Below are 72,089 nucleotides of genomic sequence, written 5' to 3'. Positions count from 1 at the left end.
AACAATCATTTATTTACATTTGACATATTAAGTGTAAGAAATTTCTGATGCATATTTAATTCTGGACAATCAACTAGTAATATTTTGTTTTTAAATCTTTAAACGGATATGTTTTATATTAACGCAATTGCAGTGAAATATTAAAAATCATGTGACTTTTACTTGATTTTGTTTCTTACTGATCATGCCTAATTTATTCTCAGAACACAGTTGTTTTTAATTATATGAAATTGTAACTGCATTGTTAAGTTCCCGCGTTTTTGTGTTTAAATAACAGGAAATATGTACTTTGTAATGATATCTGATGAAGCGTGGATTTACCACACGAAAGCGCTTATCTCCTGTATTTTAATAAAGAATTGCCTGGATTATACAACGGATCGTGACCAATTTCTTCAGCTAGAACATCATTGATTTTCGGACTGCACTTGTATGCTCTTTTTGTGGTTGGTTCCTCACTCTTGTTTTTATCATATTCAGCTCTTTTGGTGAGTGAATCATTCAACAGGGACACCGACTTTCATTGCAGCTATACAAAATAATCTATACTCTTATAGATTCTCTTTCAGTTTTACCCAGAACAAACTGACTTTCATTGTGCATTGTACCATAAACCCTAGGAGTGCTTTCGCTTTCTTCTGGAGAGGGGATAGACATTTCGGAAGGCCCTGTGTTATGTCAGGAGTTTAACACACTAGTACTGTAAACCCCTCACATTTCATTAGTTGTAGGAGTTGTGGGAACATCTACACATTCCTCGACTTCACTGTGCCTCTCTCTATGGATAAAAGAGTTTCTGGTTTCATTGTTCAGATTCCTGTATCTTTTAAAAACACTGAGTTCAATGAAAGTGTGGGAATGCCTGTAGTGTGCACTTCTGTAAACAGGAACAGTAAGTCTGCATTGCTGTCTCTCTATCACCTTTCACCTCTCCTAACTGTATTACACTGTGGAGGAGCCTGCAATGTCCTTTCTGCACGTTAAGAGAGAGGCTAAGCTTCAGCTGTGGTGGTGGTTTTAGTCTTTCGCCTTTTATTAGCATGAAATAAAGTTAATTTTACAGAACTTTATACTGTAACTACTTTCTATGGCCCAGAGATAAACACAGAATTTTAGTATCATCTGCAGTGCTGTCAGTCTCTCATCTTTCACCAGCATCAGTTGCAGCACATTTCTGTTAGTACCCCACCTTTCACAAGATACAGTTTTTTGCACAATCCTAGGGGAAGTATGTCCTGTATCTGCTACCTGTGGCTTCCTAGGTCCATGAAGATAAGCATAGCATTTGATTTCATGATCAGTGCTGTTCACCTTTCACCAGCATCAGTTGTAGCACACTGCTGTCAGTCTCCCAATTTGCATCCCCTCTGACTATAGCACAGTACTGTGGATGACTGCTCTATAACTGCTTCATATAGCCCTGGTGATAAAGATAGGATTTTAGTATTATCTCTGGCCCTATCACTCCCCCAACATTCACCAACATTACCTTTATCACAATGTAAGTATTGAGGAAGTTTGCAGTGCCCTTTCTAAACAGCACCCTAATTCCCGTAGATAAACAAAGGGGATTCAGTTTCCATTTGTGCAGTCTTTCATCATACAAATATATTATATTATATTATATTATATTATATTATATTATATTATATTATATTATATTATATTATATTACATTATATTATATTATATTATATTATAATCTTAAAAATGAATTGAGGACTAATTTTTATAGTTTAATGTGCTGATAGAAATTGTGTTACTGGTAGCGCAACCTCATGTCCACTCTGATCACTGCGGACTCTGCACAACCATTATCACTGTAGATTCTCAGGTGGGTCTAGACCAGAGAGTACTAAGAGAAATTGTAGTTTCTAAACAATTACTAGACTGTCTAAGAATAAAACAAATGGTACAATTTTCTGTTTAAGGAAAAAAAGCTTTCTTAGTGAAAAAACATGCTTTTGATATAGATTATTTGTCAGTGAACAGCATCATTCTCCCCTAAAGGTGATAGGTATTAGCATGACATTTATTGCCACTTTGTGTGTTCAGGCCTTCCCATTAACTCTATCTTTGCTTGTAGGCACACCTTTAAAGATAACATGAAGACAGGACCCAGGAATTTAGAACTGAGAAGTCCACCTCTACAAAGAGGCCAGTCACAAGTGGAGTCCCTCAGGGATCAGTACTTGCACCGCTCCTTTTTGGCATTTACTTCTCTGAACTCAAGGCCAATGTCAGTGGTCTCTGGCTGACTAAATCTGCAGATGATTGCAAATTAGGAGCTGTCATTGAATCCTACACTGACACAAATGTTCTCCAGGAGGGGATGACACAGACAAACAACTGGTGTCAGAGCCATTGACTAAAACTAAATGTCAATAAATGCATAATAGCATCTTTCAGGAAGTCATTCACCTCTGGTAACTATCATATTGACAACACACCCCTTAGAGAAGACCCAGTAGTCAGGGACATAGGGACACACATAGATAGCAATCTAGCCTTTGACCATCATGTGCCTTTAGTAGTGAGGAAATCATTTTATGTTGCACAATGTATAAACAAAGGTATGGAGTCTAAGTTCAAGGAAGTCATTGTTCCATAGGTTCATAGGTTCATAGGCTGGTACTAGGCTATCGGCCCTAGGGCCTATACAAGCCTAGCCATAACAATTCCCTGGCTATTTCTTCCCATACTATTTATTTCCCTGGACCCCTGCCTATCAGGGTGACTGACGTGATCCCCGGTGTGAATTTCCTTTCTCCCATCCAATTGTCAAGGTTCCTTTTGAAGAGGGCCAAAGAGGCGATCCGCTTGACATGTATGGGCAGTCTATTTCAGAGTCTGGGAGTCTCTGGGTCAGGAACCTATCCTTCCAGCAGGTTTTGTTTATTGTGATGACAAAGTTTAGATCTCTGGAGCATGTGGCTCTGAGGGATTTGGATTTCTTTAAGTGTAGCATGTCCAACAGCTCTGGGTTTGACATACCCTTGTATGTTAAACAGAGATCACCTCTGAGTAGACGATGTGCAACAGAGTATAACTGGAGTTTTTAAGGCGGTCAGCCTAGGGCATCTGCTTTAGGCCTGTGCTTCTTTTAGTGAGGTATTTCTGCAGGTTTTCCAGTTGTTGCAGATGTCTTGAGAGGTGTATACCAAATGGGGCATTGCATTCTATAATGGGTATAATGAGGGATGTGTACAGTGGGACAATGACCTTTTTTTTTCTGGATGAAAAGCCCTTAGTGATGAGGTGTGCCACATAGAAGGATTTCCTGACTGTTGTAGCGATGTTGTTATTGAAGGTGAGACCACTGTTCACCTGTGTCCCTAAGTCTCTTATCACACTTTCGGTGTTTAGTATACTGCACCTATGTGGTAATTCACTGGTACATGTTTTTTCCCAAAGGGGATAACTATACATTTCTTGGCATTGTGTTTGAGCCCATGGCTCTGGTACCAAGCATCTGTTTCTGTAAGGCCCTTTTGTAGAGTATCCACATAATTTGGGGATTCAATAATGGCTCCCAGTTTGTAGTCATCTGCGAACTTTGTTAGCTACAGTCCCTTAGTGTTGGCCTGTACTTCAGAGAAGTAGATGCCAAACAAGAGCGGTCCCAAGACTGAACCCTGAGGTACTCCACTTGTCACTTGTCTGGAGCTGGATTTGGAGTCGGCTACTTTTACAGTGTGGGTTCTGTCAGTGGGCCAGTTGGTAACCCATCAAGTGACGTAGGGATTAATGTCCAGCTTAGTATGTTTATCTATGATTCCAGAGTGGGGGATGGTGTCAAAGGCCTTGGCGAGGTCCAGATAGGCTGTTTGGACAGCCTTACCTTTGTCCACGTCTCTGGAGACTGACTCAAAGAAGTCAATTAGGTTCAGGAACACAAGATCGGCCCTTCACGAACCCAAACTGGGCGGGGTCCAGTGTTTGAAGGTTGCCAATGTCTTTGTTTATAAGTTCCATGATAATACGTTCCAATGCCTTGCAGATCAGGCTCATCAGACTGATGGGGCGGTCCTTGTAGAGCAGGATAACTGTAGCTGTGTGCCACTCAATGGGCACAAAGCCAGAAGTGAGGCTATGATTAAACATGACACTTAAGTGAGGTGCCAGTTCATTTTGTAGTTCATATAGTACTGGCATTCATCAGACCTATCATTGAGTACAATTCCATCTTCGGTATGTACCTAACCAGGCATATCCAACAACTGGAATGTTTACAGAAGTTCCTCACTAAAAGAATACAAGGTTTAAGTAAAAAGGCCTATGCAGACCACCTCAAAGCTCTATCCCTATATTCTGTCTCCTTCAGACTTTTGAGGGGAGATCTATGCCTGACATACAGGACATTGTCAGACCCAGTCTGATGGACCTCCTGCCTATCTGCAAAACAAACAGCACCAGAATTACTTGTTCTAAGGACTTGAACCTTGCCTGTGATATAAATAGGACCTGGTGGAGAGACAGGTATGTATCCCAGAGATTACCCCATCTCTGGAATAGGCTCCCCATCCATGTAAAGCAAAATTTTTCTCTAACCCAGTTCAAGTTTAGTTTGGACAATTGGATAGGGAACAGGAAATTCATCCTAGTTTGACACCTGTGTCTCTAATGGACACAGGCAATCTGTAAATATTTAATCTCCCAGGCCCTAGCTTGTAAATGTTTCATCTCCCAAGCCCCTGTTTACACTTATCAAGGGTACCAGAACTTGTCAGAGAATTGGGATGCGTAGCTAGGCTTAAAATGGCCCTTGTGGTTGTTAACCTAGTAAACACCTATTAACCTATGAAGAGGAACAAGGAGATGAGTCAGTCAGTGAGCGATCTGCAAGCATTCACTTCAGTGGGCACTCTATTGTTGGCAGTGTAATGGCTGAACTACTGTTAATATAGTCAACAACCTCTCATTCTTTCTCATCTTCTCTTCCTTAAATAATCAGGCAAAACACAAAAAAAACAAAATTTTTCCTTTTTTCTCCTCCTCCTTTTCAGTCCTTTCTGTTTGTGTGTCATAGATATATATTGAAAACTGGACTGTTAGCAGTATATAATATGTCTTACCATCATTTGTATCATTTTAATTTTTTAATCATTCTTGAACTTTTGAACCTCCAAGTCTATAACATAAATACTACTCAAAATAAAGAGCCCCTCCCAAAGCTTGGAGGTTAGTCCCTATTTGAATATTCCTGAAAGTTTGCACACTCAACAGCCTGTGAAACTTCATTCTTAGATAAAAAGGTTTTTATTTTTATTTTTAACAAGCAAAAAAAAAAAACACAACACACTAAGAGCTACTACTATAGAACTATTTTAATAAAACACTTTCACCTGAGCATCATTGGGCTCATCTAATAGAGTGGTTTGTAGAGTGGTTTACAGTTTTATCATTAAAAATGCCTAATTTTACAGTGCTATCAACCGACTTTACTAGCCTGCCTGTATCACACGTAATATGAGAGGTTATGTCTGCATTTATGGGGCTCATATTCCTTGAATCAAATTGTGAAAACTTTATTACGGAACGCTTTCCAGTCTGACTTATCTTGTTTCACATTTGATTATCAATGTTATTATTATTTTACATCTGTTTACCTGGAAAGTCCAACTGGACACTAGCCCTTTTTCAATGGAGGCCCGGGGAGAAAAGCTCCACATAAAAAACATATGAGAGTACATCATTTCAAAAGCAGTATAGACATAGAAAATGATCCTTTGCACACATTAATGATATATTTGGAGATGTTATATAAGAGAAGGGGATGTACATAACAAGATTCTAAGCATTTTTACATAGTCAGGTAGGAGAATGTACAAAATTACAAAATGCACGAGTAACATAGAAACATAAAATATACAGATAACATAATAATATAGTAACAGAATAGAAATCATAGTTCTTATTAACAATGTTAAGCTAGATCATATATCATAAAGGAAATGAACCAAACCGGACTGTAACACTCTTACAAGGAAAACAAGAAATGAGTATTGCCCATTTATAGATTAGGACATTAGACGTTATGTACAAAGTCTAAAGAGAGGTCATAATTAGTGTTTACAGTGTTTAAGGCTAAGATAAAGAAAATATTATCCTGGAGTAGTGCAAGAGCATAAGCATATAATAGATAGGTGAGTTTTTAGTGTTTTTTTTAAATAAACTGGTAGTAGAAGTTATATTTTAAGGCAGTGTGTTCCAGATTTTAGCTATATAGTTTGACAGGGTGCCTCCAGCAGTATTACTGACTTTGGTTACATTTATTAGGGGTTTGTTGCTAGAGTGAAGGGTCCTGCTGCTGGAGTATGGGTGTAGTAGATTTTGGAGGGCAGGGGTTTTCTGTGGTTGGTTGAGAATTTTATGGGCCTTGTTTAGTTAATTATAGAGTAAGAGCTGAGGAAGTTCTAACCAATTAAGTTGCTTGAGTGCTGTATAGTGATGTGACCTGAAGAGGGAATCCGTGGCAAACTTGGCAGTTTTGTTAGAACAGGAATCATAACTTTGCTAAGTCTGATTTGCAGAGATTAGTGAGAATAGCTGAGGTATAAAGGAGAGATGAGATGAGCTATGTTTGTGCTATGGTTGGTTGTGTGTTTTTTGTAAGATAATGTTTATTTCTATACAGTATATCAGGTTTTTTGTGTACTTCCTTTTTGTTTTGTGAAATATGGATATCAAATCTCATGTTGCTATCTATCCTAACCCCATGGAGTTTAGTGTGAGCTATGTGTGAGAAGACTGTTTTGTTTCTGAATGTGATGTTAAAAGGGGGGAGTACAGGAGGCCTTGTAGGATGGTAAAGCATGAGTTTAGTTTTGTTAGGGTTCAGAATTAGCCATGTATTGGTTAGCCATGTTTCAGCTGCATCGAAGGAAGTCTTGTGTTAGTGAATGTAGTTCTTGTATAGTTGGAGCAGTACAAATTAGTGTGGAATCATCTGTGTACTGAATCACAGTAGCTTGTTGTGCTGAAGTATGGAGATTGTTAATAAATATAGAGAAGAGTAGCGGGCCCAGGATGTAACCTTGAGGAACACCTAGGGGTCCAGGATGGAACCTTGAGGAACACCTAGGGGCCCAGGATGGAACCTTGAGGAACACCTAGGGGACCATGATGGAACTTTGAGGAACACCTAGGGTGACAGGCAGAAGAGGAGAGAGGTTATGTTGCCATAATACTACTTGTTGGCATCCTTTTAGATAGTTTTGGAACCAAGCAAGAGTAGACTGGCTTAGATTCAGTTCTGAGAGTATCCTAATTAGTTTGCTGTGTGAGTTCAAGTCAAAGGCTTTAGAGAGCACACGAAAGATAGAGGATACAAAATTGGCATTGTTTCTATGATGGTTAACTGTGTTAGTGGTGGACATTAGAACACTGGTGGTACTGTGGAAGGATGAAAGCCTTGTTGAGTATTAGACAGAAGTTTGTTAGTATGTAGATAGTCCATTGTTTGTTTATGTATACTTTTCTTTAGTATTTTGGACAGAGGGGATAAGATAGCTATTGGTCGATAATTGGACAGTTGTGTTGACTCCTTTGTGTAGTGGAATAACATGTGAGGTTTTCCAAATAGTAGGGACTTGATGTTCTGAAATGGATCTGTCAATAAGGATGGATACTGGGTAGTTGATTCCATTGTCAGCAATTCTGAGAAAGTCTGCTGGTAGGGTATCATCAGTTAACATCTTGGGCTTTAGTTTTTTATCAATTATTTTATCACATCAGTTCAGACTGGTTGTAGGGAAGAGGTGTTGTTATTGTTCTGAGATAAAGGCTCAAGAAGTGCAGTGGTGGGGAAGTGATTGCTAGAGAGGGTTAAAATAGTCTTAGTGAAATATTTATTAAATTGTGTAGCTATCTTATATGGGTTAGTAGTAGATGGGGAGGGAGTGCTAGCTTTACCTGGTAGAATTTTATTAATAGCTTACCAAAATGTTTGTGGGTTGCTTTGGTGTTTAAATGGGCTATCATGGTAGTAGTTTATTTTGTCCTGTTTGACTGGGCTTTTTGCCTTATGTCTGAGTTCTTGATAGGCTTGCTTAGTGGCTTGTGTCCTAGTTTTTTGATCCAGATCCCAGGCTTTGTCTCTTGATTTTAGTAATGATCAGGTTTCTTTGCTTAGTCATGGGGCAAAGTTGGATTTGATTCACAAAGACCTGGGAGATGCTTGTATATTCAATATATCTATGAAGTTCAAGTTAAAAAAATTGACAGCATATTCTAGGGGAAATTGCTTAAGAGGTGCCCAGTTACATTGTTTGAGGATGGATGAGAAATTTTCGGTGTTGACGTTTCTTAATTAGATGGTAAATAGTATGGTTTGATGGGTATCTATAATGCCTGAGCAGGAATGTTGGGAGGTGGTCACTAAGGCTGTCTGGGAGATAACCAGAATGAGAGCAGAGGGCTGGTCTATTTGTTAATATCCAGTCAAGAATGGATTGTTTATTGGATGATATGTCAAACCTGGTGGGTGTTTGAATAATTTGGGTGAAGCCATAGAGGTTGATGTGATTAGTAGAGTTTTGAGAGTTACAGGTTAACCAGTCTATATTAAAATCACCCATGATTATTGTTTCCAGGGGTAGTGTTTTAGTGGTCAAATGCAGTATGTTTTCTAGTGTGGAGAGGTTGCTTCCGGGTGGTTTGTAAATTCCTATTATATTTACCTGCTTTTTGGAATGAAATTTTAGTTTAGAAAAACTCACCTCAGTATTGTCAGAGTTGCGGGAATCTTGACTAGAAATTTCTAGGGTAAGGTCATTTTTAAATAGTATGGCCAGACACCCCCCCTTTTGACGTTTCTACCCACCCACAGGATACTATACCCAAGGGTAGAATTTCATTATCGCTAGTGTCAGGTTTTAGCCATGTTTTGGTTATTGATACTATATTGGGTGAGTATAAAGACAGATTGCCATGCAGTTCATTGATTTTGTTTGCGATGCTTCTAATATTGATGTTTAATAGTAAGAGGTCACCTGACACATGTAATAGGAGAGGCTGTGCCCACATTTACAGGGCTCATATTTCCTGAAGTACATTATAAAATATTAATTTTTTTCTTGTTTGGCAAAAAGGATTACAGTGCCTGCTTATAAGAGACTAATACACATGGCTAATGTAGCCAGTCCCCCTTCTTGTTCCTGATGAGGACAGACCTTTTAATATGCAGGGGAGTTGGTCCTACAGAGACACAGAAGGTGATTCCCATTCTTTAAAAAATACATGCATCCAGAGAATTAGTTAGAATGGAAACAAGTCACACTACTCTTTTTTACAGAGCTGATGGATGTGGGCAAATAAGAAGAAAATGTAAGTACAGTCTGAGACCTCAGAACCTTTTGTAGAGGCTTTTGGTGCTCTTGTAGTAAAACAAAAAAAAAAAACACAGAGTGTTTGTGAATATTCAAATAAGGGATTAACCTCTAAGCATTTGATTTATCTCCTCTGATCACCTCCTCTGGACCTTCCCACTATTGTCTACAACTTCTTTAAACAACCGACCTGTTGAATGCAAAGCATTAGAACAAGCACACCTGTCCATCTACCAGTTTTACTGAATAAACTACCTGAACCTTCAACAAGGCATCTTTATTCCTCCCACAAGGAGGGCATCAGAGACAGAATTTTATATCTGCTAGTTAAAGTGATTTTGTCTGGACTAATCCTTTGTACTCTGTTTATCGTTAATCCTGTCACCTCTGGGTGACAGGTGAGATACCAGACCTGACTCGAGACATCTGGATTCCCTTTGATTTTCAAACAGCAACAAAGTATGTGCTAAATTTTTACCACTGCTCTGAGAATTACAAGACTGAATGAAGGGGTGATGTTCACTCATTCAGTCATTCATTTTTCAATACCTCTCAGGATATTTTAAGGGACAGCTTAGACACTAGCTTCACAGTGTTCTTTTAGTGGACAAGAGGCAATGACAACAGCATAGATTACTAGAAGTCCTGTCTTCAAGTCTAACTCAAAGGCCTACATTTTCCTTACATATTCCTTGATTAACAGTGCCTATGCATGTGGATTTTTAGTGTGTGTGTGTGTGTGTGTGTGTGTGTGTGTGTGTGTGTGTGTGTGTGTGTGTGTGTGTGTGTGTGTGTGTGTGTGTGTGTGTGTGTGTGTGTGTGCGTGTATGTGTAATCTGATTTTAAAGACATTATGCTAGGAATTTCCAAGCTGAAAAGGAAGGGTGTTTTGTTTAAGGAACAGCTCAGAACTTAGCTGCATAATGGTTCAGTTGCAATTGCAGCAGCATGGGCTGCAGAGGGTCCTGGGTTCAAGTTACACAAACAGGTCCAAATTTGATTTCCTATTCCATAAATCTCTGACCACTGACTTAAAGATGGCCCTGGACAGCATGGTGTCCTGTGGCACAGAGAATATTATAGGCGACAATTCTGGTCTCTGCACAGAGAACATTGTACATTACAATGGGCTCCTTCAGCCTGAGAATCTCATAAATTCTGGTATGTAACACAGAGAATAGTGCTGGTCGTGGCATAGAAAATGTCACAGGTAATAACATTCATCTGTGGCACAGCGAATACTGTATATAACATTGATAGTATGTGTTACAGAGAATAATGTAGATACCAGTGTGGGCCTGTGACACAGAGAATGTTTTAGGCAACATTGCTGACTGTGACACAGTGAATGTCATGGGAGACATTACTGCCCATGACACAGAGAATGTTACGGGTGACACTGATACTTGTGACACATGGAATGTTGTGGAAAGTGTTGCTACCTGTGACACAGAGAATGGTGTGGGTGACATTACTGCTTGTGACAAAGATAATGTTATGGGTGACATTGCTGCCTGTGTCACAGAACACCTTCTTGGCAGCAATGCTGAAGGCTAGCTCACAGAGTGATGTAAGCAACAGTGTTGGCCTGCCCCAGAGGGAATGTCAAAGACAGCATTGTGGTCTGTGGTGCAGACAATGACATATGTAACAGTGAGGTCCTGTGGCACAGAGAATGTCACAGATACTGATATGTGACACAGAGGATATAATAGCTATCAGTGGTAGCTAGGGTTCAGAGAGTGTTCTAGTTAGCAGTGCTGGTTTGTGGGAGAGCATCACAGGTAACAGTGCTGGTCTGTGATGCATACACAAGGTATACTGTTATTTCACCAGTCAACTGAGTTCCAAAATGGGCTTCAACAGTACTTCAGACAGTGTGCCTAACAGGCCAGTAGTATCTACCCCCCCCAATAAACCATCCCTTTGACAGTACTTCAGACAATGTGCCTAACAGGCCAGTAGTACCTACCCCCCCCCGAATAAAGCACCTCTTTGACAGTACTTCAGACAATGTACCTAACATGGCAACTAGCACCTACACCCCCCCCCCAAGAAACCATCTCTTTAACAGTACTTCAGAAAATGACCTAAAGGGCCGTTAGCACCTAGACCCCCCACAATAAACCATCTCTGTAAACGTACTTCAGACAATGTGCCTAACAGGCCAGTAGTACCTACCCCCCCCCCCCAATAAAGCACCTCTTTGACAGTATTTCAGACAATGTACATAACTGGCCACTTGCACCTACCCCCCAATAAACTATCTCTTTGACAGTACTTCAGACAATGTACCTAACTGGCCACTAGCACCTACCCCTCATAAACCACCTATTTGACAGTACTTTAGACAATGTACCTAACTGACCACTTGTTTTAAGCACTGGTTATACCTCTTACCAAGGCGGCCTCTCTGTTCTCAGTTATTAACTTCTAGCTGGTAGGTAATGTGTGCCCATTAACTAAAGTTCTTGTCTAAAAATAAAAAATAAACTGTCAGTCAGCTGTTGGAATATACTGGAAAATATGACATTCTCACCAGTAGGCAAAATGGCTTTTGCCCAAATTTCAGCACCCTTACAGCAATTTATTTGCTTATGGATGACATTTTTTCAAGCAATGACATTGGTAAATTAACTGGAGCTGTATTTCTGGACTAAAATATACATTTAATTCAGCTGACCACTCCCTTGTTCTCAACAAACTTAACTGTCATAGGTCTGTCTTTTGATATCTTACCTTGGTTGCAGAATTCCTTGTCCAACAGTACCTTCCACCTGCTCAGCCATCGCAATTACTAATTAATAGGTATTATTAACAAAGTTGTCCCTCATGGTTTTGTATTTGGACCCCTTCTCTTCTTCCTTTTTATTAATGGCCCTACCTGATATCTGCCTGATACCAAGTCTATACTAAATGTAGATGGCATTGTCTTAACCAGCGTCAACCAGTATCTGTGCATTTTATCCGGTAACCTTCAGGAAGACTTCAAAACCATTTGGAACTGGCTTCAAAATAACTAACTGACAACATTCAAAAAAGAAATGTAGACTATTTGAGCAAAAAAAAAAAGTAGTGTTTTTGGTTCTCCTCAAAAGTTATGTAATGCCCAAACACTAATTACCTATGACATGTTGGGCACTGTCCTGCCCTACACTAAACAACACAAGTATCTGGACTCACCTTTGATCAAAGCCTCACTTTCATTTCTCATTTAGTATCACTAACTAATAAAGAGCTGCATTTAGTATCACTAACTAATAAAGAGCTGACACAGTTGAAAGCTTTAAGCAAGATCTCTATCCTACTTACACTTGAAATTAGATGAGCAATAACCATAAATTTTCTCCTCTCAACACTTCAGAATGGTCCCCCTTTGACCATACTCTGTTCTTCACACATTACTACTTTACTTCAAACAACCAGGAATGAAATCCTGTGATTCACGCATCTTACTGCCAATAGACAACACCACTGCATTACTCTATAACCAAGCATCTGGCTTCCTATCTCAGCCAGAACCTCTTTTCTTCTTAGCATCTTAATTTTCAAATTTCTTCATGAGAAATATTGATTCCTAGGATACATACACCAAAGTTATCAGTGCAGAAACAGGGATGGTCGGGTACTGCTTAGCCCTATTTTGTCTGTGAAAGAGGTTTCTCTAAAATTGTTTCTGCCACTTGGAACATAATTCCAATACAATGAAATAAAACTAATAACCCTGCCTGTTTAAGATGTCACTAAAACAGCCTCGCAGTAAAAACATTACTTGTACATGCTTTGTGATCATGGCTGATCTTAACATCCATCATTGCACGTAATTGGAAGCATCTCTTTATGAAGTTCAACCACAGCTTCAAACTCTTTGCTTCTTTTTTCACTTACTTTTTTTTCATTACAATTCTTCAGTACTTGAAACTCGGCAGTAACTGAAGTCTTCTACCATTTCCTTCCCTTCCTACTGAAGGACCCCAGGAATGGATGTTGCTTCTTCACTCACTGATTCAGGACTATTGATTGCTTGTTATTAAGTTCTAACAAGCATTATTTTACAAGCAAATAGTGTTTTTGATGTAAATGTTGGCTTCACTGTTGACAAAAGTACTTTAGACTTACTTGCTGTATTCTAACCTAATCCCTTGATTGTACGTTTGTTTAAACACTGTACAATGCTTTTGTTTCTTTATTGCAAGTATGTTTAACTATTTTCATGTTAAGGTTATATTACTGAAATCTTGTTATGCTTCTGTCATCATGTTCCTTGTATTGAATGATTTCACTGTAATACTCTGTTGTCTAAATCATGCCTGAAAAGGGAATGTGAACCAGTGTACCTACAAATAACTAATTAATTGTTAAGATCATGAGGCTTTTGACAGTTAATACAGAGGATTAAGGCTATGAAGTTTTAGCAAGCTGCTTCCTGTAGTCCAGGATTTGATTTATTCAACTTTTGTTTGCCTCCTATGTGACTCTGAACAATTAAATTAACCAGAAAGTGCCATAGGGCAATTGTGGAATTGGGTTAGGCTCCACAATGGTCTCCTGGAATGCATGTCTGGTAATTCACTATGGTGCTATGGCATCATTAATCTATGAATCATTCATTCTGAATTTTGCATCTGCACATAAATTGAGTAAAATGGTGTTCACATAACAGTATCACCATCACATATCTGGAGAAACATGAAAAAAGGATGGCTGAGGCCAAAATAATGGACCACGTTTCACAGTATCCCACCTGATGGCTAAGCACAGGCAGATAATAGAGATCTGAGGATCAGAACAGCAGCATTTCTAGTGATGTGCCTGACCCTTTAGTTTATCTTGCTTGCTGACCTGACCCTGCCCAGGAATTACTAAAGCATGATGACTGAATTAGAATCTTCTGATAATTGTCAAACTCCACCACTGGGTAAGGAGTGTGTGTGTTTTTTTCTTGGTAGGGACTGAAAGGATACCTTGGATGATCTAACATCTCTCTCAATCTACAGACTCTGAAAATAGGTACAATGGCTCTTGAAGGATAAGTATATCCAGCTAAAAGCTGGGCATTTAATTTGCATAACATTTGAATACTAAATAGTACATAACATATCCCTTTGTAGGACTGTGGGATACCACTTAGAAACACAAATTTAAAAATGCTCAGAATGACACAAATCACACAAAGATGTAAGCATATTTTCAAAGACAGTGTAAAATCTCTAGACTTTAATGAATGATACTGCAAAAAATCTACCTCACAAATTAATTTAGTTTTGCTTATGAAAAAGGGAAAAGTAACACAAGGGTCCTCTTTCTTTAAATTATTGGTACAACTAGTATGTTGGTCATGTAGTTTATTCCCATGTGTACTAAACAGTTTCAAATCTGATGGGGTGATTTAGAAAATCATGTGAAGAGGAAAAGCAATTCTGAAATTAGGAACAAGCCTCAAAAGCTATGCGCACCAGTTCATGGGGTGATACTTTTCATGGGCCTTTGTCCAGATGTTTTATGATGCCAGGTTCAGAGGTAGGGTCACACTGATAGTTGGGTTCTGTTTACTATGGTTACAGCGATATGAGTAATTGTTTGCATTGTTATAGTAAGCAAATGCATATATTATCTCATAACTTATTCAGTATAAAATTACTAATATGTCTGGCTGACATATTGATATCACCCTTGTGAAGAGAAATGTGTACTGAATAACTTTCATATTTGTAACTTTTATTGTTTCTGAGATATATACAGTTGTTTACAGCTATGTTGAAAAAGTGCACTTTCCGAATTTTTAGCTTAGGTGAAGGCTGTCCAGGCAGAAACTCTTCATATATCAGGAGGTGTGAAGTTCCATTCAGGCTAGGTGTTGAGTGAAGATACTAAATTTGGAAATATAGCAGCAGAAGGAAGATCTTGTTGAAAGTAGCTGTGATTTCAAACCTAATACTGAAGATAACAAGCTCCTTACAGAAGGAGCAAAGACATCCACATATAGAGGTCCATGCAGAAGTGAATGACTTAGAGGAGCTCTCTGAGCATGTAGCCCAGGCTGGTATGACCCTGACCTTGAGTAGCATCTTACCCTCACCAAGAATGAGGCCACAATATGAAGACAAGATGATCAATTTCAACAACTGGCTAAGTATTGGTGTCATTCAAAGGGGATCAAATGCCTGTCAGCCTGGGATGACATGCTCGACAAGCCACGATGCTTCTCTAGGGACGGCTTGCACCTGTCACCCCTCGACTTTTGGATATTGGCAAAGGCTCTTGCTACCCCCATAGTGCCTTTTTTAGGCAAGGCTCAAAAGACAAACCCACTTCCATAGGTATCACAAGGGATAAGAAACTAAGAGTAATGCTACTCAATGCCAGAAATCTAAACCTCAAGATGCACGCACTCGAAACTCTCCTTAGCATGGAGAACATCGATATCTGTGCAGTAACAGAAACCTGGTTCAAGGCTCCCGAGAGCACCCCAGCACTACCAGGTTATACCTCATACCATGCTTTTCGGCCCCAAAACTTGGACCGAACTACAAAAGGAGGGGGAGTATCAATATTCGTCAAAGATACCGACACCTCCAGGTTGGTGGCACAGCACGAAGCATCAGAGACTATCCATGTGCAACTAACAGTGGGTAAAACTGCCTTCCAGTTTATAGCCTGCTACAGACCACCCTCCCAAACCCAGGAACCCCACTCGGCCTTCCTGAGAACAATGGAAAATATGAAGGTCTCTCCAAACACCATTATATTGGGCAACTTCAACTACCCAAACATAGACTGGGAGCATTACTCTAGCTCCAACACCCTAGCCCAAAGGTTCCTAGAATTTATAAACTCAAATGCTATGGAACAACTTGTTACCACTCCCAGAATAGGGGAAAACATACTGGACCTGATCATCACCAACATGGGGACTCTATGCTCCAGACCAGAAGTGTATCCCTCACTGGTAAGATCAGACCATAAACTAATCTCACTGGATATTCACATCCCGACCCCACCCCCTGCCCAGAAAACCACAGTGAAAAACTTCTCTAAAGCAAATTTCACACTCCTCAAAACCGAGGTGGAATCCTTCAAAGCCCCTCGGGCCTGTGGAAAATGCCCAGACTGCAGAATCCTTTATAAATGCATTCTATGAACACCTTCAGGAAAGCATGGATCATGCAATCCCAAATAAAACCAAGACCCAATCCACCAAAGGCAGACGTCCTGTCTGGTGAACCCCAGCCATAAACAAACTATACAATAGAAGGAGGAAGCTACTACATGATAGAGCAAAATCCCAAAAAGGGAAGGCATCTCTGATCAGTATTAACAAAAAACTACGGGCACTCATAAAATCGTCTAAGGCCTGCTTCGAGAGAAAAATTGCACAGGACACTAAGGATAATCACAAGTCTTTCTTTAGTTATGTTAGGAACCTGGGTGGGAATTCCCAGATATGCTCAGAATTAGTCCAAAATGAGAAAAAATACACCGAACCCACAGACATTGCCAACATCCTAGCTGACATGTTCAGTGGAAACTTCTCCCCTCCCACCAAAAGGGCAAATACCTATCCCAGCAGAGTGCTGCCCCCTTGACATCTCAGATGCTCAGGTAAGAGCTGCCCTCTCCAAAGCAAAAAACACAGCATCAGTGGGACCAGACTGTGTCCTGGGCTGCGTCCTACATGAACTCCAAGAAGAGCTAAACCCAAACATAAAACTACTGTTCAATCTCAGCCTTACTACAGGATATGTACCCAAAGAGTGGCGTACAGCAACAGTGGTCCCTCTCCACAAAGGTGGTGCCTCAACAGATCCTGGAAACTATCGCCCCATAAGCCTGACTAGCTTGGTCTGCAAAGCTATGGAAAGGATCATTATGGACCTCATAAATAAAGATATTGGGGACCTACAGACACTGGATCCTACCCAGTTCGGCTTTGTTAAGGGCAGATCCTGCCTCTTAAACCTGGTCGATTTCTTTGAAACAGTCACCAAGGCCATTGACGAGGGGAAGGTGGTCCACACAGCCTACCTGGACCTCACAAAAGCCTTCGATACAATACCCCACTCGGGCATTATAGATAAGCTCACCAGCTTAAATATGAACCCCTATGTCACTAGATGGGTTGCAAACTGGCTAAAGGACAGAACCCACATGGTTAGAATTGCTGGAGCCATGTCAGACTCCAAACCACTACAAGTGGCATCCTACAAGGCTCAGTCCTGGGACCTCTCTTGTTTGGTATATATTTCTCAGAGGTACAGGCCAACACGGAAGGACTGTGGCTGACCAAGTTCGCAGATGACAGCAAACTGGGTGCCATAATCGACTCTCCAGCCGACACAAGTATCCTCCAAAAGGGCCTCATAGAAACAGACTACTGGTGCCAGAGCCATGGCCTCAAGCTAAACGCCAAAAAGTGTATAGTCATCCCCTTTGGCAAAAACAAAGTGCCCACAAATTAACACATAGGTGGTAATCCATTAAGTACAGAAGAAGTAATTAGGGACCTGGGGACCCAAGTTGATGGCAATCTCTCATTTGACAACCACGTGGCCAAAGTGGTTAGAAGAACATTTTATATAGCCCACCTAATCATGAAGGGATTCACATCTAGATCAGGGGAGGTCATCGTGCCACTTTACTCATCCCTCATCAGGCCCATAATTGAGTGTAATGCCCCTTTTGGGATGTACCTTACCATACACCTGCAGCAACTGGAAAGACCCCAAAAGTACCTCACCAAGAGGATCAAATGGCTCAAACAGATGCCATATGCTGCCCAGTTAAAGAAACTCCAGCTCTACTCAGTGGCATACCGCCTGCTCAGAGGCAATCTGTGCCTGACGTATAAAGCCATGTCCATCCCGGAATTAATGGACATGCTGCACCTCAGAAAATCCAAATCCCATAGAGCTACACGCTCAAGAGACTTGAACCTCAGCACTGAAATAAATAGGACATGCTGGAGGGACAGATTCCTAACCCAGAGGCTCCCTTCACTCTGGAATAAAATCCCAGTCCAGGTTAGGCAGAGTCCCTCATTGACTCTCTTCAAGAGGAATCTTGATGAGTGGATGGGAGATCGTAGGTTTACCCCGGGTATCACTTCTGTGTCACTGTTAGACAGAGGCACAGTATACTAACCTTGAAAAAGGGCATAGCAAAATTAATTTAAAATGGGTGGCAAAAGCCAAACACACTCTGGCTAGGCTTATAAATGCCCTCGGGCAGATAGCCTAGTATGAACCTATGAACATATGAACGTATGAACCTGGTGTGGGAGACTTTATTAGAACTCAAAAAGAAGACTGAATACATGGTAGTAGTGATAAGGTGCTTAGAGGGTATGGAAGTGTAGTGAGAAATGATATCTGCATTAAGGACCATTAATATAAGGAAAGAAAGCATCAGACAGTTCTTCTGCAATAAACAGTAAGGGATCGTTTCAGTAGGGAGTGGGTGTGGCCTTTGGATAATTAGTATTCCATTAGGATAGGAACAGTTTCAGTCATCAGAGAATTGTGTTACTGAAGTGGAGACTGGAAGTTACATTAGAATGATTACATGAAAGAAAGAGATGGTAGGAAGAACAGAGAAGATTACTGCATTAAGAGTAAAAAAAGGGAAGATGGAATAAGTAGATGCACCGAAAAGGGCAAAAAGAATGAATAAAAACTGACACATGATTACTATAAAACTGCCAAAGCAAGGCTAGCCACCTGGTGGTGTAAAACTTGGCTCTAGATGATTGCCACAGATGAAGTGACACCCTGATCACATGTGCAAAAATGGGGAAAAGGGATTATGGATGGATGTATTATTATAAAATTAGTAGGGGAGTGGAAATACTTGGTAACCCCTGGAGAGAGGAGTGAAAGAGATAAGGTAGTGGGTGCCCATGAAAAGGAAGGAAGGGATAATATTTTATTTATTTATTTATTTATTTTATTTTACATTTGTTGACTGGGATAGTCTGGCTGGATATATGTCCATTTTCAGCAGAGGCCCGGGGAGAAAAGCTCCAAGACATAAAAAACGAAAAAAGAACATAGTGATCACATCATAACAATATAAATATCATTGATAGTCATTTATAGTTAAAACATTTTGTAAAATAGATACAATACAAGAAACAAAGATTTTTTATTTATTTATTTTTTTTATATTGGTTCCCTAGGAAGTGTGTTTCTTCAGTAGATTAGTATAGAGAACAAACAAAGCAGTGGGGAGATATACCAGCTGGGAAAGGTAGTCAGGCGAGATGAATAGTGTCAGTCTGGGTTGGTGCAAGGGCATAACCATTGTGATTCTAGGAAGATTTTTAGTTGCTTCTTAAACAGTTGGGTGGATGACAGGGATGTTATTTCACTTGGAAGCTTGTTCCAAGTGTTACCAATAGAGTTAGTGAACAGGCAATCCCCAGATTTATTGTTGGATTTTAAGGTAGATAGTAGTACCCTATTTGCAGATCTTAGGGTTGTTAGGTTTTTGTATTGGCTAATAAGGTTGCAGAGAATGGGCGTATTTGTGGGATGATGCAGAATCTTATGAATGATTGTAAGCTGCTGTATAAGAAGCTGACTTTGTCATTCCAGCCATCCTAATAGTTTGAGATTCTGGCAGTGATGGGTTCTAAATGGGGATCCAGTGGCAAATCTGGTTATGTTATTATAAGATGTTGCCAGTTTGCTGATATTGCTTTTGGAGAGGTTTGTATAGATTGGGAATGCATAGAGAAGGGTGGAGATTAGGTGTGTTTGGGCGATAGTAGACCTAGTTGAAGCTGTGAGAAACGGTTTGAGTCTATAAAAGAAACCAAGTTTTCTATTAACTGATCTAATAGTTAGGTTAATTTGTTTGTCAAAGTTCAGATTATTATCAATAGTCACACCTAGCAGTTTGATGGTCAAGTCGGGAGCTATTTTAGTCCCATTGTTGGATGTGACTGTAAAGTTAATAGCAGGGGACTTTGATGTGGGCGAGAACAATAATAATTAGTTTTTTTGGGGTTAAGGAGGAGACAGCGTTGATGGAACCAGTTTTCGACTAAGTTAAATACAGTTTGGGTCTTGGTTTGAAGCTCTGCAGGTGATGAGGCACTACATATTAATGTGGAGTCGTCAGTGTATTGTATACAGGTGGCCTGTGGGATGGATGTTTTCCGATCATTAATGAAAATAGTAAAGAGGAGGGGTCCCAGAATGGAGCCTTGAGGGACACCAAGAGAGATAGGGAGTTGAGTGGATAGCATTTTGCCCCAAAGTACTGCTTGGTGTCTATTTTCTAAGTAGGACTTAAACCACTGGACTGTTTGGGTGTCAAATGAGAAAGACTTTAGGATATCTGACAATAGCTGATGATTCGCCATGTCAAATGCTTTGGAAATGTCAATGAAGAGGGCTGAGGATAGTAAGTTGTTACGATTTATTAATGCAGTCTGAAAAGGATAGGAGTGCTATTGTAGTACTATGGAATGGCCTAAAGCCATGCTGGCAGTCCACTAGTAGGTGGTTTTGGAGGAGATGATCAAGTAATTGATGATGAATACATCTCTCCATAATTTTTGGTAATGGGGAAAGTAGGGCTATGGGGCGGAAGTTAGAGAGTTCATTTGAGTTACCTCCCTTATGGAGTGGAATAATGTGTCAGACTTTCCATAGATAGGAGATGGAGCAGTCTGTTATGGTTCTGTTAATTAATACGGAAATTGGGTAGGCAAGTACTCCAGCTGCCATTTGCAGGTATTCAGCTGATAGGAGGTCAGCTGATGGAGTGCAGGGTTTAAGTTTGAAAAGTAGATTGCGTATAAGGGATGTTGGGACAGGTTGGAGGTGTAATGTGTGGGGTAAGTTGGTTGGCAGGGGTGACTCACCAGTGGTAACAGGTGGTATGGACGGTAAGGTATTGGCTAATGAGTGGACTGTTCCAGAGAAATTTTTGTTAAAAATATCAGCAATTTGGCTGGGAGAGTTCTGAGTCAAATTAGTGGGGATAGGTGTTTTGGAGTGTCCAGGGTGGAGCAATTTATTTATTCCTGACCAGATTTTTTGTGGGTTTTGATGTTGGGTCTGTTGGAATGTGAGGTAATAGTTTTTTTTATCAAGGAATATTAATTTTTTGTGACATTTCTAAGCTGCGTAAAGTTTAGGTGATCAGTAGAGTTTTTAGTATGTTTCCATTTGCTCCAGGCTTTATTTCTCATTCTCATTTTTTGCCTTGTTTCATTTGTGAGCCAAGGAGCAGGTTTGTTCCTAATTCTAACAGTGTGAGAGGGAGCATGGTGTTCCAGAATTTGTAAGAATTTATTGTTAAAGTATGAGACTGCTTCATCAAGAGGTAGGGATTTTAGGGGTGACCAGTTTCAAGCTTTAAGCTCAGCTTGAAAGTTAACTGGATTTAGATTTTTCTTGTTACGTGTAATTCTACAGTTAATTTGGTAGGGGATTGAGGTCTTTTGTCTGGATATGAAGGTCAGAGAGTGGTCACTAATATCAACAGGGAGTAAACCTGTTTTGTATACTTGGGGATTACTGTTCACTAGTATCCAATCTAAGGTGGTTTGTTTGTTGTTAGGTTTATGGGTTCTGGTAGGGGAGGTGATGGTTTGATGAAATCCATAAAGACTGATGTGAGTAGTTGGATTTTCAGAAGTACAACATTTCCAGTCAATATTAAAATCCCCAAGGAGTATGGTTTCTTGTGGGAAGGAGGTGGAGAGCCAACTAAGGGTGTTTTCAAGAGTATTTATGTTATTACCTTGGGGGAGGATGTATGAGCAAATAATGTATATGGATTTATTAGCATTCACTTGGAGCTTGGATAAGAGCATCTTCTGTGTGGAGATATGCGTGAATGGGTGTACCTTCATTGAAGGTTGTGCATCAGGGCTGGTAACTCGGCACGTAAAAATCAACTACCAATCATTAGCAGACCGGAGTTCCACTGTGGCGACCCCTAACCGGGAAAAAGCTGAAAGACACAACAACAGCAACAACTTGGAGCTTGGATATTAAGATCTCAGCATTATTATTAGGTGAGGGTGGTTGAGTATCTAGTGAGGTGACCTGCAATCCAGATTTGAACATTATTGCTACCCCACCACCCTTTTTATTTAGACGGTCTAGTCTCAGGATGTTGTAGTCAGGTGGGATTATATCATTGTCTATAGTAACTGGTTTGAGCCAGGTTTCTGATAGACATAGGATGTCAAAGGAATGTAAATCTAGCAGGGTGTCCAGCTGGGTAATTTTATTGTTAATGCTACATATATTCAGGTGAGCTATGAGAAGTGTGTTTGGGGTTTTAGTGGGGGTAAGTGAGGTGGAGGGATGGGTAGATTGGGAATTATATGTGGATATGCTAAGGCCTGGGTTTGGATGAATGTCACCATGTAGTAGTAGGTGCTGTTGGGGATTCTGTGAGAGTTTCCCAAGTTTACATAAGATGGGGTCAGTTTTTCTGGTTTGGAAGTGTTTAATATGGGTTAGTCTATGGAAATGTGATAGAAGGTAGGATGAAGTGGATGTTATATTACTATGGGTTTGAGAGGCTGGAGAAGAGAAAGGGGTTGTTTGTTTTAAGGGGCTATTAAGTTTAGTAAGGCTTAGGTGTTCATAACAGGGTAGGCTATGGGATAGTAGGAGTGTGGTAAGGACTGTGGACATGAGTGCATTAAGATGACTTTGTAAGCTAGAGATAGCCATGGTAGGATGGGATAGGATAGGATAGCTAGGAGGTGTAGGAAGAGTAAAATAAAGTTATTAGTGATTCTAGAAGGAGAAGATTAGGGTGTGTCTATGTAAAGAGAAGGATTAGGTAATTAGGGAAATTAAGTAAATTGGGAGTAATGTGATAATGTAAAGAGAAGGATTAGGTAATTAGGGAAATTAAGTAAATTGGGAGTAATGTGATAAGTGTGTAATGAGAATGAGTGAGCTGTTGGTTGATATGGGGTAGAGGTGTGTCTTTTGTTAAATCTGTAGGTCCACTGGGCTGGTAGCCTATTTTCAGTGGAGACCCGAGGAGAAAAGTTCTATATGAAGAAAACAAATTACAAAATGTCATAACAATATTACAATTATTAGTATCAAAGCAATGAGGTACAAAGTATCTACAGAGGTATACAATACATACATTTGTGACATAAAAGAGATGGTCTACATGCTGTCATGAAGTCATTAAATAAGGAACAATGAACAAATGATAAATGGATAGAACAGCAACAAGTAAAATTATGATCTAGAGAAACTGGGTTATGATTAGGTGGGGTGGTGACAGGTACAAGATTCAGAGCTGCCAGGTAACTCTTAAGTTCTCTTTTGAAAATATTGGGAGAGTGGATAGAGCATACATGATTAGGGAGTTTGTTCCAAGTTTTAGACATAGAGCATTTGTAAAGTAATTTGCCTATAGTTTTATTCAGTCTGTAGGAGTTCAGTAGGTTTTGGTCACTACTGCGGAGGGATTGAGAAGCTTGGTAAGAAGCTAAGAGAATAGATAGGGAGGTGCAGTTGGCAGGTTTATATAGTAAAGCATGTGTCATTTGAAGATGAGAAAGTAGTAGAAGTTGAGGGAATTCGAGCTATCAAAATTGTTGGAGGGCAAGGCAGTGGTGAGATTTGTAAGGTAGGTTGCAGGCAAATCTAGCTATGTGGCTGTATGTCTGATTGAGTTTAGTTAAAAGGTTTGCTTGGAGGTGAGTAAAAATATGGGAGGCATAGAGAAGGCAAGGGAGGAGGAAGGCTTGGGCAAGGGAGGACCTACAAGCAATAGGTAAGAATTTGTTGTTTTTGTACAACAGACCAAGTTTTTGGTTGGTCTTTTTTATGGACTGTTGTATATGAATGTCAAATTTCAGTTGATCATCAATAGTGACCGCCAGTAGTTTGGTATGAGAGTCTGCATGAATTATTGTGTTATCTAGGGAAGACATGGAGAAGAATGCCCTAAGACTGGCCATTGAGTTTCGAAGAAAGAGGAGTAGTCTTTTTTTTTGGGGGGTTAAGGATAAGTTGGTTATTGATTAACCACTGTTCAATGGCATTAAATGAGGTTTGTGTCAGGGAGTGGAGGTTAGTAGGGTTGTTGGAGAGGGTGATAAGAGTAGAGTCATCTGTGTATTGGATTAGAGTAGATGTGCAGCAAGTGGAGGAAAGGTTATTAGTGAAAATGTTAAAGGGAAGGGTGCCTAGGCTGTATCCTTGAGGAACACCTCTGTTGATAGGTAAAAAGGGAGAGCAGGTGGACAGCCATCTAACAGATTGCTGCTGGTTAGTAAGATAGCTAGAGAACCACTTAATAGTGGAAGCAGAGAGGTTGAGTTTGGTTAGTTTGTTAAGAGGCTTAGTATTGGAGACAGTGTTGAATGCCTTAGAGAGGTCAAGGAAAAGGCATGACACCTGATTGTTTGTCTGTGCAAAGGAAAGAAAGGCAGTGAAAGTGCTGTGGGGCCTAAATCTATGTTGAGAGGGGGTGGGGAGATTGTCCTGGAGTAAGTATTTGAGAAGCTGAGAGTGAATGCATTTTTCTAGGATTTTAGAAAGAGGTGAGAGGATGGCTATAGGGTGAAAATTAGATGGGTCAGTGGCGTTACCTCCTTTATGAAGTGGAATTGTATAGAAGTATTTCCAGATGTCTGGGACTATGGATTCTTTAATGAAGTGGTTTATAATGATGGATACTGGATAGGCTATGATATTAGCTGCAAGTTTGAGAAATGGGGGGATAAGTTGTTGAAAGAGGGAGAGCATGGCTTAAGCTTCAGCAGAAGGGATTTTATATAGGCTGTGGGAACTGGTTTCAGGGAAAAGGTGGAGTGGGGTTTGGTGGTGGTTGGAGTGGGGGTGTGAGAATGATTGGTGTCAGGAGGGATTAGTTTGCGGATTGAGTCTATGAAGAAGTTGTTTATTAGGGAGGCTAATTCTATACGAGATTTATCAGAGAAGGGGTTAGGGGTAGAAGGTTTTCCTGGGTAGAATATATTTTTTATGGGGTGTCAAAATATTTTAGGGTTGGAAGTGTGAGTGGATTGAGCCTCTAGGTAGTCATTTTTCTTGTCTTGGACAATGCGTTTTTTGTAAGGTTTCCTATTTCTTTAAATTTGAGGAAGAGAGAGGGGGATTTACACTTTGAACATTTTTTCCAGATGGAGTCTCTGAGTTTCATGGTTGAGAGGGTATGTTTAGAGAGCCAGGGTGCGGGATTAGATTTGATCTTAATTTTTCTTAAGGGAGTGAGAGAGTTTAGGATGTTTAGAAAAAAAATATGAAATTCAAGAACAACTTTGTTTAGGGGAAGGTAGAAAAGGTGGGACCAGTCTATGAGAGACAATAGATGGCTGAACTTCTCTACATTGAAATTTGAGAGGTTTCAGCAGTCTCTATAAAGATGGGTTTTAGAGGTATGAGGTGGTATCCTTTGTATAGAGAATGGGAGGTGATCACTTAAAGAGTCAGGTAGAGTACTGGGATTTTGGTATTGCTTAGGACTGGATGTTAAGATCCAATCCTAAGATAATATGGAAGCTCAAGTGGAAAGACACATGAACTGTAAGCACTGCTGGGTCTGACTCAAGCTGCCCTGATTTAATAAGAAAGATGTTACCCAATGAAATGAGAGGATTGGGCATTGGGACTGTAGGCTCAAGTTCATTTGGGTGCTTGTTTACAAGCACCATAACAATATAACATCAAAATTAATAAACAGTAAAAAAAATAAAAAAGTGGGTGAAATACCAGAGTATACCTGGCTGAATGCTGATAATAAGGATCTAAGAGTAACTGAATTGTTATGAAATGATAGAAAATAAATAGGGCAGTTCAAGGCAAAATGAAAAAGACTGGATAAAACTGGAGAAAGATATTTTTCTACAATAAAATGACTGATCAGGATAAATTAAAATTATGATTACTTAAATGTTACAGATAAAAAAAGATCAGAAAGGATGAGTTTTTAGGAACCTGTTGAAATCAGAGAGTGTTGGGACTTTTCTCAGTGACGTGGGGATGAGGTTCTAGAGATATGCTGCCTGGTGGCTAAAAGTTTATATTACAAAAGTCTCCAAATGAGCCCTAAGAACCTTCTACAACCCCAGCAAAGAGGATCATAAAGGCTTTCATTTTTTCCTGGCCTTTAAGGTCATCTTTTCCTTTTCACTAATTATTGGTCTGTCTGATTAACAGTGCAAGTGTCCACTGCCCTTCTGTAATATTGCTGGATGTTTAAGTTGTTAATCCTGACCTTGATTCTAGACCAAGATTCTGTTTCTTGCTGCCACTGCCCTCTCACTCTGCCCCCACTGGTCCAATCTAAGTGTGATCAATACCCCCACATCCTTTTCCTTCTCTGTTGCCATTGCTCCCCCCCCCCGTGTTGATACTTAACCGCAGGGTTGCTGTGGCCCATGTACAATATTTTGCATTTGTTTATAATGAGCCTCGACTACCACCTTTCTACTCCTTTGTTCAGCCTTTCCAAATCCTTTGTTAGGCTCTTCTCCCCGTCCTCTGCTGCTGCACCTCTATGTCTTTAGCAGAGAGACTGATCCTGTTTTCTGTTTCCACAAATATGTCTGAGACAACTACACTGAAAAGATCTAGATACATGACACCCCCCTGCGGTGCCCCACTAGTCACCTTCCTATTTCCTGACATTGTCCCTCCCACCAAGCCCTCCTGTCGTTTACCATTTAACCATGCAGCTACCCAGTTCCTTAGTCATGGTCCCACCCTCTAACCCTCCAGTTTTCTAGTCAGGCTCATCTGAGACAGAATCAAAGACCTCGCTAAAGTCTAGATACTTGTTCTCTCCTGTCAAGTTATCTCTGTCATAAAACTTGACCAGGTTTGACTTGCAGCTTTTTCTGGCCAAACCCCTATTTGTTGCCGTCCTGTAGACTGTTGTCCTCTAGAAGTGCTCCCCTCCTTTCACTTATTAATCCCTCCTGACTTCCCTGATACTGTTAACTCTAAATGGCATGTAGTTCCCCTGGTTTGTTGTTCCCTCTAGAAGTGCTTCCCCCCTTTCACTTATTATTATCTCCCTGACTTCCCTGATACTGTTAACTCTAAATGGCATGTAGTTCCCCTGATTTGTTCCGTTCCCTCTAGAAGTGCTCCCCTCCTTTCCCTTATTATTCCCTCCCTGACTTCCCTGATACTGTTAACTCTAAATGGCATGTAGTTCCCCTGATTTGTTATGTTCTCTAGAAGTGCTCCCCCCTTTCCCTTATTATTCCCTCCCTGACTTCCCTGATACTGTTAACTCTAAATGGCATGTAGTTCCCCTGATTTGTTCTGTTCCCTCTAGAAGTGCTCCCCCTTTCCCTTATTATTCCCTCCTGACTTCCCTGATACTGTTAACTCTAAATGGCATGTAGTTCCCCTGATTTCTGTTCCCTCTAGAAGTGCTCCCTCCTTTCCCTTATTATTCCCTCCCTGACTTCCCTGATACTGTTAACTCTAAATGGCATGTAGTTCCCCTGATTTGTTCTGTTCCCTCTAGAAGTGCTCCCCCTTTCCCTTATTAACCCCCTGACTTCCCTGATACTGTTAACTCTAAATGGCATGTAGTTCCCCTGATTTGTTACGTTCCCTCTAGAAGTGCTCCCCCTTTCCCTTATTATTCCCTCCCTGACTTCCCTGATACTGTTAACTCTAAATGGCATGTTGTTCCCCTGATTTGTTATGTTCCCTCTAGAAGTGCTCCCCTCCTTTCCCTTATTAACCCCCTGACTTCCCTGATACTGTTAACTCTAAATGGCATGTAGTTCCTCTGATTTGTTACGTTCCCTCTAGAAGTGCTCCCCCCTTTCCCTTATTATTCCCTCCTGACTTCCCTGATACTGTTAACTCTAAATGGCATGTAGTTCCCCTGATTTGTTCTGTTCCCTCTACAAGTGTTCCCCCTTTCCCTTATTATTCCCTCCTGACTTCCCTGATACTGTTAACTCTAAATGGCATGTAGTTCCCCTGATTTGTTCTGTTCCCTCTAGAAGTGCTCCCCCCTTTCCCTTATTATTCCCTCCCTGACTTCCCTGATACTGTTAACTCTAAATGGCATGTAGTTCCCCTGATTTGTTGTTCCCTCTAGAAGTGCTCCCCCCTTTCCCTTATTATTCCCTCCCTGACTTCCCTGATACTGTTAACTCTAAATGGCATGTAGTTCCCCTGATTTGTTCTGTTCCCTCTAGAAGTGCTCCCCCCTTTCCCTTATTATTCCCTCCTGACTTCCCTGATACTGTTAACTCTAAATGGCATGTAGTTCCCCTGATTTGTTGTTCCCCCTAGAAGTGCTCCCCCCTTTCCCTTATTATTCCCTCCCTGACTTCCCTGATACTGTTAACTCTAAATGGCATGTAGTTCCCCTGATTTGTTCTGTTCCCTCTAGAAGTGCTCCCCCCTTTCCCTTATTATTCCCTCCCTGACTTCCCTGATACTGTTAACTCTAAATGGATGTAGTTCCCCTGATTTGTTCTGTTCCCCCTGGAAGTGCTCCCCCCTTTCCCTTATTATTCCCTCCCTGACTTCCCTGATGCTGTTAACTCTAAATGGCATGTAGTTCCACTGATTTGTTACGTTCCCTCTAGAAGTGCTCCCTCCTTTCCCTTATTATTCCCTCCCTGACTTCCTGATACTGTTAACTCTAAATGGCATGTAGTTCCCCTGATTTGTTGTTCCCTCTAGAAGTGCTCCCCCCTTTCACTTATTATTCCCTCCCTGACTTCCTGATACTGTTAACTCTAAATGGCATGTAGTTCCCCTGATTTGTTACATTCCCTCTAGAAGTGCTCCCTCCTTTCCCTTATTATTCCCTCCCTGACTTCCTGATACTGTTAACTCTAAATGGCATGTAGTTCCCCTGATTTGTTGTTCCCTCTAGAAGTGCTCCCCCCTTTCACTTATTATTCCCTCCCTGACTTCCTGATACTGTTAACTCTAAATGGCATGTAGTTCCCCTGATTTGTTGTTCCCTCTAGAAGTGCTCCCCCCTTTCACTTATTATTCCCTCCCTGACTTCCTGATACTCTTAACTCTAAATGGCATGTAGTTCCCCTGATTTGTTGTTCCCTCTAGAAGTGCTCCCCTTTCCCTTATTAATCCCTCCCTGACTTCCCTGATACTGTTAACTCTAAATGGCATGTAGTTCCCCTGATTTGTTCTGTTCCCTCTAGAAGTGCTCCCCCCTTTCCCTTATTATTCCCTCCTGACTTCCCTGATACTGTTAACTCTAAATGGCATGTAGTTCCCCTGATTTGTTCTGTTCCCTCTAGAAGTGCTCCCCTCCATTCCCTTATTATTCCCTCCTGACTTCCCTGATACTGTTAACTCTAAATGGCATGTAGTTCCCCTGATTTGTTCTGTTCCCTCTAGAAGTGCTCCCCCCTTTCCCTTATTATTCCCTCCCTGACTTCCCTGATACTGTTAACTCTAAATGGCATGTAGTTCCCCTGATTTGTTCTGTTCCCTCTAGAAGTGCTCCCCCTTTCCCTTATTATTCCCTCCCTGACTTCCCTGATACTGTTAACTCTAAATGGCATGTAGTTCCCCTGATTTGTTCTGTTCCCTCTAGAAGTGCTCCCCCCTTTCCCTTATTATTCCCTCCCTGACTTCCCTGATACTGTTAACTCTAAATGGCATGTAGTTCCCCTGATTTGTTATGTTCCCTCTAGAAGTGCTCCCCTTTCCCTTATTATTCCCTCCCTGACTTCCCTGATACTGTTAACTCTAAATGGCATGTAGTTCCCCTGATTTGTTGTTCCCTCTAGAAGTGCTCCCCCCTTTCCCTTATTATTCCCTCCTGACTTCCCTGATACTGTTAACTCTAAATGGCATGTCGTTCCCCTGATTTGTTCCGTTCCCTCTAGAAGTGCTCCCCCCTTTCCCTTATTATTCCCTCCCTGACTTCCCTGATACTGTTAACTCTAAATGGCATGTAGTTCCCCTGATTTGTTCTGTTCCCTCTAGAAGTGCTCCCCCTTTCCCTTATTATTCCCTCCTGACTTCCCTGATACTGTTAACTCTAAATGGCATGTAGTTCCCCTGATTTGTTCCGTTTCCTCTAGAAGTGCTCCCCCCTTTCCCTTATTATTCCCTCCTGACTTCCCTGATACTGTTAACTCTAAATGGCATGTAGTTCCCCTGATTTGTTCTGTTCCCTCTAGAAGTGCTCCCCCTTTCCCTTATTATTCCCTACTGACTTCCCTGATACTGTTAACTCTAAATGGCATGTCGTTCCCCTGATTTGTTCCGTTCCCTCTAGAAGTGCTCCCTCCTTTCCCTTATTATTCCCTCCCTGACTTCCCTGATACTGTTAACTCTAAATGGCATGCAGTTCCCCTGATTTGTTCTGTTCCCTCTCACACAGGGGTACCACAATTGCTTACATTTGTGTCACACTACTGCACTAGCCAGTGGTGTGTTGAAGATCTAAGCCAAGGAGTCTGCAGGTACTCTGCCCACAATATAAAGGACTCTAGGAAACAGTCTATCTTGTCCTTTTGCTTTATTTTCCAGATCCTCCTCCTCTTTCCTGGGGTCTCTTCAATGTTCTGCCTATTCTGCCCTCTTTCCATCTCAGCATGGCACCCTCCCCTTGCTTTCTTTTCTGAAGACTGAAGCAAAATATTCATAGGTTCAGAGGTAAGTACAGGCTATCTGCCCTTGCTGGCCATTTTAAGTCAAGACAGTTTCCCCTTTTGTGCTTGAATTAACCTATCCCATTTGGTATTAGATTTTCTTTGCCCATCCCATGGTCAATAATTATTACCTCTGATAAGAATAACTGGGATCACACTGTAGCAGAACTGCCTCTGTCCATTAGTAGTATGAGGGCAGCCCTGGGACAAATTTTATGTTTCACATCTGTAGATCCAAGTTGCACTTGAATATGGACAGGGATGAGTTTTTTTTACATGGATGGGGAGTCTGTTCCACAGCAGCAGTATCCTCTGTGAAATAAGGGTATCTCTGCAGATGATTCTGTTGTAATGGAAGAAGTTTAGATCCTTAGACTCAGTATTTCTGATGCCATTTGACTTGCTGATGTGTAGTAAATCCATCAGTATTGGATCGGAGGCTGCCTTGTATGCCTGACACAGGTCACCTCTTAGCAGTCTGTAGGAAACCAACTATAGTGACAGGGCTTTGAGTAAGTCCATGTAGGTCATATTGATTAGGCCTTGTATCCTTTTAGTAAGGTATGTCTGTGGGTGTTCAAATTGTTGCATGTGGTTGGACAGACATATGCCAAAGGTAGCATTATACTCAAGACTTACCTAATGAGGGCTGAGTAAAGGGGGGCAATGACATCCCTAGATCTAGACAAAATCCCTTTGTTTATAAGTTGTGCAATAAAAGGACATGGCAATGGACATATGTCGATTGAAAGTTCGGTCACTGTGCACATAAGTTCCCAAATCCAGAAAAACTGGGTCACTTCTTCAGGGTGTATTGTCAATGTGGTAGTTCCCCAGGGTAGATGACTTCCAAAAGGATATGATAATGCATTTTTCACATTTAGTTTCAGTCCTTGAGTTTGGCACCAGTTGTTTATTTGGGACAAACGTTCCTGCAGGATGGCTAAGTCATTTGGGGATTCAGTGACTTCTCCTAGCTTGCATTGACCTGCATACTTAGTCAGCCAGAACCCACTGGTATTGGCTTTTACTTCATTAAAGTAGATAATAAACAGGAGATGCCACAGCAAAGAACTCTGGAGGACCCCATGGGGAAGTGATTTCTTTGAGGAGGTAAATTCCCCTATTAGATTTCCTGCTTCCTATCTATGAGCCAGTTGGCAGTCATTCACTAGGTCTTTTTTTTCCAGTCCACTGTGGCCTCTGCCCCATTTTTGCTCAGTATAGCCAGTTCTGTCCTTCTTTTTTTGTTTTATGCTATACACCTAAAAGCTGGGAATTAATTTCGTGATCACATCTGCTAATTCTCTTTCAGCTTTAGTCTTTTATGACCTCACCATCTTTGTTGCCCTTTGCTAGCCTCCTAGTAGTATACTTCCTCGGTTTTCATACCCCATCCTTTTAACCTCTTGTAGACTTTGTCTTCTGCTTTAATCGCTAGCCTCACATTCGTATATAGCCACATTGGCATTTACTCTTTCTTCCTTTTTGACCTCCTCTTCACATCCTTGTCATAGCTGTGACTACCTCATATCTGACCGATTCCCTTGGATTGCTTTTTCTCTTCATTTGCTCCCAGTGTCCTGACTCATCTTTGACAATCTCCCCAGCACAGCATAATCCACTCTTCTAAAATCCCACACCATCATCTTCTTTATTTTGTTTTTTTTTTTTTTTAATTTTATTTAGCATTGTAGCCTCACAGCAAGACATTGTCCTGTTCGATTCTCAGCTTGTGGAGGCATGCGAATTCATTGAAGGTTGTGCATCAGGGCTGGTAACTCGCACATAAAAATCCACTACCAGACATTGACCGAGTTCCGCTGCTAACCGGGATAAGCCAAAAGACACAACAACTCTCTCCCACTGTAAATCACACAGATAAATGTTGGCTAATGGTACCTTAACTTGGGTATTCTTGATGCCTTCTGCATTGCTCAGTTAGGACTACCACAAGAACTCTGTCCTTTCTGTGCACACATGCACTGGTTGGCTAAAACCCTTATTGTCCAGGACCTCAATGAACTCCAGCTTCCTCTGTGCCCTGAAGCTCAGGGGCTCCCAATTTGCTCATGGCAGACTCAGCTCCCTTCATCCTCCTTTCTTGTGTCTGGTGATTCACCAACTGTCCCCCTTCCTCAGCCTTAACTGCAAGAGCTCAACTTGGCTCCTAACCCTGGGCACTCCCTTGACCTGTCCTTGGTTGATTGTCTTTCCTTCTGTCTGACCTCACATCTGATTCACTTCTTTATGTAGAGTGCTTCATCACCCTCATCTCTAACTTCTCTGTCATTCCTGAGCAGCCTATACTCAGGGACCTCCATATCCCCTCCCCTCTTCTTATTGTCCCAAATTTCACTGATACCAGCTATGCCCACCCTCCCTTCCTTCATCACTGCTTGAATCTCCCCACCTCCCTACACAGACTTCTTACATTACATTGTTACATTGTAATACTAAGTAATGTCCACCCTGCCCTCCTGCCTGCAGGTCCCCATCTCCCTACACAGGCTATTTATATTTCATTATTTCATTGTAATGCTAAATAATAACTATTTATATTATATTGTTACATTGCGATAATATGTCATATCCACATCCCCCTCTTGCATCACTGTCTGCACCACCCCATTTCCTACCCAGACTCCTTATATTACATTGTTACATTGTAATACTAAGTAATGTCCCAGTCCCCTCCCGCATCACTGCCTGTAGGTCACGCATCTCCCTACACAGACTATTTATATTTCATTGTTGCATTGTAATACTAAGTAATAACTATTTATATTATATTGTTACATTGCGATAATATGTAATGTCCACATTCCCCTCTTGCATCACTGTCTGCACCACCCCAATTCCGACCCATACTCCTTATATTACATTGTTACATTGTAACACTAAACAATGTCCCTCTCCCCTTCTGCATCACTGCCTGCTGCCCACCCATCTCTGTACCCAGACTCCTTATATTACATTGTTCCATTGTAACACTAAGTAATGTTCCCCTCCCCTTCTGCATCACTGCCTCCTGCTCACCCATCTCAGTACCCAGAGTCCTTATATTACATTGTTATATTGTAACAGTAAGTAATGTCCCTCTCCCCTCCTGCATCACTGCCTGCTGCTCACCCATCTCTGTACCCAGACGTCTTACATTACATTGTTACATTGTAACACTAAGTAATGTCCCTCTCCCCTCCTGCATCACTGCCTGCTGCTCACCCATCTCCTTACCCCGACTCCTTATATTACATTGTGACATTGTAATATCACGTAATGTCCCTCTCCCCTCCTGCATCACTGCCTCCTGCTCATCCATCTCCTTACCCCGACTCCTTATATTACATTGTTACATTGCAATATAAAGTAATGTCCCTCTCCCGTCCTGCATCACTGCCTGCTGCCCACCTATCTTCCTACTCAGACTCCTTGCACTGCCTAGCAAGACTAAGCAGCCATGACCTGAATTTCCATTTTGCTGTTCTGCTATGTTCTACATATCTTTTTATCTTCTATTTACTGTCTAAACATGTAAACTCTCTTCTGCTTCTGTCAGTTTCTCAACTTCCCTCTCATTTTAAATGTAACAGTTGTTGAGATGTTCTGTATGTGAAAGAGAACAGTTTCTATTCCTCCACCATCTTCCCCTCCAAAACACCATAAGACCATAAGAACATTTTTAATCACTGTAGGAAGTTAGGTTTTCTGTGAAAGAATAGGAGGGTTCCTGTATTACCTATGTTGTGGGCAAGGGAGCCCGCAGGATTTTTTGCAGGGGGGTGCAAACCCAGAGCCCCACCCACATAGCTCTCCCCGCCCCCAACAACACAGCCCTGCCCAAGTCCACCCACCCAAGCCCCGCCCACACAGCCATTCCAGAGTCCCATTACTTGGCTATTTCTCCCCATTTGCCATAGACACTGTTCAAATCTCTGTGTGCATACTGTTTTATGCTTTAGTTCTACAATGATTACAGGCAGTTGGATTTAATTTACAACTTTTATTTCAAACATTATCGCCCAAACACTGATAGACATTTACTAAACCTAAACAAAGCAATAGTCTTACAACAAAAACAGACTTGGCATTAAAGCTTCTACTTTTGAAACTCACATTCAATGAAACAGCATTGAAACCCACATTCAAAGAAAATGCATCTGGCCAGTGGCAGCTTATTTACCTTTGAACTGTTTTCAAGCAATAGGCTCCTTGCACACTGTTAGGGCCATGCAAAAGTTATTTGATTTACCTGATTGTATTAATTATAATATATAATTGAATTATATCCCTTGCATTATACAGCAACACTTGAGTGTGTTTTAAATTCATAGTTTTGAACATTTTTCCAGTAAGCAATGAAACAAAATATACAAACCAATAATGACAAACTGCCCAATTCAGAACATTTCAACCATAAAAGGCCACTCATTACAATCCACCAATATCAGTCAATACACACAATCTCTGCCAAGTAAAAGTAATCTGAATAATTCCACATTAAAGATATCTGAAACTAATGAAGAGGTTGTTGCTAGAAAACAACTGTATATTTCAGTGTTTAATCTACAAATTCAGTGCCTGCTGCAAAAGAATAAATTGCCTATGTTAAATTAAAAAAATGGTAAGCTGGTATATTGCAATAGAAAATGGATGGCAAGCTGAAAAACAGGTTCATAGTTATTAGGCATCTCATCCAAAGGAGGACATCCTCAGGACTGCAGCATACAAATGTACATGCTGTAAGAATAAAACCTCAAGCCTCTACATTAAGATGCAAGTATTCTACTTGTGGTGCTACTAACATAGCTTTAAAACTTTATATCGCAATAGAGATACCATTTGCTAAACAAAACAGTTGCACATTGTAAATAGACTTGGCATGAGCAGCAGTAAACTTCACTTCCCTTAAACCTCACAGTTCCTTGAAAATGCACTTGAAAATAAATTCCACCTGCTAACTCTAACTTGGGCATTTCACTGTCTCTCTCTCTCTCTCTCTCTCTCTCACACACACACAAACATACTACACCCCTCAAGGCCTCAACCTTAGTGCAAGAAATCTGGACAAAGCCTAAAATAAATAGGGACAGATTATAAATATGGCTCTCAAACTTAGAAAATTGCAAGAATAACAGGATTTGTGTTAGTATGCATTTTTCTAAATGATATGATGTTTAAAACTGAAATGTCTCATTATTTAGCAACTTCAATCCTTTTTAGGAGGAAAATGGGGCAAAATCTGGACATTCTGCAAAACCTGACAGCCGAGGGTATGCTACCTCCCTCTTACACACACACACACACACACACACACACACACACACACACACACACACACACACACACACACACACACACACACACCCCAAATAATTCTGGTCAAACTTGAATTAGTTCTGGGAAGGTTGCATTGAACGGCACCGTGCTTGATCTGAAGTGGGTGAAATCCTGGTAGCCAGTGATAATAACTGATCTGCAGCTCAGCAATGTAGTGCATTAAAGCATTTTAGCAGAGCATTGTTTCATCACTACCTATTGTGTTTGCACATAAGCTGTAGTTATTTCAAACATTTGCCTTTTGATTACTACAGAGTACATTTACCCACCAGAGCTATTGTGTTTTGACTTCAGTGTGGAGCTTACCTAGTTGTTGCAGGGCTTGGCTTTTAAGTAAGGTAGCAATGCTTATTTACCATATACCATTAAAGCCACCCAACTACAAGTGTACTAACACACAGACACTGCTATAAGACACTGGTCTCCAATAAAATGTAATGAGCTTCTGAAAATACTGTAATCCTGTCCTTTTATTACAAATACTGTCATATGTATTTCAATACCCAAGGCTTATACATTATCTAGTTATGTAAATATTCTCTGCATGGCAACAACGAAAAGGCTTTCAATGCTGGTAATTCTTTGACAGTATGCTTACTAAAGCTTACTTGCATCTTACAATCTCCGACAAGCTTACCTGATGTTCATTAAACCATGGCTACTTAAACAGAGCAACAGGGCACTGTGACAGCATGCAGTTCCTGAATAATAAGAAGCATAAATCAACAGTATAAAAATCTGATAGAAAATCAGAACATTCTGCAAAATCAAGGACAGATGAAAAGCCACGGTCGTATTTGTGATCTACCTTGGATGGGGGAATACTCTGCACACTTACACTGCATAACTGCTCCTTGCCTTCCTTGGACACATCCAGAGCCACTACAATGGGGGGTGGGGTGCAATAAGTATGTCATAATTTGAAATGTCTCTGGCTGACAGTGATGGCTCTGACACTCATACCTCTCAACTTCAGAGCAAGAAATCTGGGCAAAACCATACATAGAACTAGAAGTGGGACACAGGCCCAAAAATAAGGCCAATTTTTAAATATTGCTCTTATTAACTTAGATGATAGAACATTAGTAGATCTTGCATTAGTACGAATTTTCTGAAGGGTATAAAATCTGAAACTCAAATGTCTGCCTTTATTTTCTAACTTCAATCTTTAATGACTTGCCACTAATTTGCCAGAAAACCACAATTTTATGAAAAACGGACCAAAATGTGATGCAAAAATATAAAGTTGCCACACAATACAGCTGGGAACCTTTCAAAAAAGGGACACCTTTTTAATATTAACACTGTTAACTTGAGCAGCTAACAAAATAAGAGCATCTACATGCATTTCTGAAATAAAAGTAATCTATAACTCTGATTATTAGGTGGAGAATGGTGTGTATGTGTTTCAGCAACATAAATCATGAACTTGTACTATAAAAAACTGGGCAGATCTTTTCTGCGCTTACATGACTATCTGTTTGTGAAACTGCAGTTTGCTAACCAAATTCAAGGATATCATTTTAGTTCCACCAGCAGCCAGGTTTGGAATCCCTGGAGATTCCATTATGAGTCCCTTCTTTTTCTGTGTAGATATCAGCCAGGCAGCTTTTCCTGCTCTTTATCTACCTGTAAGACACTCTGATATGTCGGTGATGTCATTTTCTGCAAGCATCTACTATCAGTAGAGATCCTGTCCACAGACTTCCTGAATGACTTTGCTTTCTGTGTAAAACTAGCTCTCCTAAAATAGATTTCTTTTAAATATCATCAAAAGTAATAGTGTTGTTAAGTTCTCAGGTCTCTACATGTTACCCATCCTCATTTCAATCAAAATATGAAAATCATCAATGCTACTTACGTCGGATACCCTGGTTACCTTTCACCTTCCTTTTAAAGCCTATAAGCCTGTATCCTAAACATCTGTAATGCCACAGGTACTATACTTAAAACATGCATTTAGAGCCACTTCTGTTCTTTCTATGATTCCCAACTTGCTGGTCATGGCTTCACACTCATTTTTCTTGCCCCAGGGCCCTCCCTGTTAGTTATATATTTATAAATCTGTAGTGTGCTCCTCACTACCCAGCAGATTAACTTAGTCCAGAGTTATATCTGTCATTTTGTTCTACCTGTTTCTAGACTTATCCATCCTTGCAAGCTCTACTCCCTGCATCACAGGTTCCACCGAAGTATTAGGTCATGATCATTTTATCTTTCATTAACCACACAGTCAGGTCACAAAAACCGACAGAGTCCTACCATATATCTCCACTCCTCAGCTTTGTCTGGTTGTGCCACACCAGATCCTAATGGCATCTTCTGCTCCATGAGGATCAAGTTCACATGCTCACAACCAAAAACTTTCATTGCATGTGATCTTCTAAATTATAGCCTGAGTACAAGCATTCCCAGAATATTTGCAAGCAACAATGATGCAAAAAACAAGTTTTTACACGAGGGGCTTGCCCCTAAATGATCCAAACTTCATTATTCTCACTGTGACATTGCTGCAGCTTGGAGAAAGAATAGTTATTGACAGCAGTGTAATGTCTCTCAACTTTTTTTAAGGTGCGTTAATTTCAGATTACCCTGAACGTGCTAATAAGCACACGTACAGATCATGCCTGCAAAGATATGAACTAAGAAACTGAACAAATGCTAGTTCTAGCACTTGAAGATCAAGACTGATGGATGAACAAGAGAATATCAAGTGCTCCATGAATGTAAAACCTGCATTTCTATTTTCGCCTTATATTTCTTAAGCTCAGCCTTCAACAAATGGAATAATCTCTTCAACAAGCTAAGGCAAATCTTTTGATGCAAATCCTTTTTCAAACTTTCAGCAGTATATGCTAACCCAGTTGATCTGCCAAGGTATAGCAGTCTACCTCCATCCTTAATCCAACCCTTCCACTGTAATATCTGCTTCTGGCAGACTTTAGCCCTTCCACCAAAGCATGCCTATATTGAAATACCCAATGGCAGGCAGTAATAGCAGTTGTTCATAACTATCTTATTTTACTAAACCACATGTTCTCAATAAGTAAGAGATAGTAACACACACACACACACACACACACACACACACACACACACACACACACACAGTCCCATCTTCCGTCCAACTACTCACTCTGAAAGTGTCCCATCTTCCGTCCGTTTCAGTTTCCGCCACTCCTAAGTATTCGGCCCATCCCGCCATGAACCCGAAACCGTCCGTGTCCCGCCTCCATCTTCAGTGAAGTCCATCTCAGTTCCCGCCATGAAACCGTCCGTAAGTTCCTAACTTGAAAATATGAGCACTGCGAGATAAGCAATGATGTCAGCACACCCGCAACTGGACATCTTTCTTCTTAAAGAAGAACGTGCCCAAAAAAAAAAAAAAAAAAACTTTTTTTAAAACTAACTAGTCAGCCGATTCCAGGGGGGTGCAAGTGCACCCCCTTGCACCTGCCTGCGGGCTCCCTTGGTTGTGGGATACCAGGATTGAGCTATCTACCACGGGGCAAAAGATCATACTGCTAGGCCTGACTCATTTCTGCAGGGTGTACCAGTGGTTCCTATATATGTCATCCAGGGCAGATAGGATGGACCTGTAGTCCTGCAGCAATGGTGAGACTGCTGCAATCCAATGACAGATCGATGCATAACAAGTCAGACATAATGTCAAACATGCTGCAGAAAACATACATTTGGTCCACCTCATTTGGCATTAGTGCCTCCATCTTTCTTCATTATGCATCCTGTAGCCTGGATCAGGCCATAGGAGTAGCACTGATCTTCAGTCTTTTGACCATAGAATTGAAACAGATAAAAGTGGGTGACCAACTCCTTTGAGTTTGCCATGGGCATAGGAGCAAAGTGTGAGTACCTCCTCATCTACTATCCTCTAGGTAGTGTGAGACTATTCCTTTAAGAGTTCATTGAATTCCTTGTTTCCTCAATTCTGGGTGACTTCAGTATGAGGACAGATGAATAGTCACTGGCTTTTGTTAAATAATTACTCTATATTATGAATGTATTCAAATTTGCTCATGTTATTACCTATGCTGCCCATATTCCTGGCTGGCTACTAGTTAGTTTTAGTCTTTGACTATGGGGTCATGACTAGAGATTTGGGGTTGGAACATGTCACATGGAGTGACCAGTCCTAGTATGGCTCTTGGTTGACCAACCCCAGGTGGAATATTCTGGTCTAGAACCAGTTCATTGCAGGAAATTGAGTCTGTTCACCAGGGACTTCCAAGGTCTGCTGCAGTGATGAAGCACTAATGCTATAGATTAGCTTAGGGATGTTTCATACCTCTCAGCCTCTTAGAGTGAGAAATCCAGACAAAGCCATAAATGACAAAGGCCCAAAAATAGGAACAATTTCTAAATATAATGTTCTTAAAAACTTATAAATTTGGTAGAATAACAGGTTTTGCATTAGCATGAATTTTCTGAATGGTATGAAGTCAAAAACTCAAATGTCTGTCTTTATTTTCTAACTTCAGTCTTTAATGATTTGCCACTAATTTGCCAGAAAACCAACATTTTATGAAAAATGGACCAAAAATATGAGGCAAAAATCTGGACATTCTGGGAAAACCTGTACACTTGAGAGGTATGGGATGTTTTTTATCAAGCACTCGTGATGACTCTTGATATCTTGGCCCAAGCCCTGCAGACCTGGTTCACTTTTGGTCATGACAGCAATAGTTTGATTATGAGCCCCTGGAGCTGAACTGGGTAAAGGTGCGAGTGCAAGTAGAATCACCCAGGTTTTCTTTTTTTTACACATTTATCAAATTATCACTCACGACACAGGCAAATGTACATTTATATAAATGAAAACAAACCATATTAACATGTTCACAGTCACAAACATAATGCACGACTTATATATTTTTCTGTACAATTATCATCAGTCACACATTACGTAAATGATTGAATTCCTGCCTATAAACACACGATCCAGTGGAAAGACTGAGCTGAAAAAATAATTCAAAAACAAACTCAGCCAGCCACCCTGGACCCAATAAAGGTCACTTTCAATTGAATAAAAACAAAATAAACTTGCTCCAGTAATCCAAAATGATGAAAAAGCTCTTTAATAACCAGAATAAGAGCTTTCATTCCACAACAGGGAAAGTCATCAGAATAAAACAGGATTCAAAATAGCCATTTAAATACACTCTAAATATAACCTCTTGCCATTTTTGTGGATACAAAATTATAATCTTTTTATGGATTATACCAACATATTCTCATTGATTCCCATGAGTAAAATGGGTAGGATAGATTTTAATCCAGAGTATGTGTTCATAACCATTGATATTAAGGACCTTTTCAGCGTCATACTCCATAATATAGGTTCATCATTGTTTGAGGAAGCCCTGATTCACTTTGATTTTTTTTCCAACAGGACTTTAGGTTGGTTTTGACGAATATAGAATTAATTCTTAAAAACAATTATATTTTTTTCAGGGTGAATATTATAAACAAGTGGATGGGGTTGCCACGGTGACATCATGTGCCCTGGTATTTGCCAGTATCCTTTTATATTGGGAACAGCATTTTGTATTTTCTTCTCCCCTTTATGAAAATATAAGCGCATACTATCAGTTTTTGGATGACATCTTTATTGTTTGGAAGGGTCCCAAGGATAATATTGAAAATTGTGTTAACTATATCAATAGTACTAATAACGTTTTGTTTTTTAGTCACAATACTGGGTTAATGGAAATGCACTTCTTGGATGTGAAAATCACTAAAGATGTTATTAATAATAGATTTGTATCCACTTTATATAGGAAAGAATATTTTTCTAATCCCTATTTACATTTTCAAAGTGACCATCCTTACTTTCAAAAGAGGAAGAGCATAAAAGGGCAGGTGGTATGTGCTACACATATGACCATTCTTAAGGAGGATTTAGTTAATGAATTAAATTTCATTGAGGGACTTTTGGGGACCAGGGGTTACCCTAAGAAGGTGGTTGACTCCATCAAAAAAGAAATCTTGGATGGATGGGGTAAAAAATATCTTCCCCTGATGAATTTAAGAATTGATGAGGTGAGTGTTGAGCCCCCTGAAAATGGATTCCAGGAGAGGGTAGTCCAGGAATACCCAGTTGGAGTTAGGGGAGACACTAACAAAGATCTATTTTTTGTACTAGTTTATCACCAAGAAACTAGAATGATTAAAGATATTATTTATAATTATTGGGATCTTTTTTCAAGTATGCCAAACAGTTTAAATGTTTTCTCCAGGCCCTTAAACTTTGGGTTTAGAAGAGGCCTCAACTTCAAAAATTATTTTGAAAGTATTTCAATGTGTAATGGGAACCCCAACAAAAAGGGCAGCTTTAGGTGTGGAATGTGCCCCCAATTCCCTTTACCTCAAACTTGGCAGAATTATGGCTTTGGGGTATACATGAAAAATTTGTACCAACTGCCTATTATAGCTGTTATTCAAAAGGGGTGATATACTTGGCCTATTATACTGAGTGTTTCTCATATTATGTTGGGAAAACAGAGAGAAAACTAAAACAAAGACTGTATGAACATATGTATGACATCAGTAAGGGAAAGGAAACCAATCCTCTTTTTAAACATACTTTAAGTTGTGTTCAAGCCAGTTTTAAGTTTTGGGTGTTGGAACAAGTCAAAGTTTCTGAAAGGGGAGGGGACTGGGAAACCAGTTTAGAGTTTAGAGAGCTTATGTGGCTGTTAAGGTTGCAAGCTTGCACCCCCTGGTTTAAATGAGCACTATTCCCTTATTCCTGCCTTAAAAAAGAGAGCTTTGAAATATTGAGTGTATTTTATTTTTTTATATATATTCATTTGCATATAAACCTGGGTTATATACACACCTACATATACATCTTTTGGCTGTTACATGGATGTTTTTATTGTACTACTATTATTGTTAATACAGTTGGTTTAGACCAAATAGGGTAGTGACCAATGGAATGTTATATGTTTTTAATGATGTAACCAATAGGATATGTTTAGAGTGTATTTAAATGGCTATTTTGAATCCTGTTTTATTCTGATGAAGTTCTCTGTTGTGGAATGGCAGTGTTAATCTGGTTATTAAAGAGCATTTACATCATTTTGGATTACTGGAGCAAATTTATTTTGTTTTTATTCAATTGGAAGTGGCCTTTATTGGGTCCAGGGTGGCTGGCTGAGTTTATTTGTTTTTTGAATTCCTGCTTTCCCTTAAACCTCGCTCCTCCACCAAAACATTATTCTGTATGTATTGTTCCCACAATGTCCATTTTTTCTATGTAAGTTGCTCCTACCCTTTTTTACAGATCCCACTTCCAGTTCTTTCATCTCTGTTACAATATACACTACTTTAAATATCACTGGTTTAGACATTGCTTTCCATTTTTTAGTAAGTTACTTTTTGGCATCCACCAGAAATAACTTTAAAAAGGCCTTACTATGTCTAGGCAAATTCAGATCTTGTACCCCAGCTCAAAATAATAATTTCCTTTGGCACACCCATTCGCTCACCCAGTACGTCTGACAGAATACTCTTTTGGGAATTTTTAAAGTCTGCCAACTCTCTATCAAATCCCACTATACTCTCATCAAATGCTTTTCCCCTCAAACCTGTACCCACTAGCTACATCAAATCCCTGATTTCTAAACTCAAACCTTGCTCAGCTTCTTCAGACAACATTCCTTCCCTTTTCCTTCAGTTAGCTGCTGACCTCTCTTGCTCTCCCTGTATCTATCTTAATCAACCGCTCCATTTCAGTGTCCAATGTCCCTTCCATATGGAAACAGTTCTTCACTCTACCAATACATAAAGGAGGTAACTCCTCTGACATCACTAATTTTAGACCAATTGCCATCCTCTCTCCTCTCTCTAAAGTTCTAGAAAAATGCATACATAAACTAATTATGCACTACCTACTCTCTGAAAATCTGCTCACTCAACATGGCTTTAGACCAGAGCGTAGTACTACTACTGCCCTACTATCATTCCTTAATACTATATCCCTTGCCAGAGATAGCAGCAAACTTGTCTCCTGCCTATTCTTAGATCTCTCTAAAGCTTTCAACACCGTCTCTCACCCTCTCCCTCTGCACAAACTAACCAACCTTAACTTCTCCCCTGCTACTGTTGCATTGTTTTCCAGCCACCTCACTGACAGATTTCAAGCAGTGAAGTGACAATCTGCACTCTCCCGTCCTCTCCCAGTTAAAATGGGTGTCCCTCAGGGTTCCATCCTTGGTCCACTACTTTTCAACATCTTCACTAATCTTCTTTATTCTTCCTGTCCTCAGTCATCTCTGGACTAATACACTGATGACTCTACTGTCATCACTATTGTTGACTCTCCCTCTAAACTCATCTCTACAACACAGACTTCCTTTAACTCGGTAGAAGACTGGCTCTCTGATAATCAAGTTATCCTTAACCCCCCCAAATAAAACTAAGCTACTGCTTTTTCTTCTTAAAAACCTACAACCACATTAAATCCACTTTCACAATCCTGTCCCTCAATAACACACACATCGAGGTGGAAACTAGCACTAAACTCCTTGGTGTCATCATTGACGACCAACTTAAATTCGATCTACACATTAACAACTGTATCAAGAAAACTCATCAGAAACTAGTAACATAAAATTCCATGGACCAGCAAGGGGAATTCTTCCATACAGTCTTTAATAAACATAAAATCAACTAAGCGCTTTCACCCAAAACAATACACTGGGCTTCATCAGAGTTAACTAATACATACATTGTCTTCTTTTTATACCAAAAACGTCATAAAAATGTCATATACCAATTAATTTTAAGCCAACGGGTTATCAATATCAATTAAAATTCCTAAACTGATTTCAGTTGTACCAAAGCCAATAAATTACCATATATTACAATAAAATAGCAATAAAACAAATGGATTAAAAAATTGTAAAATAGTAATAAAATGGTAATAAAATGAAGTATCGTTTGTTGTTGGTAATATAATACATTATTAGCATAATATAAAACAGTTTAAAAAAATATTAGAAAGATGTATATTTCCAATCCATTAAATGAAATGTGCCTTGTATTTCAAAATACTTGATAATGAGACACATTAATTTATTCCTGGTGATTTTGTCGCATCCAATCTAAGCTGCCATAGATACTCTCTTATTTCTAATAGAATTTTAGCATCACCACCTTTTTCATCTCCTGGCACTCTGTCTATAACAAAAAATAAAAACTTTCAAATACATTTTTTAAATCAGAAACTAGGTCTCCTCTACCGCAATAAAAAGTTTCTCACCAGTGAAGCTAAAGTAACTCTCTCTTATGCCTACCTCCTACCCAGTCTATTATATGGCTCTCAAATTCTTACTTGCCGCAACTCCACACTCCTTGCCAAACTTGAATCTACCTACAAGATAGCCAAATTTGCAGCCCATCAAACTTACAAGTCACATCACTGTCTCTCACTTAGACAACTTAACTGGCTTGAACTACCTCACCAGCTTCTTCTCTCTCAACTCCAGATCATCCACTCTATCCTTTATCAGCCTTCTTACTGTACTACCCTATCATCTGCCATCTCCCACTATTTACCTACCAGGTTCCTCCGGAGCTTTAACCTAGATCTGCTACAAATCCACAAACCTAAAACTAACAAAGGATGTATTCACTATAGCTATAATCCTTCCAAGGCCTGGAACAAACTCCCACTAGAGATTAGGTAACTCAAGCAACTTAGTCAATTCAAGCTAGCCAGTAAAGAATACCTGTTAAGCCAATGGACCTGCCTCTGTAGCAATCCCCCTTAAAAAGTTTATCAGCCCTAACTGCACACCTCTATCTGCTTCCAACCTTTGTAGCTTTCTCTAACTCTCTAGACCTTGTCTTACATTAACTTCTCTATCTAAAGCACATTACATACATTCTTATCTGCATAATGTAAGATTTTACGTCTGGTGACAAAACTATTGTTAGCCCTTCTGAATGATGTAAGATTCTAAATCTGACAGACATAATGATTAGTTTACTGTAGTAAATCCTTTCTTTTATGTATATGTTGCTTTGAATATTTTCTGTAAACCAGTTGTTGATTGTTTGCTTATTTTTGTAAATGATAATCTGTAGTACATGTAGAGCTTTTCTCCCTGGCCCTCCACTGAAAAAGGGCTACTTAACTCAGTCGGACAAACCCGGTCAACAAATGTAAAATTAATAAATAAATAAATAATAAATAACTCTTTACCCTCCCAAAACATATGTTCCTAGTTACCTCTTTCATCCCCATCACACCTCTAACATTTGCCATCTAAATGAGGAAAATTTATTTGCAGTGTGCTTGGGGTATAAAAATACCTATGCAAATACTTCCAAACAGAAATCCTAAATCTTCTAGACTTTGTTGCGTATTTGGGAGCCATACATATATCCTTCCAGTATTTCTTTGTGAATTTCTTATCTGTCTTCCAAGTTTTTTCTAACTTCCTCTGATTGATTCCTATAGTTATCATGCAAAAGTTTATATGCACTATCCATTTTTTAACATCAGCTTTTGTTCTAGATTCAGATAAAAACTCTAATAATGCAAGTCCTTCACATATGATTCCCTTACCCCTTTCTCTTTGCCTATACTCTGATATCAATCCCTGATAGGGAAGGCCGTCTCTATCCTGCAGTCCAAATGTCTTCATTGCCTCTTCCATTCTATTACCTTTCCCACTCTATTATTTGGTCCAAGTACCTTGGTTCCTTTTGCAGTTTTTTCCAGTAAATTCCATCCCCCCTGTTGCCTATTCTCTGTGCTTCTAATTGTAGTCATCCCTATCTGCAGAATCGCCTTTCTCCATTCTCGTGTTGGCTTTGTTCTTAGACTACTTTCTGTAACTTTATGAATATAATATTCTGCATGACTGTTGTTACCCTCCTTAAAGATCTGTGACCAGAATCCACTCTCTCCTTATTTCTTCAGTTTCCGCTTGCTTCATCATCATCCTTTTCCACTTTGATTTAGAGCTTTCTGCCTGTGTTACGTATAAGAGCCTTAACTGTGTAACTCTGAAATATTCTTTCAAATCAAGTAATCCTAAAACACCTTGTTCTGTTGGAAGAATCATCAGCTTATCCCACTTACACTTTGCCATCTTCCCCTCCCAGATAAAATCCTCCAGCTCTTTATTAATTACTGTCCACAACTTTTGATAAAGACATGCCTGATCTGTGTACAAAACTAAAGGGATGAAAAACATTTTCACTACTTCTATCTTGCTATCCACATCCATAAACAAAATCTTCCTGCTCCTCCGTTTCTGTATTATCTTTTGTTTAGTCTCTTTCCTCATATGCTTAGCTGCCATGCCATAATAGAATCCTTTTCTAACCCACACTCCTAAGTACATCATTTTATCATGTCCCAATAATTATGGGTATTGTTGAACCAATTTATATATAGCCTTTATTTTATTTTTATTAATTGTAAATCCTGAAAAGACATGAAACTGTCAAAGAATATTCCACAACAATGAAATGTCCTTTTCTTGTTTTATCAGGTATAAAATAATATCATCTGCAAATAAGGCCAAGGACTCTAAATGTAAAGTAAATAACAAAGGGGAAAGAGGACACCTCTTCCTGATTCCTCTGTTCAGACACAACTTATCAGAGAGAAACCCTCCCACTTTAATTTTCCCTCTGATCCCTCACATATACTCTTAATTAACCTTATTATTATATCAGGGAATGCAAATACTTGCACTGCCCTACTTATAAAATGCCATCTTACTCTGTCAAATTCTTTCTCTGCATCAAGACCCACCACCAACCGTAGAGTTTTCTTACATTCTGCTTCCCTCTGGATCATCATTGTTCTGTCAAATGTTTGTCTTCTCTCAAAAAAAGGCAGATTAATCAATATTCATCAGTTTAGGCAACACAGTTGCCATTCTTGTAGCCATTATAGATCTAAACACTTTATAACAATGGTTTAAAATTAAGATGGGCCTATATGAAACTGACTTTGATGGGTCTTTAACGTGTTTAGTTACTACTGCCAAGCCCAGCTTTCTTCTAGGATGTTGCTGCTTCTCCTCCTTTTAAAATATTCTTAAAATCTTCCAGAAATTTATCACTTTCTTCCCTCCTAATTTCCAAACTTCCCCAGGAATGTCTTCTGTTCGTGGGGACTTTCTTGAATATTGATTATAAAAAAACAGTTTTTATCTCATCACCTCTCATCTTAACTCTTTCTTGTTGAGCCTCATCTACCTCTAACCTTGGCATATTTAAGTCTTCCATAAATATTTCAATTTGTTTTTTTCTTGATTTCCACATTTGCCTGCTTTATACAAACGCTCATAAAATTTCAAGAATATCCCTAAAACCTCTACGGGATCTCTGGTTATCTTTTTGTTATAGGTTCCCTAAGTTTGGTGACAACCCTCTCAACTTTCTGTTGCCTAAGTTGTTGTGCTAAAAGTTTTTGTGCTCTGGAGTTATTATCAAAAAAATAGTTGCTTAACAGCAATCTTTATAGACTAATGCATATTACCCAGATACTCCCTCATTGTCTCGTTAGCACTCTGCATTTGCTCCCACTCTTGTTCTATGACACTTCCCTTATTCTGCAATACTTTAACCTTTGTCAGTCCCTTTAAGTAATTCCTGTTATTTTTAATGTATTGATAAAATCATAATCAAAACAGTACATTGAGTGCTTTCGACCCTAAAGAAGTGGGACTTCATCAGAATGCAGAAAAGGAAGTCACACCCTGCTGATATAGGAAAATTTGAATCATGTGACCCCAAAGAACAATAGTAATTAGAACCTCTAATAAAGTTAAAAGCCATTTGTACAAATAAAAGCAGGCAAACATAAAACGTGAGTGCATTGTGCACATAAGAAACAAATGAATCTTAAAAGTGTATAAAAACCTTTACACAAATCACATGGTGTTGTACCAGGCATGGTAGTATCAAGCCTGTCAGTGTGGGGAAGTTCAAAAATTGCTTTAAAGTTCTGAGCAGTCTTATAGGTAAACTGGGGCTTTTTACCTAATAAGCTAAAAATTGTGGGGCATTCCCCAAAAATATTCCAATGTTTAAAAATGATATCTCTTGCTTCCTTGGTACAGGCATTAAACTGAACTCTCATCACTCATTTAAATTGTTTAATAGGGTTGCTTATCCCTGTCTTGGTGGGTTCAAGTCCAGTCCCCAAAAGGGGCTTATATTTGGTACCTCATCTAGCTTTCACCTCATTAATAATATTTCTTACCAGTGATGCAGGGTAATCATATCAATAAACATCTTGAAAATCTTTTCTAATTCTTCCTTTATGTCTTCCCATTCTGAGGTCATCTTTACTGCTCTGACACATTACCCCTTCACTAGATTTATTTTCTGAAAAAAAAGATTGAGAACTTGAAAAGTGAAGGTAGCAATTACTAAATATGGGTTTTCTAAATACCTGTGACTTTACACCACTATCAGTTTTTGTAATTACAGTGTCAAGGCAGTTAATGCTCTTATCACTAAAGTGAGAAGTAAACCTAAGAAATCTTGTTGATTCATTCAAATAATGAATAAACTAACAAGCATAAGACTTTGAACCTTCCCACAGGATGAAAATATCATCCAAAAAGTGTAGATATAATTTAATTTGTTTTCTTAAAAATCACAGTTGGATATAAACTTTCTTTCCCAAGCTACCATTACCAAATTGGCGTATATGGATATGCAAGCCACACCGATTGCTACACCCTTAATTTGCTTAAATAGTTCACCTTCAAAGTACACATAGTTGTTGTCAAGCACTAGAGCAATCAAATCGAGGATTAAGTTGATTTTTTCTGCTGACAAAAATTTATAATCAATCAAACTATCCCTAAAAAGTTCTAAACCTTCCTCATAGGGTATAGATAAAATAATGCCAACAATATCAATAGTGAGAAAGTTAAACCCTTTCCCCCGGTAACTTGTCTTTAACTGGCTCAAAAAATCCCCAGAGTCTTTCACAAGTTGAGGTGTTAAGTCATAGACTGTTTTCAACCATCGATCAATCAAAACAGCTATAGAGTATGTTTTGGATCCCTGGGACAGGACTGTTGGCCTTAATGGGGCTTTAGCACATCCTTGTGAACTTTTTTTTCTAAGTTTAGAGGGAATGATAGGGTTAGAAACTCTAACAAAATAAAATGTTTCAGAATCTAGGCCACTGTTAAGCAGTAGATTTTCAAGCCTTAAATCAATACAGTGGTAAGCGATGTTTACCTGGTTATTGGAAACTGCTATATAAGTCTCCTTACTGTGTAAAATGTTCACCATGCTCATTGAATGGTTGCGAGCATCAAACAATACTGTGCCTCCACCTTTGTCTGGTTTCATACTTTTAAGTGAATCATCTCCACGAGCTCAGCCATAACCTCCCTTTCTTATTTCATAAGCTTAAAAAATGGTGGTTTTTATAAGAGGATGCACCCAGAGTATAAATTTCATCCGTAACAGTTTGTTAAAAATGTTAATAAGTGAGTACATCGGTGGATTTCCTACCTGGGAGACCATTGGTACTTTTCTTGTCGCTAAAACCATCAAAATTGGAGTTAAAAAACACATCCAAATTCAATTTTCTAGAAAAAAGCTTAAGTTCCCTAGACAGTCTACTAAATCAAAATTTTTTGATGGAAGAAACTTAAAGTAAACCCAGAGGTGAGAGATCTAGGTACACAGATGGACAGTAGCCTGAACTTTGACCATCATGTGTTAACAGTGATAAGGAAGTCCTTCTATTTTGAACAGCTTATAAGTAAGGGTAAGGCATCCAGATCCAAGGAGGTTAGAGTCTCACTATACTCTGCCCTCATCATAGCAATAATTTAGTATGATGGACCTTTCTTCATGTACCTAACCAGGCACCTAAAACAAATGGAATGGAATGGTCTCAGAGATCCCTTACAAAAAATAATACAGGGTGCAAACACCGTATGTTATGCGGATCACCTAAAAGCCCTTTCCCTTTACTGTGTCTCCTACTGACTATTAAGCAGTGATCTATGCCTACAAGGCATTGTTAAATCCAAACAGGAGGAGGATTACCCGATCCAAGGGTCTAAACCTTGTGTGACATGAACCAAATATACTGGAAGGACAGATATGTGTCTCAGATTACCATTTCTCTGGAGAAAGGTTACGTATTCATGTGTAACAATCCCTTCACTGACTCTCTTCAAAACAAATTTGGATCAAAGCATGGAGAATTGTAAATTCACTCCTGTCATCTGGAGTGGTACCTATGTCCCTTATGGACAGGAGCAGTCCATAAAATACTCAGAGACACAAACCTAAGGCATTCTCTAGCCCTTGGGTATCAAAAAGTGCATCAATATAGGTAACAATGGCTAGACTTGCAAGGGATCTTGAGCTGTTAGCCTAGTAATCTCTTGTAGACCTTTGGACATTTAAAAGATAGAGAGAGAGAGAGAGAGAGAGCACACAAACGCAGCAATGTGCCAAGATGTTTTCTGACCAATCAGCTCATTTTCTGAGTTACATTTTCTTACAATAAATTCAGGACAAAGTAGCATTGACCCCAGTGCCCATCAAGTTTTAACTAACCTCAGACAGTCAAAATACTGTGCTGAGGCTATTTGTTCAGTTCCCATAAAAATGCAAGCACACATGCACGCACCCACACAAACACACAACTCAATGTAATGAAGGAGACCATTGTAGCCGTATTCTGCTTTCTCAAATGTTTGCCACTCAGACATGATGGCAAATTACTAGCAGATGAGTCTGACTCATGTCTGCCTTCTCTAACAGAAATCCTAAAATGTTTGCTGAAAAAGTAATCTTGAAATGTTTTTATTAGTTTGATCCATGAGTGTCCCACATAGGATTTAAGTAAAATGTGCCAGTGTGACTACTCAGTATATACAACTCCATAGCTGTATCAAACTGAAAACAACTTTTGTTATGCACTACAAAGAGTGTAACATGAAGTTTTGGAAGCAGACAACCTGAAGTTAGAATGTATTGGCGGACTTGAATTTGTCTGCCACCTAGAGGTACAGCTGGAGAACTGCAGTGCTCAGTTACTGTATGCAGTTCTTGTGTTAAACTATCCTGTCACTGCATGATCCTTTCTCTGGTGGCAAAAGCATCAAAAGTCAGCTCAGATCAACCATTCAGGCCACTGTTATCATATAGTCAGTGCTTCTAACCCCAAAAGGTTTGGATGTAGTGGTCAGTTTCTACAATGGGATACTGTCCACACTCATCATCTGACTGGGAGTAGAATTGCAGTCATTCATGGTTATCTGTGAACACTGTAACAGCTTCATCCTTTTCTCTTTTATCACTGGCCTGATCAGTCATCCTTCTACAAATATGTATCTGGTTTTCTAGCCATACATGAATGTAAGCCTGGCTAGATGGTTTCAATAACCCCAGGGTAGAACTAAGTCTGCTTTTTATAAAAGTTTGTATTTGAGTTTTAATTAATTATATACAATAATGCTTGAAACACATTGTCATATAACTGTGATACTAAAGAAAAGTGTGGCCTTTGTTGGGAGAATATTTTTATATTAAAATGACATTTTTGTAATTAGTACTATTGTGTTATTTGTTGTTGTCAGTATTATCATCATCATATCATCAACCCCATTTTCCCATTTTCTACATGGGGTCAGGGTGTCCCATCAACTCTCTTGATTCAGTGTCACTCTTCTGCCTACTTTGATGGTCATACCTGTCTGTTGCAGGTCTTCTGTCATACAATCCAGCCATCTGTCTGTTGGACACTCTTGTTTCTCTTGCCAGCTTCCTGTCTCTCCCAAATCTTCTTCACCAGATTGTCTTCTGCTTTCCTACACACGTCTGGACCACCATAATTGTTTTCTTTGACATTCTTTAACTGAAGCAACTTTGGCTTTTGCTCTGATGCTCTCATGTCTTCATTTTTCCCACAGTGTGCATCTTGCCACCAATGCTCTGCCTTCACTGCCCAGGTTTTTGTAACATACAACACTACTGGTCACACCACTGTTTTACACACCCTACTTCTCTGCTTCTTTGTTATTCTTCTGTCACACACACCACTGATACTCTGTGCCAACCCACTTGACTGATACTGTGTCACACACACATCACTAATACACTGCACCAACACACACTGCTGATACTCTGTGCCAACACAAGCTGTTGATAGTCTGTGCCAACACACACCACTGATACTCTGTGCCAATACACACCACTGATACTCTGTGTCAACACACACCACTGATAATCTGTGCCAACACACACCACTGATAATCTGTGCCCACACCCACCACTGATACTCTGTTACAACACACACCGCTGATACTCAGTGCCCACACATACCACTGATGTTCTGTGCCAACACACACCACTGATACTCTATACCAACACACACTAATGATACTCTGTGCCAAAACACTACTGATACTCTATACCAAACACACCACTGATGCTCTGTGCCAACACACACTGCTGATACTCTGTCACACACACACTGCTGATACTTTGTGCCAACACAAACCACTGATACTCTCTGCCAACACACACTACTGATACTCTGTACCAACACACACCACTGATACTCTGTGCCAACACAAACCACTGATACTCTCTGCCAACACACACCACTGATACTCTGTGCCCACACACATCTTGATACTCTGTACCTACACACACCACTGATAATCTGTGCCAACACACACCACTGATACGTTATGCCAACACACGCTACTGATAATGTATACCAACACACACCACTGATGCTCTGTGCCAACACACACTGCTGATACTCTCTGCCAAAACACACTGCTGATACTCGGGTCTATATTAGATCACCGGATGCTTAAAAAAGCAAACGCTGATTGATCAAACTTATGTAAGCGAAAGCTTAAAATATCGAAGCAACAGAAACCTGAATTTTTTCCTAAGGAAAGCATTTGGTTGTCCATTTCTGTTGCTTTGGTATTTGTACAGATTTCTTGCTCTAAGAGGTTGAGAGGTACAGACCTGCAGAGTGTGTGGCATTTATTTGGTTTTCAGGTTGAGAGGTATGTAATACAATGTTCACCACAGTGATCACGGATGCAGTAGCTGTCAATGTATATGGGTAGATTACCTTAGCTCAGACTGACTCGGAGGAGGAAAGATGAGGGGCCAGAAGTCCATTGAAAATGGTCCTAGCAAAGCTTATTCTAGATCTGCAGATGGAATCTCATTTGTAGTGCTTTGTAAAAGTATGTATGGAGGAAAAAGTTGCTACTTCTAGAGCACTTCTAGAAGTCAACCCTTTCCAAAAAGTCACAGATGTAGCCCAGTCTCTGGTAGAATGAACAGAGACATTCCCTGAAATTCTCTTATTGTGCTGGGTATAATAATAGGCAATTGCATGAGACAACCAAGTGGAAATTGTCTATATTGATGCAGGTTGTCCATTTCTCTTACCTTCACAAGAAATAAACAACTGATCAGAGTTCTTAAAAAAATGTGTTCTGTCAATACACTACCTGCACTGTCTGTGGACATCAAAGGTATGCAATTTCTTTTTCCCTCTTTTCAGAACCTGGAAGGAAGACAGTGAGATGAATAGCTTGGCTTAAAGCAAAGTGACACCACTCTAGCCATAAATGAATTATTAGTTAATAAGGAAACCCTCTCTTTATGAAAAATGAGATAAGGTTGAATCACCACAAAACTTGCAACTCATATACTCTTCTTGCAGAGGTAATGGTAATGTGTAATGCTGTTTTTTATGTTAAGAACCTCAAGTCAGCCTGATGATCTGGTTCAAATGCAGCAAGAGTTATTTTTCTAACACAAAATTAAGATCACAAGGAGGAACCACCTGTTTCCTAGGAAGCTTGATATGCAGTATGTGTGTTTTGTGCTGATTAAAGTCGAAACAGAAAGGACTAGAGTGTAGATTATTTTTTTAATTTCATTTCTCGGAAATGTATGCACAAAGAACAAACCACTGCGATTTGAAGCTGCAGTTTACAGCACTGTTTTCATTTCCTTCAAAATGGGTGTGGCACTATACAAAGCCCAAAGCTGAATTTGGCACAAACTGAGTTTTCGGTATTCAGAATTCTTTTTAACAGTAACAAATAAGTTACAGTGTGAAAAGGTTCACTGTGTGCATTTAAGTATACAGATGTTATCACTGTATGGCAATGTCACTCTGTCACCTTTCACCATCCCTAAATATATTACTTTGTGGAGAAGGCTGCATGGTCCTCCTGCTCACTGAGACATCAGCTGTGTGTGGATGTTACTCTTTTTACTTTTTATTTGCATGAGATACAGTGAGTTATAGTGAAACCTGTACTGTAGTTACTACTTCCGACAGTCCCAGGGAGAACCATGGGATTTTAATGTCGCATTATGTGTTGTCAGTCCACCACATTTCACCACCTACAGTTGTAGCATAGTGCTGTCAGTCCCCCAACTTTCACATGATCTGTTTATAGCACAATGCTAGAGAAGAATGGACTGTAGCTGCTTCCTTTGGTCCTTGGGGATAAGCAGAGGATTTTAGCCTCATGTTCAATGCTGTCTGTCCCCCTCCTGCCATCAGGGTTGGTTGTAGCACAGTGCTGTCAGTCCCCCACCTGCCATCTGTGTTGGTTGCAGCACAGTGCTGTCAGCCCCCCATCTGTCATCAGCAGTGGCTGTAGCACAGTGCTGTAAGCCCCCCAACTATCATCAACATTGCTCGTAGCACAGTTCTGTCAGTGCCCCATCTGTCATTAGTATCGGTTATAGGACAATGCTATAAGTCCCCCACCTGTCATCAACATTGGTTGTAGTACATTTCTGTTAGTCATCCAGTTATCACTGGATGTAGCACAGTGCTGTCAGCCCCCCTACTTTCATCAACATTGGTTGTAGCACAGTGCTCTCAGTCACTGACTTGTCATCAACGATGACTGTAGCACAGTGCTGTCAGCCACCCCACATTTCATCAACGTCATTAGTGTTGGTTTAGTGCAGTGCTGTCAGTCCCCCACCTGCCATCAGTATTGGCTATAGAACAGTGCTGTTAGTCCCTGACCTTTCATCAACCTTGATTCTAGCACAGTGCTGTCAGCAGCCCCACCTTTCATCGGTATTGGTTATAGAACAGTGCTGTCAGTCCACAACCTTCCATCAACATTGGTTGTAGTACAGTGTTGTCAGTCCCCCACCTGTCATCAGTGCTGGTTTAGCATAGTGTTGTCAGTCCCACATCTGTCATCATAAGTGGTTGTAGCACAGTGCTTAAGTCCCTCATCTATCATCAACATTGGTTGCAGCACAGTTCTGTCAGTCACCCACCTGTCATCATCATTGGTTGTAGCACACTGCTGTCAGACCCCCACCTTTCATCAACGTTGGTTTTGGCGCAGTGCTGTCCCCAACTGTCATCAGTACTGGTTAAAGAACAGTGCTGTCAGTTCCCGATCTTTCATCAATGTTGGTTGTAGCACAGTGCTGTCAGTCCCCCACCTTTCAACAGATCCATTTGTAACACACTGCTGTCAGCTCCTTGCAATTCAGCAGCACCTATTGTAGCACTGTACTGGCAGTCCCCTATGATCCACCAGCATTTGTTGCAGCACAGTGCTGTCAGTCCCTCTCTTTTCACCAGTTCTGGATGTAGCACAGTGCTGTCAGTCCCTCTCTTTTCACCAGTTCCGGATGCATCACAGTGCTGTCAGTCCCTCTCTTTTCACCATTTCCGGATGTAGCACAGTGCTGTCAGTCCCTCTCTTTTCACCAGTTCCGGATGTAGCACAGCGCTGTCAGTCCCTCTCTTTTCACCAGTTCTGGATGTAGCACAGTGCTGTCAGTCCCTCTCTTTTCACCAGTTCTGGATGTAGCACAGTGCTGTCAGTCCCTCTCTTTTCACCAGTTCTGGATGTAGCACAGTGCTGTCAGTCCCTCTCTGTTCACCAGTTCTGGGTGAAGCACAGTACTGGGGAAGAGTATAATGCAGCTCTCTCCAACCTTTTTTTCACCAAGGACCAGTTTCATGTAAGAAAATTTTCTGTGGACCAGCCATCATGCGTGCATAATAAACTGCATAATATTTATTTATTTATTTATTTATTTATTTTATTTATTTATTTGACATTTGTTTACCGGGAAGGCCCGACTGCACTAAAAGTCCATTTTCATCCGAGACCCGGGGAGAAAGGCTGCAAAGTACAATAAAAAAGACAATTGGCAATAATTACAAAAAAGCATACATTCTGCTTAACAGCATAACATTGATCTATTGTGGTCTAGAGGTACGTAAACCTAATGGCAACCTTATTGACTTTCTAAGTTTATAAGAGCAATATTTAAAATCTGTTGCTATTATTTCGCTCTGTCCAGCATACCTCTCAGTTGTTCAGATTTTCGCAAAATGTCCAGATTTTTGCCTCGTATTTTTGCTCTATTTCTCATAAAATTGTGGTTTTCTGACAAATCTCAGGCAAAACTTTGAGTACTGAAGTCAGTAAATAATGGCAGACAATTATATTTCAGACTTCATATCCTTCAGAAAAATTCATACTAAAGCAAAACCTGTTATTCTATCAACTTTCTAAGTTTGTAAGAGCAATATTTAAAAAGTGTCCCTATTTTTGGTCCTTTGTTCCTCCATGATTTGTGAATTTGTCCATATTTTTTGCTCTAACAGGTTGCGAGGAGTGCTGTCCAGATTTATTGTGCAAGAGGTTGAGTGATTTGGTCCAGAGGTACGCAAACCTCATTGCTAGTGCTGCCAGGGATCACTCTCACTCTTCACTCTATCTCTCTGTGTCTCTACACACACACACACACACACACACACACACACACACACACACACACACACACACACACACACACACACACACACACACACACACACACACACACACACACACAGTCTCTTGCATTCATGCACGCATTTACTCACCAAAGACAAAAAAGCTGGGTGCACACCATGGTAGAAGATAAAAAACATAAACATAAAATTAATATTAATATTTCTATCCAAACATATCATAAACTCTACGGTAATAATATCTTCTTCTAAAACATGATAACAGTATCTTTTTTCACACACACATACATTCTGCTTTCATGCACACATTCACTCACACACGCAGACACATAAGTACACTCATACACATACATACAGACATTCACATTTTCATTTCACTCCTTGCCTGATGGCCTGGTGACAAATGATCCATGGCCTGGTACCGGTCCATGGCCCGGTGGTTGGGGAATGCTGGTATAATGTACCTGCTTTATATACTCCTGGGGTTAAACAAAGGATTCTAGTATCATCTGGATTGCTGTCACTCCCTCACTCTTCACCAGCATTAGTTACATAACAGTGTGTCAGGAATATTTGCAGTGCCCTTTATCAAAGTGCCTTAGCTCCTGCAGGTAAACAAAGGGAATTTAGTTTCCATTGTTGTCACATCCTTGTCATTCACATGCATTTGTTCTCAGAGAATGAAGAGAGCAGTCTTCCACAAACATTTTTATAGTTTACTGTATTGCTGTAAATGACGCTGTTGGTCCTGCATTACAATGCATACACACTGATTTGCACAACCAGTATTCATGTAGATTCACAGGTGGGTATAGACTAAAGTGATGAAAGAGAAATTGTAGTTCCTACCCAGTTACTACATTGTCTGATAATAAAAAACATGCTACAATTTTCTGTTTTAGAAAATATATTTTTTGTTAGTGAAAGAAAATTGCTTCTGTTTTCATAGAATATTTTGTCATTGAACAGCATCATTCCCACCTCACTGTGGAAGCACATTGGCAGCCAAAGATAGTGGGCTACGTACATGCTGGTTTACAAAGTCCATTGAACATGTGGGAGAAACAGACAAATGTAGGTTTTGTAAAACCGAATTGGAAACAATCGCACACCTTGTTGCTGGTTGTGACATACTAATGGCAGAAGGACTGTATACTGAAAGGCATAATAATGTGGCAAGACTGTTGCACTGTGGATTGTGCAAACATTATGGTACTGGAGTGGCTGAAAAACACTGGAAACATGAGCCTCAAAGTATTATAGAAAATGATGAAGTTTATATCAAATGGGATTACCCATTACCAACAGTTCAAAAGATAGATGCTAGAAAACTGGATATAGTTGTCCAAGAAACAAAGACAAAAGTAGCATTGATCATTGAAATCCCCACACCCAGTGACCACAGTGTCTTGTGTACAGAGAGACACAAAGCCATACAATATCAGGATCTGCAGGCAGAAACGAGAGCAATGTGGAATAAAAGATACCCAGATAGTTCCAATAGTAGTAGGAGCAATGGGTCTTATAAAAAATAATCTACAATCATGTAAACATAAAAATAATAAAAAACAGTCACCAGAGAAAAAATCGATGGTCTTCCACTTTTAATACGCCAACAAACACAGAAATACCAAACGACTAAGCACTTTCACCAGGCTACAAACCACTGGCTTCTTCAGAGTCATTTGGTTTAACATCCACACAGGGCCGACCTTAGCTGAAATGGCGCCCTAGGCGAAGTAGTACTCCAGCGCCCCTTAAACCCCACCCACACCAGTGCCACTTAAGCCCCACCCACACCATACTCCTGAAACACCCCTATAAGCCACACCCACATGAAGGTCACTTCCCAAGAAAGCCACTCCAGTCATTTCCTTCAATTATTTAAATGCACAGGAAGAAAAGATACCTTGTAATATAGTTAAACTGCAAGTGAAGTGGATTTTTTTTAATAAGCCTGCTTTATCTGTTGCTCCTTCACACATTTTACTATAAAAGTCATGTCCTCAGAAAATACAAGCCCATGTGCCTTCTTTCAAAGGGATGCTTAAGTTAATTTAAACAGTTTAATTTACTTTGTAGGCGAGCGAGCCTTACAGCTCAGTGAAAGTAGAATAGCTACCTCTCTCCCCCATGTACAGTAGCTTAAGCTAGAATAGCACAAACACAGATAGACTTAACATGCGCAGTAAACTTCTCTGTCATTGAAATGGCATGAAAACCAACACTCATAGAAAATGCATCTGGCCAGTGCAGGATTAGGTTTACTTTTGAGTCGTTTTCAAAATAGACTCCTTGCACACATTTTAGGGCAATGCATACATGCATTTGTTCTTTTATTCACCTTCCTGATTGTATTAAATTATATTCCTTGTATAATACAGCACCACTTGTTAGAATGTGTTTTAAAATGTGTAGTTTTAAACATTTTAATAAGCAATGAAACAAAGTATAAACCAATGACAAAATTACCTATTTCAGAAAATTTCACCCATAAAAGGCAACCCAGACTTCTGTCATGACAATCCACCAATATCACTTGATACACAATCTCTACAGAAGTAAAATCATTGGAATAATTCCACATTAAAAGAAATCTGTAACTAATGAAGAGGTTGCTAATGGCAAACAACTTTACACCTCAATGTTTCATCTACAAATTCAGTGTCTGTTGCCCTTACGTTAATCTATATTATATTTTAAAAAATTGGTAAACTGGTAATATTGCAATAGGAAATGACTAAAATTGACAAGTTCATAGTTACTAGGTATCTCATACAAAAGGAGGAAACTCAGGAGTGTAGAGCCCCTATTCCTCCTTGTAATACACCAAATAATCATATGGGTACTGCGATATGAGCACTTCATCTACATGGCGTGGGAGTAGAATCCACAGCCTTCTGCACCAAAGGCAATTATGCTTCTTACACTGCTTTCAAATTCTACAACAGTATGCCATTTAACAAAACAGTTGCACATTGAAATCGGACTTAGCATGAGCAGCAGTAAACTTTCCTTTGAAATGTAATCCATTGAAAATACACAGAAACTCAATCCCTTGAAAATGCAATGAAAACTCCATTCCCTTAAATGAACTGAAACACAAACTCCTTTCTGTCAGCAGTCTGGTAGGTGGTGTAAAGCAGTGGTTCCCAAACCTTTATGGACCAAGACCCACTGTTGAAAACTGTAATTTTCATGACCCATTACTCACATCAGTATGTGTAGCACTCCTGGCCCTCCTTAAAAGAGAGGATGCTGGCATCATGGAGTGTTTTTCCGGGATTTAAAGAGGCCATGTAAACTACTCTCATACTTTATTAGCAGAGAAAATCATGGTCAAATGGGACCCTAGGCAGGGTAATAGATTGGGGCCTCCCGAGCAGCCCCTCTTGCAGCAGCCCCCTCCCCAGCCATACCAGTGTTTCGTTACTTGGCTATTTCTCCCCAGTTACTATGAACAATGTTCAAACCTCAGTGTGTATACAATTAGGTATTTTCTGCCATTGAAACAGAATTAAAACCTGCATTTAAATGAAATGCATCTGGAAAGTGGAGAATTAAGTTTACCTTTGGGCTATTTTCAAATTACAGGCTCCTTGAACACATTTTTATGGCCATGCATTCATGTATGTGCTCTTTGATTCACCTTCCTGATTGTAATCAATTATATTCCTTGTATAATACAGTACCAGTTGCTAGTATGTATTAAATTTGTAATTTTGAACATTTTTCCAGCAAGCAATGAAAAATGCATGATCCAATAATGATAAAACTGCCCATTTCAGAACATTTTAACCATAAAAGGCCACTCAAACTTGTCATTACAATCCACCAGTATCAATCAATATGGAAGGATGACCGCGGTAGTGCAGCAGTTAGAGTTGTCGCCTCACAGCAAGAGGTTCTCTGGTTCAGTCCTCAGCTCTGTGCGGAGTCTGCATGTCCTTCCTGTGGTCATTTGGGTTTCCTCTGGGTGCTCCGGTTTCCTTCCACATCTCAAAGACATGCTGTAAGTGGATTGGACATGCTAAATTGGCCTTAGGCGTGAGTGTGTGCATGCCTTCCATGGAAGGTTGGGCGCCGGCTGGCAACTCAACACCATAAAACTTCACTACCAATCATGAGCGGACAGGTGATCTCCTGTGGTGACCCCTAACTGCGAAAAGCCAAGAGAGTATCAATCAATAAGCACAATCTCTGCAGAAGTAAAATTCATCTGAATACTTCTACATTAAAGAGATCTGCATATCCACAGAACAAACAGTACCAGAATTACCCATTCTAAAGACTTAAACCTTGCCTGTGATATAAATAGGACCTGCTGGAGAGATAGGTATGTATCCCAGAGACTACCCTGTCTATGGAACAGGCTCCCCATCCATGTAAAGCAGAGTTCCTCCCTAACGCAATCTAAGTACAACTTGGATAATTGGATGGGAAACTGGAAATTCATTCTTGGTTTGGCACCTATGTCTCTGATGCAAACAGGTAACCTGTAAATGGTTCATCTCCCAGGACCATGCTTACACTTATCAAGTGTATCAGAACTCATCAGAGATTTGGGATTCATGGCTAGGCTTAAAAAGGCCCTTGTGGTCGTTAGCCTAGTAAACACCTATGAACCTATGAACCTATATGAACTCTAATTCCTCTCCAGAAACAAACACATTTGATAAGTTGCAAAACATGCCTAAACCTTGTGTGGAATCATTGTAAGCTCTAAGATCTAGAAAGATTGTTATAAAAGCTGAATTTGTAGAATGTTCTTTATGAAAGACAATACCAACTGATCAGTAATTTGTTCCTCACCAAGTCGATTAATTACAATTTCTAAAATGTTATAGATAAAGAGATACTAGAGTAGAAGGAGAACAACTTTCAACTGTTTAAAGGAACAGAGGAAGAAATCCCAGCAGAAGGTACCCATAAGGTCTCTCTGTAAAAGGTAGACTCCACAATACAGTACAACATCACCTGCCAACCCTTCCAGAATTACTTTCATAGCAATAATACCCCACTTAAGAACTGTAACTTGTCAGCATCCTTCATTCAACAACAGGTTGCTTTCACATCTGCTACCTGTAAAACATCTTTATCACTATGAGCTATGAGCTATATGTCCTTTACTCTGGACACTTTAAGTGCTATCCACTCACTTTCAAAGAGCACATGTTACTTTCTTCTAGGGTGTATACACAGGTTATTCTGATGCTGTCACGCTGATATAGACAGATAATTTACAGCATTGCTATTTGTTTCTTCAAAGTGAAGGTTTAACTTCATGGTAACATTTACTTAGGATAAGTGATCACTGCAAGATTCAATATGATCTTGTCCTCACATATGCTCCCTCCAAAAATGCTAATATAATATAATATAATATAATATAATATAATATAATATAATATAATATAATATAATATAATATAATATAATATAATATAATATAATATAATATAATATAATATAATATAATATAATATAATATTATAATAACATTCCAGTTGTGCAATGCTGCAAAGCTTGGCAGAGTCAGCTTAGCTAGTTTGCTTACTTTGTATCCTGTATGTAACATGCCATTCTTTCATGCCTCAGCTTCATAAATATACATTACTTAATGATTTAAGGACAATTTTCTCATCCTGTCAACCCATAACTAAATGAGACAATAGCTGACTATTATACAGTATAATGTAATTATGCACCTGGCTAACCCATCCTCCACTAACAATTAAAGATACTGAAGCCTCCCTTACATGTCCATTTTATGTTTTACAACAGTTGAAAATTGTACAGTTTGGTAGTACATAGCCTTTGCAAAAATCATTTGTAAACAGTTCAAAAATCTATGAGCAACACCTAAAGTTTAATTCATAATGGTCGACTACAGTTTACATATACCTTTGGCCTTTATCCCACTTAATTATGGTATGACACACACACACACACACACACACACACACACACACACACACACACACACACACACACACACACACACACACACTCGTCTTTAAATTACACACACTCCTACTCTGCTCTCATACAACACACATACACACACACACACACACACACACACACACACACACGCACTTTTCTCTCTTATACAGAAGTGAACAAAACCACTAGTTTAAGTTATGCACACACACTAGTTTAAGTTATGCACACAGACTAGTTTAAGTTATGCACACACACTACTTTAAGTTATGCACACACACACATCTAGCACAGCAGCACATGCATACAATGACTCTCTCACAAAGCAACACACAGACGTACCCACAAGCTCACATCATAAAAAAGCTACTTGGTAAACTTAAACCAACCTGTCTTGGCTGCATATCACACACTCAGCTTAACTAAACGGAACCTCGCATACATGCACTCCTTACCTCAGCTTGCATAAAAACTGAGCTTCCTTCCAGTACATGAATACCTCAGCCTGCATAAAATGGAGCTTCCTTTCTGCACACTTTTGTGTTTGACTGTTAGCGTGCAATGCACGCATGGATCCTATAGGTCTTACTGCTGTAAAAGTGGTGGGGGGGTGCTCGCTCGCTCACTCCCTCCCCCCTCCCCTCGCTCTATGGTTCCGGCCCCCATGCGTGGTGGATGAATCATGCTTTTAATTACGGAAGTGGGGGAGGGCGCATTGCTACAGTTGAAAAGTGAAGAGAATTAAAGCTTGCTAACTCACTTAATTTATGCCCTTTATTATGCCGGCTTTTACGGCGCCCTAGGCGGTTGCCTAGTTCGCCTATGCCTAAGGCTGGCCATGCATCCACAGTTCATTATATACAAACATTTAATTGGTTACATCACCACTTAACCTTAAATAGTAGTTGAAGAAGCTGGACATATTTTGAGAGATTCATGGCACTGTCTTGAGAGGCTTAGACAAGTTAAAGACAATAACAATTTTGTTTTTTTAACAGTGGATGTAGTTAATTTATTCACAGTTATTCCCCATGAACAAGGGCTTACTATGTTTTATGAGAGTCTCTCAAAAAGTAAGAAGATGGGCAAAAATAGAATCAATTTGCTCATAGACCTTATGGAAATGGTCTTGAAGAACAATTTCATCAGTTTTGAAGGAGAAATTTACCAGCAAATAACGGGTGTAGCAATGGGAGCCAAATGTGCCCCAGTATTTGCTAATTTAGTATTACTTGCCTGGGAGGAATTGTACATTTTTTCATCTGAATATAAAGACAAGATACTGTCATACAATAGATTTTTAGATGATATATTAATATTATGGAAAGGGGATGGAACCTCTATTATAGAGTTCATTTATTATTTAAACATTACAACAGAGTTTTTTAAATTTACATACGTATGGCACAATGAGGAGATTAATTTTTTTGGATATAACTATCAAAAAAAGGAGTCAACGTTTATGTAGTAACATTTATAGAAAGGAATCATATTCCAACTCATTACTACACTTTGATAGTTGTCACCCCTATCACCAAAGGAAAGGCATTATTAAGGGCCAAATGGTGAGAACATCTAGACTGGTCAGTGACAACTCAACCTTTAAAAATGAATTATATGAGTTAATAGCAATGTTCGTGGACAGGGGTTACCCATCAAACTATTATTAACCATCAAAAGAGAGATTATGAGAAAAAGGGAAACCTGTTACATCCCCATTATACGGAACATGGCACCTATCATAAAGAGTGATAACAACTTAGAAAAGTTAGGCGTCAACATTATACTTAAATATAATGATAGAGCTCAGGAATTGGTGACAAGTTTGAGAAATGCCTGGAAGTTTTGCCTTAGTGACAACATTAAAGTTATTTTAGGACCTGAACCATCAATAGTTTATAGTAGAGGGAATAACATAAAGGGTATACTTGAACGAGAAATCAATACTGGAAGAAAATCTTGTATGAAGAAATTTGCCATGTGTAAATATTGTAGACATATAAATGAGGGACCATACTTGTGTGTTTATGGTTTTAAATACACAATTCCATGTCCAGGGATATGTAATTGCAACACCAAAAATAATGTTTATGTTGTTTCATGCATTTCATGGGATGGATTTTATGTGGGTAAAACCATTAGGAGGCTGCGTGATAAAATTTCAGAAAATCTGAGATGTATTAATAGAAAGGATGAACATAATGCACTTTTTTACATTCAAAAATGTGTAAGAATTTTAAGAAGTTTACATTCTTTATTATAGGCCGGGTAACCATGGGTGAAAGGGGCTGTGATATTAACAACAAGGCTGGAGCTCTAGAGACAACCTGGCAATTAAGATTAAATGCCCTGAAGTTGCCTAGCTTAAATGATGCTATTTCTCTGATGCCCATGTTAAAATTGAAGTCAAATCAAGTGTAACTGAAAAAAATATATTATTTTAACAGTTATTATGGTGAATAGAGTTTGATAAACACCAGTAGGTTTAAAATGTTAATGAAAGACACTTTTTAGTGTAACCATGTAGACGTACTACAAGTTAAGGGTTACAGTAGTAGTAGTAATAAGTTGAACATCTTGCCTATAAATTTGTAGGTTTTTTAAAACAGTTTTAACTTTGATATGAACAAAAAATTCCTTCTAACATTATAGTGTTTTAGTTTTTAAATTTTAGGTGTAGGAAAGGTGAAAAGACATCAATTGAGCTTATTATTGAAGTTAGTTATTGGGTTAAGTGGTGATGTAACCAATTAACCAATTAAATGTTTGTATATAATGAACTGTGGATGTTAAACCAAATGACTCTGAAGAAGCCAGTGGTTTGTAGCCTGGTGAAAGCGCTTAGTCGTTTGGTATTTCTGTGTTTGTTGGCATATTAAAAGTGGAAGACCATCGACTTTTTTCTCTGGTGACTGTTTTTTATTATTTTTATGTTTACAAGTTTGCTTTTTCCATTTGGAGTACCTTACTTTCATTGTTTAAATCGGCCCTGGGGAATATCATTGGTCAACTAACTTGAAACGCAAATCCTTTTCACCTTATCAGGATGGAGAGTGTGCTGAATGAACTGGTTAATATAGTGGAGAAACTCAAAAAGCTCCACACTGACATGACAGTAGAACAGAGGGAAGTTAGTAACAACAGCCCTATCGACTCCCAGATGAAACTCTTTACTCTACATTCACCTATTAACAGTGGAGCATTGAATGGCAATGTTCCATCTACTTCTTACAGCAATGTTGTGGCAAGGCAACAAAATCAGAACGGAACACTACCGGCAGGGAACGTCAATCAGGGCAGTGCTATGGGACCATGTGATTTCAAACAATGGTTTCAGGAAGCGGCGTTTGAAGCTAACTTCTCAGGCCTGAAGGAGGCGAGAAGATCGTTACCCACTTTAAGAGAACAAATCTTCAATTTTGAAAAATTATGTATTAAATTCAGAGCCATTCAACTTGATAACTTGTTTTTGAAAAAAATCATTGGCTTTGAATCAAGTATCGCAAGGTTTGCAGTTGTGGAAACTCCCGATGGGAATAGATATAGGTACTGCAGCACACCATGAACCGATTTCGCTGTTTAATAAAACAGGTATGGAAATGTTGACTATTATTATTAACAACAATGAGACTAAACTTGTAAAATTGCAGGAAGAAATCAATAGCCTCAATGTTAGTATTACACGTGATTTACTGTTTTCTCAACAAAAAGACAGTTTTGACAAAGTGTTAAAAGGATGTAGAGACCTTTGTTAACAAAAATCTTACTACTAAACACAAAAATCTCAACAGAGACACTCTTGACTACAAGAATAATTCTGCCTATCTACCGGGCACTGAACAACAACAGAAAACTAACATTTCTATGATTGACAATCGAGCTGATTTTGTTGAACACAATAAGGTAGATGACAATACTGACTGTGATGAATGTTTTTTAGAACACCAGACCGAATTGAGGAGATCGGAGAGACTGTTAAACAAGGGACAAAGAGGCAGGAATGTTCAACACTAGTATTGAAAGGTCGTGGGGGGAGGGGGGTACAGAAGGGGTTGTTAATGCCTATGATGGAGAGATGTTCCTTTAAATAAATTGATAAAAAGTATCTTCCAAAAAAGTTTTAAATGTTTGTAATGGCAGTATTGTTAAGCTTACAGGAGTGAATGGTAATGAAATGCATGATTTGGTACATGAGCAACAATTTTTGAAAGTTATCTACACAATGAATGTTCATCTGATAAGAGTATTTGGTAGATTTTTAGCGACTCTGAGGAAATTACATTTCCCACTATCTATCAACAACACATTAGAGTGTATATAAAGTGTGTAAGAGAAATTTTTTTTTATTTACAATTATACTGATATGGAGATAAAAGATGTTTATTTTGATTTATTAAGTAAGGGCATACATTTCATACTAACCTATAGGTTAGACATTGCACAAGTTCTGATTGATCTTAAAATGTATATGAGACAGTTAAATTTGAAAATGTTTTTTTTTCTTATGACAAAGGAAACGCCATTGGGACAGGAATGAATATGCTCCTTAAGAAAAGTAGCACATTCATCCTTCCACCAAACTCCGAGGTTTCTACTTTAGAGAGATGTGTGGAAACAGACTTTAGAAGAATATTATCACAGGAAAAAAGTGTGAAGGATAATTTATCAAAGGAAGAAAGGTTGTTTCTGAAAAATGTATCTCAAAACAGCCAATATAGGTTTATGAAACTGGACAAGGGAGGGGGATGGTGATTATGACTAGAATGGACTACTCGAGTAGGATGACTAATATCCTTAATGATGAGACAACTTACAGGAGAACATCAAAAAATGAACTATGTAGAGCTTATCTAAAGATAGACCTAAATCTTCAGAATGCGCTTTTCCAGGGGGTGATTAATGAAATAGAATTCAACTACTTATTAGTAAAATTTCCAACTTTGCCAGTCATGTTTGGCATTCCCAAGGTCCACAAAGAGGTGAGCAACCCTCCATTTAGACCGATAGTTGCAGCTAGGGGCTCTAAGACAGAGCCCCTTGCTTCCTTTGTGGACACATGGTCTAAAATAGTAGTTGAAGAAGCTGGACATATTTTGAGAGATTCATGGCACTGTCTTGAGAGGCTTAGACAAGTTAAAGACAATAACAATTTTGTTTTTTTAACAGTGGATGTAATTAATTTATCCACAGTTATTCCCCATGAACAAGGGCTTACTATGTTTTATGAGAGTCTCTCAAAAAGTAAGAAGATGGGCAAAAATAGAATCAATTTGCTCATAGACCTTATGGAAATGGTCTTGAAGAATAATTTCATCAGTTTTGAAGGAGAAATTTACCAGCAAATAACGGGTGTAGCAATGGGAGCCAAATGTGCCCCAGTATTTGCTAATTTAGTATTACTTGCCTGGGAGGAATTGTACATTTTTCATCTGAATATAAAGACAAGATACTGTCATACAATATACAATAGATTTTTAGATGATATATTAATATTATGGAAAGGGGATGGAACCTCTATTATAGAGTTCATTGATTATTTAAACACTACAACAGAATTTTTTAAATTTACACACGTATGGCACAATGAGGAGATTCATTTTTTTGGATATAACTATCAAAAAAAGGAGTCAACGTTTATGTAGTAACATTTATAGAAAGGAATCATATTCCAACTCATTACTACACTTTGATAGTTGTCACCCCTATCACCAAAGGAAAGGCATTATTAAGGGCCAAATGGTGAGAACATCTAGACTGGTCAGTGACAACTCAACCTTTAAAAATGAATTATACAAGTTAATAGGAATGTTCTTGGACAGGGGGTACTCGCTCAAACTATTATTAAACATCAAAAGAGAGATTATGAGAAAAAGGGAAACCTGTTACATCCCCATTATACGGAACACGGCACCTATCATAAAGAGTGATAACAACTTAGAAAAGTTAGGCGCCAACCTTATACTTAAATATAATGATAGAGCTCAGGAATTGGTGACAAGTTTGAGAAATGCCTGGAAGTTTTGCCTTAGTGACAACATTAAAGTTATTTTAGGACCTGAACCATCAATAGTTTATAGTAGAGGGAATAACATAAAGGGTATACTTGAACGTGAAATCAATACTGGAAGAAAATCTTGTATGAAGAAATGTGCCATGTGTAAATATTGTAGACATATAAATGAGGGACCATACTTATGTGTTTATGGTTTTAAATACACAATTCCATGTCCAGGGATATGTAATTGCAACACCAAAAATATTGTTTATGTTGCTTAATGCATTTCATGTGATGGATTTTATGTGGGTAAAACCATTAGGAGGCTTTGTGATAGAATTTCAGGACATCTGAGATGTATTAATAGAAATAATGAACATAATGCACTCTTTTTACATTCAAAAATGTGTATGAATTTTAAGAAGTTTACATTCTTTATTACAGGCCAGGTAACCATGGGTGAAAGGAGTTGTGATATTAACAACAAGGTTGGAGATCTAGAGACAACCTGGCAATTAAGATTAAATGCCCTGAAGTTGCCTGGCTTAAATGATGCTATCTCTCTGATGCCCATTTTAAAATTAAAGTCAAATCAAGTGTAACAGAAAAAAATATATTATTTTAACAGTTATTATGGTGAATAGAGTTTGGTAAACACCAGTAGGTTTAAAATGTTAATGAAAGACACGTTTTAGTGTAACCATGTAGAGGTACTACAAGTTAAGGGTTACAATAGTAGTAATAAGTTGAACATCTTGCCTATAAATTTGTAGGTTTTTTAAAACAACATGACTGTTTCAAGTCAGTTTTAACTTTGATATGAACAAAAAATTCCTTCTAACATTATAGTGTTTTAGTTTTTAAATTTTAGGTGTAGGAAAGGTGAAAAGATATCAATTGAGCTTATTATTGAAGTTAGTTATTGGGTTAAGTGGTGATGTAACCAATTAACCAATTAAATGTTTGTATATAATGAACTGTGGATGTTAAACCAAATGACTGAAGAAGACAGTGGTTTGTAGCCTGGTGAAACCGCTTAGTCGTTTGGTATTTCTGTGTTTGTTGGCATATTAAAAGTGGAAGACAATCATTTTTTTCTCTGGTGACTGTTTTTTATTATTTTTATGTTTACAAGTTTGCTTTTTCCGTTTGGAGTACCTTACTAATCTACAATCATATTTAGATATGTCACCAATCCATGTAACCCCATACGAATTGCAGAAGGAGTCATTACTGGGCACATTGCAGGTGCTGCAAAGAGCACTTCTGGCTGACATCAAAGACTGAAACAATACTAATTTCATGAACTGTAATCGTATTTTGACTTAGGAATGGGGTCCATTACCTTCATGGTATTAGAAACCCAAAATATTTGGAGAAATTAAAAGGTGGAAGCATGACATTTATTGCCACTGTGTGTATGTTCAGGCCTCTCATTAATTTCCTGCTGCCACATTCACTGGACAATCTTTGCATAAAGCAGGACCAGATGCACAGAACTGAGTCAGTCAGTTAGCAAACTGTCTGCAAAAATACAGCTCCACAAACTCTCTGTTTTGAGGTGGCTTGTCCTAGCAAGGCTAGATCTAGTGAGTAAACAGTTTCATCCTTTCATGTCTCAGTTTTTAAAAAGTTCATGCAAATTGACAAAAAAAAAAAACAGAAAGCCCTACGTATTTCTTCCTAATGCTACAGTCAGATGTTGGTTGCAGGTTATCTTCTTCCCCATATTTTGCCTTCTCAGCAACCTCTGTAAAGGTGTAGTAGATATCTGGAGCTGTTTACAAAGAGAGATCCATTCTACCATTTCTCAGGGCTGTATTTGCCAAGGTCTTACCATCATTTGAATAAAAACAAATTTTAAGAATCATTCTTAAACTTGACATCCTCCATGTATATTAAGTCCCTTCCATCCATATGCTTCCTAATTTACAGTTCCTTACTCATCACTAATTTATTTAGTATGCTACGTGTCCACATCATGTCACCAAGGATGTCCTCACTTCAGACCATTATGAACTTGTGTAGAACAGTTTTCAC

This window comes from Protopterus annectens, chromosome 10.part0 (assembly GCF_019279795.1).
Source record: "Protopterus annectens isolate FY-2018-M chromosome 10.part0, PAN1.0, whole genome shotgun sequence".
Taxonomy (NCBI): Eukaryota; Metazoa; Chordata; order Ceratodontiformes; family Protopteridae; genus Protopterus; species Protopterus annectens.
This window is presented reverse-complemented; position numbering follows the sequence as displayed.